The 72,089-nt window shown below is 36.7% G+C and overlaps 3 protein-coding genes and 1 pseudogene across 4 annotated transcripts; all 4 read left to right on the forward strand.

Annotated features, from left to right (window-relative positions):
• The first annotated feature begins 14,911 nt into the window (after nucleotides 1-14,911).
• Nucleotides 14,912-31,777, forward strand: LOC132181757 (nicotianamine aminotransferase 1-like; annotated as a pseudogene).
• An 8,765-nt stretch (nucleotides 31,778-40,542) lies between these two features.
• On the forward strand, nucleotides 40,543-44,474 carry LOC132181297 (reticulon-like protein B17). Its single transcript, XM_059594454.2, has 8 exons — nucleotides 40,543-41,219; nucleotides 41,333-41,486; nucleotides 41,594-41,668; nucleotides 41,751-41,892; nucleotides 41,982-42,051; nucleotides 42,426-42,491; nucleotides 42,575-42,697; nucleotides 44,176-44,474. Exons 1-8 carry the CDS (start codon nucleotides 40,688-40,690, stop codon nucleotides 44,304-44,306), a joined length of 1,293 nt encoding a protein of 430 aa, XP_059450437.1. The 5' UTR covers nucleotides 40,543-40,687; the 3' UTR covers nucleotides 44,307-44,474.
• Nucleotides 44,475-48,367: 3,893 nt separating this feature from the next.
• Nucleotides 48,368-51,174, forward strand: RPS9 (ribosomal protein S9). Of its 2 annotated transcripts, XM_059596531.2 has the most exons (3): nucleotides 48,368-48,776; nucleotides 50,538-50,826; nucleotides 51,002-51,174. In XM_059596531.2, the coding sequence occupies exons 1-2, from the start codon at nucleotides 48,441-48,443 to the stop codon at nucleotides 50,823-50,825; spliced, it is 624 nt and encodes a 207-aa protein (XP_059452514.1). In that variant the 5' UTR covers nucleotides 48,368-48,440; the 3' UTR covers nucleotide 50,826; nucleotides 51,002-51,174. The 2 variants fall into 2 exon arrangements, with proteins under 2 accessions (XP_059452514.1, XP_059452513.1); XM_059596530.2 differs by having other exon boundaries at nucleotides 50,538-51,174.
• Nucleotides 51,175-65,608: 14,434 nt separating this feature from the next.
• Nucleotides 65,609-67,304, forward strand: LOC148585335 (uncharacterized). Its single transcript, XM_088516715.1, has 4 exons — nucleotides 65,609-65,771; nucleotides 66,003-66,457; nucleotides 66,780-67,015; nucleotides 67,130-67,304. The coding sequence occupies exons 1-4, from the start codon at nucleotides 65,609-65,611 to the stop codon at nucleotides 67,302-67,304; spliced, it is 1,029 nt and encodes a 342-aa protein (XP_088372841.1).
• The last annotated feature ends 4,785 nt before the right edge of the window (nucleotides 67,305-72,089 follow it).

Consider the following 72,089-nt stretch of genomic DNA (forward strand, 5'->3'; position numbering starts at 1 on the left):
TCAAACGAACCTAGAACATGAAAACAGAGGCTATTGAACGATTGTCCAAAGTGGCGTTCCCAAGAACACTCCTAACCGTACGTCTGGGCTCGTGGCCGTACGTCTGTTGAAATACTTTGAACCGTATGTCTGGGCTCGAGGCCGTACGTCCGCTTAGAGAGTTTCAGGTAGAACCTCATTTGGTTCAACCGTCCTCCTATCCTCTCGAACTAATTTTTAAGGTTACCAAAAGCCTTTCCTAGGACAACCTATCTCAAAACAACACCTTCATTCCAAAGGAAATATGCCCAATAAGAATTAAACGCTAAATCAAGATAAACTATTAAACTGTCAAGATTAAGGGCAACAACATAACTAGAAGCTACAAACTACCAACTAAGTTAACTATGGAAAAGCACTTAAACGGCATAAGATTAGCTAAGCTTAAAAGATTACTTCCTTGAAGCGAAACCTCCAAGAAATCGCTCATTCTCCTCCAAGAACACCCACAACTCACAAAATCACTCAAGCAAGGTCTCCAGAGGGTTTAGGGTGGAATGGGTGTGAAATGGTGAGGGGGTATTTATAGCTAAGGGGATCTACCAACTCCCCAGAAAAGCAGCGGACGTCCGCCAACACTAGCGTAAGTCTGGTACTATTCACCAGTGGTCCAAAGGCTGCAGCATACAATCCAGGTATTATCCAAAGGGTATTCCAAAAGTAGAGTACGTCCTGTACTTTAGGAGCTTACGTTCGTGTACTATTTGTAGAGTACAGCGTACTATTGTCAATGTACGTTCGGTGGTCCCCATGTGTACGTCCGCACTAAAAACAAGAGCGTACGTCCGGTCCGAAGGTCCAAAATTCTCAAAATGCCCTTCTAGCTATCCTTAGTGACCCAAAGTCAAAATTAACCCTCTAACTAAGTTACCTAAGCTTAGTTAATTATTTGGGTCACTACATTTATACCCCTGAAAGTTTTATAAAATTTCAAATTTACCCTTAATTTCAAATGGAAAATAAATAAAAAATGAAAAATTGAATGGTAATTTGGCCTTTTTAGTGGTTTCCGTTAGGGTTTAACGGAAAAAATTGATGGATTGGGGTCAATTACATCAAATTGAAAGTTCATGGTGTAATACCCCGAAATTTATACCCTAGAATAAAGTTGATTTTAATATCAAGGATAAGGAGGATTTTCAATTTTATTAAGATTTATATGGAGTTAGGTAAATAGACTTAATGTGATAGATGATGGAAATTGCTAGTTAGAAATTAAGTGGGTAATTGAAAGAAAAGTCACATTGTTTTGAATGACGAAAATTCAATGAGTGACCTTAAATAAAATTGTTTTAGGACCTTATATAATGATGAGAAAGGAAGATTTTAAAAGTAGTTTCATGATTTTTAGACACTTGTAGAAGGAGTTAAGATTTTTAGAAGATGCAAGTGTCAAAACATAAATTTCAGTCAAACAGAGCCACAGAATTTCGAGGCTCTTTTGAGGTACCAAAAAGTTATTGGTTGTTATGATTTTTGGATATGTGGTGAGTCTTTGAATGAGGAACATTTTAAGCCAAATTTCGTGTCATCCGGAGTTAAATTGAATGAGTTATGTTTTTTCTAATCTTGATAGGTCAAGCTATCAAACAGTTACAGTACCTACGATGTATGAAATTATTTGGATGGGTTAATAATGTCCATAGGCCACGATTTTTGGGTATGTGTTTGTCAAAAAGATTAGGTTCATTGAGGATTAATTGTAGATTTTTTGTATACTTGTTGTCAAATGAAAAATTGTAGCCAAAGAAGACTAAAGTGGGGATAGCAAGCACCATACGTATCTTGTGCTGGGTTGTGTTGGCTTATACAGTCATGGGCAACTATTTAAAGGCCACCAAGCTACATGGGGACCAAGCTACTTGGGCAACAAGTATGAGCTACTTGGGCAACAAGTATAAGCTACTTGGAGACTAAGCTAGTTCCCAACGATGACTTAGAGCCTGTTTGAGATTGGGTTTTAGAGCACTAAAAGGGCTTTAAGGTTCCAAAAAGCACTTCCAAGGAAAAAATAGGTCGTTTGGGTTTCTTTTAATAAAGAGCTTTTCATCCTCCCAAACATTGAACTGAGCGTTTAGCCACAAGCTCCAATTTGAGGCTTTTGACCAAACGCACTTCAAATGGAAAAGGCGCGCCGCAGTTTTTATTTAATGAAAATAACACATTGCCAAAAATATCCAAAATATTTCACATATTTACTACATTACCAATATATATATAAATTTTTTTTCATGCCTTGCGCCTCCTCCGCGAATTTGAGAGCTGCAAACCCTTCAGTGAATTTGAGAGCTGGTGAGTCCCGTTGCTTGTCTTTGAGTATTGTGGTATGTCTGATTTTTCTTTTGATTTCTATATACTCTTGTTCTTTCGAGGGTCAAAGAGAGAAAGAGAGATGAGAGTTTGAAGTTCTTGGCTGCAAAAAACATAACCAAGAGAAGTTGTTTATATAGAAAGAGGAAAATCATGGTGAGCAATATGGTTTTTTGAGCAAAGTGAGAGAGAGACGAGGTTTCTATCTTTTGGCTTCCTTTTTGAGTGTTTGGTTTACTGAGCGAGAGATGGAAGAAAATATTGAGTGAGAGAGATATACTGAGTACTAGCAAAGTGAAAGAGATATACGTGAGAGAGACGATGGTTTTTTTACTTTGCTTTTTTCTGGGTTTCTTTTTTCTTTCTAAGCACTTTTTTTTTGCATTGTTTCTGATGCACACGTTTTTTTCGCTTGCTTTTCCTGCACCTTCACGTGGAGCACATCGCCCCATTTGAATTACAGATCTCAATGTATCTTTCTCTCTCTCACGTCGCACTCTCTCATGTCACATAGCCCTCCCCTCCTGTCAAAAGAAATGACAAGAACGTGTGTGAACCACAGAGATATGATAGAGATATTTTTTAATCTCTTTCTCTCTCTCTCACACCACCGACTCATGCCTTTCTTCTTTGCAATTTTTTTTTTTTTAAACAAAAATACTCCTGCAAAACTTGATTCCAGTAACTTCATTTTATATATATAATTTCTCTCTCTCTTTCACCACCAACTCATGTTTTTGTCCTTTGCAACACTTGATTCCACGTCATGCTCATTATATATATATATATATATGAAATTTATGAAAGGGGAGAGTGGCAATGGCATAAAAAATAATTAGTTCACATGAATTATTTAATGCCTTTTTCGTTGCAAAAACATGATTCCATTATTTTTTGTTGTTGCCCTTTTGTTTGATGGACATGCATATTATTCATGTAAATATGATTTTTTTCATTCTATTAATTGATCAATTTAAACAAATTTTTAATTGTTAATAGTGTTTAACACACCATTTTTATATAAAAAGGTTGGTATAAAATGGAAAACTAAAAAAATCATTACATGTCCTTTATTGTCATTTTTGCAAATAAAATCACTTTTTTAGTTTTGTTACCAAACATCAGTAACATCAAAAAAACACTTAAGATATACAATTACCAAACATATAAACAACTTCTCAATAACAACACTTTTGACAAAAGCTCATAGGCAAAAAGCTCTATATTCAAAAGTTCTATTTTCTACCACAATTTCAAACAAGCTCTTATCTAAGAAAGGGCTTGCCCTTCTTTTGAAAGCAAGAAACATAACACAGAAAGAGAGAAGAGAAAAGAAGAGAAAGAAAAGAGAGAATGAAAGAAGAGGAAGAAGAGAAGGAGGAAGGATAGAGAAACCCATAAGGTTTCGCAAGGTAATTTCTTAATCTCGAGCCTTGTTTGATTTTGAAGAAATTTTGGATGAGCTTAGTTGATTGTGTTGATTTATAGGTAACATATTTTGATTTCAAATTTTTGGTAATACTGATTTGGGTTGTTAACTAATCGAGTAATTGTTATGGGTTTCGTTATTCCATGAGGGAATTGGTAGATGAATTGATTTGGTATTCTATTTTAAATAGTCAACTAGATTACGATCATAAATGGGTCCTTTGGATGTTGTTTTTGTTAATCTAAAATAAGGATAGTAAAATGGGTTGTGGCAAAGTAATCATATTGGTATTGATTTTGTTATTAACTTTGCTAATTAACCCCTTTGATGGTTTGAGTGTGAGGACCAATATAGAATTGGGGAGGCATTATATGGTCTTGCATGTAGAATTTTATTGATTATTACTTTCTTAGAATTTTATGGGAGGCATATAAATCAAGCGTGGTGGGTTTTGATGTCATTGTAATGTTTTTGGCTAAGGATAGACAATGGTGGTTAGAGATTAGAGCTAAGATCCTTAGCAACTAAGTGATGCGTGATTGAAACTTGTAAACGAATTGATGACTAAGGTACTTTAATTAGATTGCTATATTTCAGAATATAATGATATTCTCTGTTGCCATTTCATATGGCTTGTATTCATATTATAATGATTACAAAGTGTAATATAACAACCTCATCCTAACATCTGATCCTATGATAATTACAAAATACAAAAAGAGAAGATAAGAGATTACAAGGAGAAGAGCTTATCTTTTTTCTATATTTTGAGTATCTATCTTATCCTTGATTTCTGATGTTTGAATATTTGAACATGGAGTTGATTTATCATGTGATTCAATATCCTCTCGCAAGATCAACGGGGTAGAACGAACGTTCAACTTGGTGCAAAAATGTTGAAACCGAGTAGAGACAATAGGTTTTGTGAGAACATCAGCAATTTGGTCCTTGCTTGGAACAAATAAAACTTGGAGAGATTTATCAGAAACACGATCACGTACAAAGTGGAAATTGATTTCCACATGTTTTGTTCGTGCATGAAACACAAGGTTGACAGAGAGATAGGTTGCTACAATATTATCACACTAATTTTGGTGTAGATGTGACTGAAATCCCGAGATCACAGAGCAAGGCTTAAATCCACAAAATTTCGGCTGTGGTGTTTCCCACGACTTTTTATTCCGCCTTGGAACTGGATCGTGAGAGAAATGAGATTAGACCCCAAGCAAACACAATAAGCGCCAATAGATTTACGATCATCAGGGCAGCCAGCCTAATCCGCATCAGAGAATGCTTGAATCTGAGTAGATGTGGTGCGTTGTAGTAATAAGCCATGATTGACAGTGTGTTTAAGATATCTGAGAATTCTATTAACCGCCTGCCAGTGAAGCTTGGTAGGACTATGCATGAATTGACACACTTGATTTACAGCAAACGCCAAATCTAGACGAGTGAGAGAAAGATATTGGAGAGAGTCTACCGTGCTTCGATATAGAGAAGGGTCATTCATTTTATCACCAGAGAAAGCAGACAGAGAGCTCGATGATGACATAGGAGACGATATTGGTTTTGCCTCAATCATATTTGTCCGTTTTAGAAGATCCATGATGTACCGATGTTGAGTGAGGAGTAGTCTGGACTTGAGATGCAATATTTCGACTCCAAGAAAAAAATTCAAATTGCCGAGATCCTTGACTGCATAGTCCACACAAAGGTGTTCCAGTAATTCATCTATGGCTAATTTATCTGAAGTTGGAATTATTATATCGTCAACATAGATTAAAATATAAATGGTAACAACATCAGATTTATAAATGAAAAGTGATGAATCAGCCTTTGACGCCACGAAACTGAGAGATAGGAGAGTGCCACTTAGATGTGCAAACCAGGCACGGGGAGCTTGCTTCAAATCGTAAAGAGCTTTGTCAAGCTTGTCAAGCTTGCATAGATGATGAGGTAGTGAGGGATGTACAAATCCAGGTGGCTGGCTCGTGTAGACTTCTTCAAAGAAATCCATGTAGAAAAGCATTATGGATGTCAATTTGTTTCATTTTCCAGCCTGCAGAGTAAGTTACGAACAACACTATGCAAATTGTGGCTGGTTTGACAACCGGGCTAAAGTCTCTCCAAAATCAATCCCTGCTTGTTGGTGAAATCCCTTTGCGACAAGCCGTGCTTTGTGTCGTGCAATACTGCTGTTGGCTTTGCACTTGAGTCTAAACACCCATTTGCAGCCAACCACGTTATGAGCTGGAAAGGGTGGAACTAATGTCCATGTCTTGTTTTTTAGAAGAGCATTAAATTCAACCTGCATGACTGTGCTCCATTTCGGAACCTTGACCGCATTTATGAAGCAAGTTGGTTCAACCAGTGATGGTGAGGTCTCAAAAACTAGAGCATGAGCAAGAGGATACCTAATTGTTCCATCATGAAATTGCAGTGGTCCGTGTATATCGTTACGTGCTCTTGTGACCATGGGAAGTATTCGGGTAGGTGTTGGAGAATTAGGCTCATCTATATTTACAATTGGAGATGCACACACAGGTGATAGAGTTGTGTTTGGAGAAGGAGACAAACTCGTGTTGGACACTTGTGTGGAACTGGAGTTGGCAACAGATTGGACTAAGGAGACGTGTGGGAGGAGTGGTGTAGAGGATGAAAATTCTAAAACGACTCCAAACGACACCTATTCAAATGTCTAGGTGATTCACAAATATTAAGCGGAATAAGATCTGACCTAACAATCAATAATCAACCAAATATAGATATGTAATGAAAATCAAGAACACAGATATTTGGTTACGAAGAGGAAACCATTTAGAGAACTCTCTAAATGTAAAACCTCTCCGGGGCAGCCAAACCCAGGAAATCAATCCATTATAAGAAGAATAAGGAATACAAGAAGAATTACAAAACCTTTGCAATTTACTCTTCCTTGTACACGACAAGCGACCCACTTGACTTCTACCGCAGTAGCCCTTTCCAGAACATCTGGCACAATTCTTCTATAAGATTTCCTTTCACCGGAACTCCGATTGGCTTCACGTATTTAATCCCTTCTCAAATAAGCTAGAACAATATCTCTCTCTAAGCTCTCTGATTTTGCTCTCCAAAAATACGTACGTATAAATGTAGCAAAATCGTGTTTAAATAGAAAATAAAACAAAATAAAGCAGCCATGTCCGGACAGGGCTAATCTGGGGTCCGGACATGGCTAGGGTTACATATGCGTAACCTAGCGATGTCCGGACCTCCAACACTTGTGTCCGGACATCTCATAAAGATCAAGGCTTTCTGGAAATGGGGTCCGGACCCAGCTTCTAGCGGTCTGGACCTCTTCATCAAAATGCAGTTTCTGGAAATCAGGTCCGGACCTAGCTTCTGGCGGTCCGGACCTGCCCTTCAAAATACGGTTTCTGGAAATCAGGTCCGAACCCAGCTTCTGGTGGTCCGGACAGGCTCTTCAACAGGTATTCTCTGGAAATTGGGTCCGGACCTGGCTTTTGGGGGTCCGGACCTGCCTTCTAGAATCTGCTTCTTGGACATATGGAGGTGCTCATTTTCAACAACTTACATGCAAACCGAATGTGCCAAATCCTAACCTAACAAACTCCCCCTTTTGGCCATTCGGGGACAAAAATAATTTGTACATGAAAATGACACATCAGAAAATAAAAAAAATCAACTCCCCCTTTTTGTCACAGAAGGACAAAAGGTCTCCATGGTTCCTGAAACACTCACAAAAGTCATCAAAGCATATGTGGAACAGGAATAAACAATGACCAATAATATAACAGATTTGAATATAATATAATCATGAATAGCTCACCAAATCTATTAGAAAACCAAACAAATATCACTTATAGATGCAACAAGTATATCAAAATCAAAATCATCTGTGGTGTTCTATCTATGGTGCTATGAATGCATAATGAGTGAAATGGAAGATCATGAAAAAAAAATTTCTCCCCCTCAAACTGAAACTACAAACAATCAAATTTGAAAAGAATGAAGAAAGAAAACATACCTTGAAGGATTGAATCTTGATCCTTTAAGTTGAAAAGATGGAATCACAGAGAAAGAGAAAAAAATAACACACAAAAAAATTGATCCTCCCCCTTAATATAAAAACAAAATAAACAATAAACCCTTTTTTTTCTTTTTTAAAAGGAAATACAACTTGTATAGATATCCAATAAATCATGCATGCCCTTATGAATATCTTAACAATCCAGAGTGATCAACAAACTACACTTACACCTTAAATGTACCATATGCATGACACAACCTTGTTCTGTGAATGCAGTCAAGTAAGCAATAATCAGAAATCTCATGTGAATGTGTAGTGCGTGAAAACTCCCATTAAATAAGATTGCATCAGTGGAAAAGAAATCTAGGCAGACATTTTGTAAATGAAAGACAAACAGTCTGATTCAAGCCACAGTAAAACCTTATAATGTTAGGACCTAGATTCCCTCATCCGATACACTCCCCCTGAGACTAATCATTCGCTTTTACCATGTCCTTTAGTAATCATCTATTACCGCAATGATTTGATCACTGATTCTTTCTTTAGGGACAGACAGAAGCAAAACTAAGTCATTTGAGCTTATTTTATGCCCTTTGTTTTTTTTTTGGAAAATGTTGGAATTTTTAGGAGCTAGGTTCAACTAACAAGTTGGTCAAGTGGATAGAACTAACACTACCTATCTTCCAAGCAAAATGTTTGCTCCAAATTCCCAAACACATAACAAAAATCTAAACCTAATGGGGGCAAAAAGTGCACAATTTCGAACATGAGAAAAACTAACTCTTACTCCTTTAACAGTCTTCAGAAAAACAAGGTATATCAGAAACATATGGAGCAATAGATGTAAATTGCAGAAATATTGACCCCACTCATATGTAAAATATTCATTTGAGCACAAGACATGAGAAACTGAGTAGCCAACAATTAAAACAATCTAAAAGAATAAAAAAAATAATCAAAGAAAATAAAAACAAAGCAAACAAAAATTCAAAAAGAAACAAAAATGCCCTAGAACAGCTATAGACAAATATCAATATGCTCAATTTCTAGGCATGGTCTATGTGCCCACCTAATCTAGGTGAGTCCATTACCACTCCCCCTCAATGGGTGAATGGTATTAATCTTCTTGACCCAAACTTTCTTCACATCAGGGACAACTGTGTGACTCTTATCTAATACATCTAACCGTGTTACTACGTCTCTCATCATATTGAATAATTTTTCATAATTATTTCTAGAATGGAAATATTCTCTTTTAGGCCCATGACTGTTAAGCTGAAAACACTAGGGACGAATATGTCCAAACTTACCACAATTATGACACGTAGGAATAAACCTTTGAGAAGGTTGGTTCCTTAACATATGCATACTTCTCGACTTAGAACTAGACATATAGGAATCAATTAGAGTTCCCTTACCTTTTCCACCTTTGAAAATTTGAGGAGAAATTACCTTCTTTTCAGCCAAGCTATCTTCTTTGTTCACTGGTTTCACAAAAATCATCTTTGAAGAAGAAGCAACATTAGTAGATAAAATAGCAGATTTATCAAAACCCAATCCAGTTCTATCAAACGAATGTTTCTGATTATGTAGCATTTGATTTAGCTTTTCACTAGAGAATTTTGTTAAATGATTCTTTGATTCATTCAGTTCATTCTCTAAGGATTTCACTTTGGCAATTAGCATTTGATTTTCAGACATCAAAGTATTATGAGTAGCAAGAGAATCAGTTAAGGTGACAGAAAGTTGATCATTTTCAAGATTAACCTCATTGAGTTTCTTCAATTGCTGCTTATTCAGCTTTTTCAGTTTAGTGTATTCCACAAAGAGATTATTATAAGCATTTTGCAAATCATCTTCTTCTTCCGAATCATTATCGGACACACCTTGTTTGTCTTGAGAATTACACTCACTATTCTCATGCTCACTCTCATAACTAACTCCAAATGCTAAGTAATTAACTCCCTGTTCAGCATCCTCCTTGTCTGACTCATCACTTTGAGTCACATTAAATGCCTCGCCATTTGACTTTCTCAAGTTAGCACAGTCAACACGAATGTGCCCATGTCCTCCACATTCGTGACACTTAATACCTCTAGGTGACTTTCCTTTCTCAACATTCTCATTTCTAGATTTCTCAGAAAATTGTGAATTGCTATTTCTAAAATTTCCTTTCTTGGCTCTAAAGAATTTCCTAAACTTCTTAGCAAACATAGCAATTTCTTCCTCATTTCCAGAATCCTCATCAGATGAACCACAAGAGTCAACCTTAACATTTTTTGCCTTAAAAGCAATATTTTTGGTGTTCTTGTGTTTAGGAAGAATTAGCTCAAAGGTCTGAAGGGAACCTACAAGTTCTTCTACTGTCATAGTATCTAAGTCCTTGCTCTGTTGTATAGCAGCAATTTGGGGAATAAACCTCTCAGGCAAAGATCTTAAGATTTTTTTCACCACTTTAGCATCATCCATTTTCTTTCCCAAATTAATGGTAGAGTTTCTAATGGCACTAAGCTTTGAATAGAATTCATCAAAAGTTTCATCTTCCTGCATTCTAATCTCCTCAAACTGAGAAACCAACATTTGAATTTTTGAAGTTCTAACAACCTTAGTTCCTTCATGTGTGATTTCTAAAGTTTCCCAGGCTTCCTTAGCTATTTCACATCTAGAAATTCTAGAAAATTCCTCATTTGAAACAGAGATGTAAATAGCATTTATAGCTTTGTCATTCGCAGTAGCATTATTCTTTTCCTCTGTTGTCCATTCAGCTATTGCTTTTTCTGGACGTGTCCATCCAGATTCGACAATATGCCAAACATTAATGGATTTAAAATATGCTCTCATACGAATTTTCCAAAGCGTATAATTTGTTCCGTCAAAGACGGGAAGAGAATTATGAGCAATAGTATGAGACATTTGATATGGAGTCTCGGATCACACTCAGGAAATAAATCCTTCACAGAGTGAACCCGCTCTGATACCAATTGAAAATTCTAAAACGACTCCAAACGACACCTATTCAAATGTCTAGGTGATTCACAAATATTAAGCAGAATAAGATCTGACCTAACAATCAATAATCAACCAAATATAAATATGTAATGAAAATCAAGAATACAGATATTTGGTTACGAAGAGGAAACCATTTAGAGAACTCTCTAAATGTAAAACCTCTTCGAGGCAGCCAAACCCAGGAAATCAATCCACTATAAGAAGAATAAGGAATACAAGAAGAATTACAAAACCTTTGCAATTTACTCTTCCTTGTACACGACAAGCGACTCACTTGACTTCTACCGCAGTAGCCCTTTCCAGAACATCTGGCACAATTCTTCTATAAGATTTCCTTTCACCGGAACTCCGATTGGCTTCATGTATTTAATCCCTTCTCAAATAAGCTAGAACAATATCTCTCTCTAAGCTCTCTGATTTTGCTCTCCAAAAATACGTACGTATAAATGTAGCAAAATCGTGTTTAAATAGAAAATAAAACAAAATAAAGCAGCCATGTCCAGACAGGGCTAATCTGGGGTCCGGACATGGCTAGGGTTACATATGCGTAACCTAGCGATGTCCAGACCTCCAACACTTGTGTCCGGACATCTCATAAAGATCAAGGCTTTTTGGAAATGGGGTCCGGACCCAGCTTCTAGCGGTCTGGACCTCTTCATCAAAATGCAGTTTCTGGAAATCAGGTCCGGACCCAGCTTTTGGCGGTCCAGACCTGCCCTTCAAAATACGGTTTCTGGAAATCAGGTCCGGATAGGCTCTTCAACAGGTATTCTCTGGAAATTGGGTCCGGACCTGGCTTTTGGGGGTCCGGACCTGCCTTCTAGAATCTGCTTCTTGGACATATTGAGGTGCTCATTTTCAACAACTTACATGCAAACCGAATGTGCCAAATCCTAACCTAACAGAGGAGATGTATACTGGAAGTGAATCTGGATGTGTGACATTTGGGGATATGGATTTGATTTTGTATGGAAAGATAGACTCATGAAAAACAACATCTCTTGAGATATACATCCTACGTGACTCACGGTGAAAACATTTATACCCTTTGTGTAAGGAGCTATATCCTAAGAACAAGCAGGATTTGGAACGAAATTAAAATTTGTGAGTATTATATGGACGAAGATTGGGAAAGCATTCACAGCCAAAAATGCGTAGGAATTTGTAATCTGGATGTTTGGAAAATAATTGTTCGAAGGGGGATTTATTTTTCAGCAAGGGTGTAGGGAGTCTGTTAACGAGATAACACGCAGTTTGGCACGCTTAATCCCAAAAACATTTTGGAACCCCACTGTCTGCAAGGAATGCAAGAGTTGTATAAATTAGATGTCTATGCTTTCACTCGACACTACCTTGTTGTTGGTGCGTGTGAGGGCAGGATAGGCGATGGATAATTCCAATTGATTTTAGATATGTATGAAGATTACAATATTCCCCGCCCCAATCACTTTGAAGGATTTTGAGTTTAGTTTGGAATAATCTTTCAACCATTGTTTGAAATTTGATAAAAGCGGGCATGGCATCAGATTTATTTGAAATAGGAAAAAGCCACGTAAATCGACTAAATGAATCAACAAACGAAACATAAAAACAATTTCCATTTATAGAGGTAACCAAGGAGGGACCCCATACATCAGATTTATTTTTTTATTTTTTTATTTTTTTTAACTACTCCAAATATGTTCTTTCCCTAGCACATATAGACTCAATACATAAAAAAGACATGAAAAAAATAAAATAAAATAAAATATACGAAATGAATGGCATTCATATAAAGCATTCATTTTACAATATTTCAACATCAATAAAATCACTATGAAGCATCTCTTCAGCTCTCATTTTTCTCTTCTTTTTTGCTTTCAAGTGAGAAGGTTCCTTATGTGATGAAAGGAACAAAAAGTTAAAAAGAAAAGAAAAAAATTGGGATTGCTGAATAAATATATAAATGAAAAGCATTGGAGCCATCATGGTATTTTTTTAACAGCTCCGAATATGTTCTTTCAATCACACGTAGAGACATAAGGGTACATAAAAAAAACCTGACAAAAATAAAATAAAATAAAATGACATTAATGGCATTGATGTAAAGCATTCATTTTACAACATTTTCAGCATTAATATTATTTAATAAAATCACTATCAAGTGTCTATTCAGCTTTCCTTGTACTTTTTTGGTATTGACTTTACCCCTGAAGGACTAATTATGTTATAAAAGGATACAAAAAAAACAAAAACAAAAAAAAAAACTTGGTGATTCCTGAATAAAACACTAAATAAATATAAAAATATAAAGCATCGAGGTTACGAAAATATTTTATTATTATTTTTAACTAGTAATTTCTGCTTCACAAACTCTGATCCCTAATCGATTGACCTACTCCTGAAAAAATACTAAATTAATGGCTAATTATGTTATGAGATGATACCAAAAATAAAATAAAATAAAATAAAAAACTTTGGGATTGCTCAATTAAAAACTAAATAAATATATAAATATAAAGCATTTGAGCCATCATGGTATTTTTTTTTTTAAAAGTAATCCAAATATGTTCATTCACTCACACATAAAAAAATGACAAAAATAAAATAGGGTAAAGTCCACTTAACATCCTTAAACTACCACCCTAATGACAATCTACCCCCCAAACTATCAATTACGACAATTTATACATCAAACTACCAAAATAATAATAATGTACCCCCAATGGTAGCAAAATGACAAAATTACTCCTATAGAATTTTCGATAAGACAAAAATATCCTTAAAATTTTGAAAAGAAATTAAAAATTAAAATTTAGTATTTTTATTTTTATTTTAGTAAGAGTAATTTCGTCATTTTTTTAAAGTTGGAGGTACATTGTCATTGTTTTGGTAGTTTGGGGGTAAATTGTCCTAATTGATAGTTTATGGAGTAAATTATTATATGGGTGGTAGTTTGAAGGGGTTAGATGAACTTTACCCAATAAAATAAAACGACACGAATGGCATCCGTGTAAAGTGTTCATTTTACTATAGTTCAACACTAATAAAATTACCATAAAGTCTCTATTAACCTCTCATTTTTCTCTTTTGGAATAATTATCACATATCAAACTTTCAAGGATAGCTTGAATATTAAACTTTTGTCTGTCCACATAATTAAACAGACAACATGGCCATTATTAAATATCTCTCCCTCTTTGTCCTTCCCAAATTATCATGATTATTAATTAATATTCCTGTTTGGAAAAAGAAATAAAATAATTAGCATTTGTATGGATTAGAAAATAAAGTAATTAGTCATGGCTGTATAATTTAAAGGCGACCACACCACATACACACAACCTTTGTTGTTTCCTTCCACCAAGATATGGAGCAAGGAAACAAGAAATGGGGTTTTCAAGTGAACCAGGAGCTAATTCAGCTAAACGCTTCCTCCATCTCCGTCTGAGGTGTTCTCAACCAGCTGATGGAAAATCGTAACAAGGACGATCAACGGTCCACAATTCCTATCGCCCATTAGGGGTGGGCAGATTAACCGATTACCGATTATCAAATTTAACCGAACCGATAGTAACCGTAACTGATAGTTATCGGTCGGTAATCGGTTAAAAATTTTATACCGATAAGCTTATCGATCAGTAATCGGTCGGTTAATAATTTTTTATCGAAAAACCGATATGACCAATAAGTTTTTTAATTTTTAATTTTTTATAATTTTATATTTATATTTATAAAAAAAATTAAAAAATTAAAAAAAAATTAAAAAAAAAAAAAAGCTTCAATAAACTATTTTAGCCAAAAATATACTCCAAAATAACTAATTTTTAATAAGCTATTTTAGGCTTTAGCCCAACAAAACGTATTTGAGCTTCCAAAACAATTAATTTTTAATCAAATTAGCAACCAGTTAAAAGCCTAATAAAAAGCCCACAAAAGCCCAAACTGATTTAACCGATTACCGATATGATCGATAATTTTCGGTTAACATTTCTTATCGGTCGGTAATCGATTAGGATTTGGTTAACGATAGCTTATTGGTTAACCGACCGATAAGCCCATTAACCGGACCGATATGACCGATACCCAGCCTTATCGCCCGTCCCGACCCTACGATGTTTCCCAGCTATTAGACTACACCTTCGGCAACAGAGGCCATTGCTGATGCTGTCCGATCCTTTTAGTTCAACTGCTACTCTCCCACCGTTGGTGTAGCTGAGGCAAGGAGGTATATATGTTTGAAAACCCTCGAGTAGTTTTGTTTGATAAAACTTATTATTTTTTTAATAAAAACATTAACAAACAATTTAAAACTACTTGATCGTTCATTCAAATCATCAGCATAAATTCATGTAAGATGAAGAATAATACAAATTTATGTTCACTAACTCAACATAAAATGATTTTAGAAGTCATCATGAAAAGGAATCAAATAGCTCACGTAGCCATGTCAAGCTTGTGGTTTTTTTTTTTTTTTTTTAACTTTCAAAGTGATAGAAACTGAAATTTTTTTATTGACACAATAATTTACCAAAATCTCGAATCTCTAACAATGATGTTAAGAAAGATATATTAAATTAAGTTAAAGTTGAAGGGCGATTAAACTTTTGATACTTAACTTAGTTTTGGATTGCTTATTATAAATTGTTTAAAATTGATGATGCATGTAGTCTCTTGGAAAAGTATTATATTCTCTTGATTTTTTTGAGCAACAGAAAATTAATTTAAAATTTAAAGTTGAAGCAGTCTTACTTGCTGTGCTTAATCATCTAAAATTATAAAATTTGTCTTCCTCTGTGAAATTATCTATGTCGATAACTAATAGAGACAAAAATAAAATAAAATCAAAGGCGTACACCATCTTACTGATAGGTTGATTTGTATTATTTGACTCTTCTAATGTCTACGCTGACTACCAAACGAGCATTTTTAATAATGAGAGTTATTAAAACAATACTTCATTACAAGATGGAGGATAAGTTTCTTGCATAAAAATTAGTTGTCCATATTAAAAGGGAAATTAGTTCTCTAGAATAGCGTAGGCTGCAATTTCAAACACTTTATTCTTTTCTTTTTACACTTAAGCATACATGTTATGTTACGGATATATTAATTTTGATACATTTATGAAGTTTGATAGATATAGTTTTGATAGATATACTCTTTCTGATAGACATATTATTTTATAAAATACTTTATTTCTATTTTGAATTGTATTGACCATATATTTTGTATATAGTAGAAATATAGTATATAAAAAGAAAAAAAAAATTATCTTGTAATTACATTTTAATTCAACCCCTCCAAAAATGAATTTCTAGCTCCGCCATTGATGCACGAGGTGCAATAGCTATAATTTAACATTCATTTTAGGACATATATTTCCTTCAAACTAAGTTAGATGAAATTTCTCCAACCCAGTCTAATGAATTTGAATGGAGCGGAAACCAACCCCAATGCATAATTATGCAGTAAATAAACAAAATTTCTAAAGCAATTAGAAATCATACAAACCACACATAAAACACATCACACAATCACACCAGATTTTTGGTGACAAAGTAAAAATCATTTATACATATCAAAGGTAAAACCTCTATATAGCAGTCATACCTAGGAAATCACTTACTATTAGGGCTGAGCGTCGGTCAGTAATATCGGTTTCGGTAGAAAAATTTTATTTTCGCCTTTCGAACCAACAATATCGGTAAAGTCAGTTATTTCACCGACTTATTCCGCCAAATTTTATTTTATTTTGCATTTCGAACCGAATGGCGGTCGGTAAAGTCGGTGTCGATTGGAAGTCAATAAAGTTGGTGTCAGTAATTTCGGTATGTGGAAAAGTGACAAATTTGTCAGTAAAGTCGGTTCGGTTAAAAAACCTCTTCCGCCTACCAAACTGAAAAATTCGGAATAAAAAAAATCATGCTGCCTACCATCCTCCATCTAGTCGGTAACGGTCGGTGTCGGTCGAAAGTCGGTTAGTCGTTAATTTGCTCAGCCCTACTTACTATAAAAAATTCGAAGTACATCCATAGTAAACTTACAAACCTCCTTGTAAAATACTAAGATACTTTGTACGCATATAAGCTCCTCACTTGCCTCCTTACTTCCTCAGTAGTTCCAGCTCCTCACTTGCCTCCTTACTTCCACAGTAGTTCCAGCTCCTCACTGGCCAATGATTTATAAGTGACTTCCCTCCTAACTTACCGGTAGACTTCAAATGGTTGAACATTTGATAATGGTATGTGGTTTGAGAGATGGAAATCAATGAAAGCTCTCAACAAAAGCTTCTCCTAGCACACAACAAAGGTGAAGCTAAGCTACCTCTCAAAAGGTTCTAAAAACGTCTTCTTGTTTGCTTGCCTTAGACTTTGAACATCCTTAATTATTTATAGGAAAAAGAAACTAATTATCCAATGAAAATGATAATCTTGTTGCTTCAATTCATGACAGAGCTGTTGCAGAACATCTTCTAAAGATGTTCCATACCAATTATCACAGATGATGTGTATCTCACAGTTGGTTGCACCCAAGCAATAGAAATTGTAGTATCTGTTCTTGCGCGTCTTGGTGCTAACATTTTGCTTCCTAGACCAGGCTACTCGCAATATGAAGCTCGTGCGGGTTGCAGTAACCTTGAAGCTCGCCACTTCGATCTTACTGGGACGTTGATCTTGATTCTGTTGACGCTCTTGCGGATGAGAATACAGTGGCTATGGTTATCATCAATCCCAGCAACCCATGTGGAAATGTCTTTACAAACCAACATTTGAAAAAGGTACGTTTGTTTGCATATGTCTATGTTGTAAATTTTGAAGAAAACAATGTTGTAAACTAAAAGTTTCAATTGTTGTGTTTTTGTCAACTTAGATTGCAGAGACGGCTAGAAAACTTGGGATTTTTGTGATTTCAGATGAAGTTTATGGCCATCTAACTTTTGGGAGTAATCCATTTGTGCCCATGGGAGTGTTCGGATCAATTGTGCCTGTTTTAACACTTGGGTCTTTATCAAAGAGATGGATTGTTCCTGGATGGCGACTTGGTTGGATCGTGACAAATGACCTCAATGGCATCTTTCAGGAATCTGGGGTTGGTGTTCTCTTCTTCCAATCAATCTATATCTCACAATTGAGATATTTGACATAGTAACGCTTAGGGTTGAGAGTTTTTTAGACGACTCGATAACCGTGATTTCGACATGAACTCAGTACGAAATTATTGACTTAGGGTTGAGGTGTCTGACCCATCTAATCAAATGATTTGGGTTAAGGTTGATTGTACAGTCTTATACTCATGCATTGACACGACTCAAACCCAAAATGCAATATAAGAGCTAGCAATTTTTGACATAACCTGCGAATCTACCATGAACCCAACACAAAATTGGTCGAGTTAAAGTTGACTTATATATTCTTATACCTATGTTTCGACACGTCCTGAACCTGACACACTTACATGAATTACCACTTCTAGACCAGTCTATATAGTGTAGATGATAAGGTTCTTTCGAGTGGAGGTTCTTCGTGCGATTGCTTATAGGAAAAAAAATTTTGAAAATGAATTGCTAGATGTGGTTGTGCCTTAGGGATGGAGTTACCTTTTTGCTTTGAAGATGAATTAATGTTTTTACCTTGATTTCATGATGAGCTTAATTAGTGTTGGCAAGAGAAATATCAATGGAATCAAACAACAACAAAATAATATACATATTACGACATCACTTGTAGTTCAAAAGCCTAAGTTAATGAGCTTGGGTCCACTTAAATGTATTAAGTACTTATTTTATTTATATTTTCTCAATATGAAATGCAAACCTCCCAAGTGCATGCATAACAGTCAGTAACTGTGTTTTCCTTTTTCTAGTTTGTGGAGAGCCTCAAGAGCTATCTCGATATCACCTCTAACCCCTCAACCTTCATGCAGGTACCACTACAAAAAAAATGGCAATTTCTTACGTGTGCTACAGTATAAATTTTTTGCCACGTCAGCAATTTCCTGACGTTTAAAATATAAAACATCAGGGAAATTTTTCCTGATGCATGAATAGTAACACGTCAGAATTTTCTGACGTGCTACGACAAACACGTTAGAAAAATCTAACGTGTAAAATGTAAGAACGTCGGGAAAATATTTCAGTTTTTTTAAAAATAAACATTGATATAATTACTGACATGGCGGGACTTACCACGTCAGATGCTTGCTGACGTGGCACGTCCCACGTCAGAGAATTCTGACGTGGCGTAGAGCCACGTCAGAATATATATATATATATATATATATATATATATATATATATATAATTATAAGTATAATTTTATATAACATTATAATTATCAGATATTTAAAATTATAATTAAATATAATTATATGTATATATCAGATATTTCTTTTTTTTTTTTCAGATAATTATAGGTATAATTATACCTATATATATATATATATATATATATATATAATTCCTGACGGGCCATGTTTGGCACGTCAGGATTTACTGACGTGCCAAACACGGCACGTCAGGAAACGGTCTTCGTGCGTGCTCCGATCTGCGTGCGCGTCCCATCCATCTCCGGCCAGCGCGCCATGCCTCTTAATTAAGAGGCCTGGCGCGCGCGTTTTGAAATTTTTTTTTCTTTTCCCCCAGCTGGCCAGCTAGAGGCACTTCCAGTTGTGTCTCTCTGTTCTCCCAAGCATCATTTTCCTCTCTGTTTTTCTTTCTTTCTTCCGAGTGCCATTGCTGAAGCTGAGGATTTTTTTTTTCTTCTGCCCAAAGTCTTTCTTTATTAAGCTGAGCATTTTTTTTTCTCTTCTCCACCGTGTACCGTATATATACTCTCTCTCAAGGGATCAGTTTCTCTGTCAAGAATTGTACTGTTCCTCCGCGCGCCCGCAGCTAAACCCGCTGCCCGTCGTCCTCTCTCCCTCCATTTTTAGCTCCTACAAGAGCTCTTCACAGGTATATATATATGTACATGCATCCTTGTACTTATTTATTTGTTTGGTTTGGATTTGGTGTTTGCATGCTAGGTTGGGTGATGTTTGTGCTAATTCCGTCTAATATTTTGAATTTGATTGTCTAATATTTTGAATTTGATATATATATTTACATGAGGAATATAATGCTAGCTTCACTCCATATATATGAATTTGGTTTTTGAATATATATAGCTTACTCTGTGGTTAATTAACACCCCCTGCTATATATATATATGGCCGTATATATACTGCCTATATGACTGGCCAGTATATATATATATATATATATATATATATATATATATGGCCATGTACCTGGCCGGCCATATATATATATATGGCCGGTATATGGCCGGGCTAGCTATATATATATATATATATATGGCAGAATGCATTCTATATATATATATATATAGATATAATGAGTCTGTCCAGGATTTAGATATAAGACGTTTTTTTTATTTTTCTTTTTTGGACATCCTAAAAGACAATACATGGAGGTAGTATTAATTTGTGAAATTATCAACTTCTAGAAATGGCACACTGCCTTGCACAATCATAGCAAGCATGTACAACAAAGTCCATCATATATATATGTGTGCATGGTATAAGCTGAATGTAAAATTGTTCGCTATAAGTTTAAGTTTTGGGGGATAAGTGACAATTTGACATAGTATCATAATAAAGGTCATGAGTAGTTCAAATCATAACTTCACAATTTACTCTAATTTTAGTTAAATATTTTACGTATTGGGTCTCACTAGCTTATTAAGTGAGAGATTGAACAAACACATGAGGGGGAGCGTTCGAATATAAATAAAATTATTGAATTCATTTTTTCCTATAAGATTGAACCCACCCTGGATTTATATATTTAAGATCTTTATATTTTGAGGGTTTCAAAATATAGGCTCCAATTATGTAAGGAGAAAAAAATAATAATAACTTTTATCAAGTAGACACAATATGGGGGGGGGGGGGGGGGGGTGAAGTGATTTGAAATTATATATATTATATATATTAATCCAAGAATAGAATTTTTTTTTTTTAACTTTTATCATTTAGTAAATTCACAGAAAAAAGCATAATAGAAGGTAGAGATTTTACATGGCCAAATACTGATCAAACATTTCACAATTGAAAAAACATTTTGAGTTATAATTTGTTTAATAATAAAAACCACAAGTAAATACGCTTCACACAAACAATTATATTCTTATGGAACTAGACATACATATATAATCTACCTTTGTACTTAACCTTAGGAGACTTCAAGTCTTATTGAAACACAAAGGAAACGGCAGAATGACGACCACTGTTATAGATTATTACCATATGGAAGGTTATTTATTTAGCATTTTCCTATTATTCCAACATTGTTTAATTAAGCTCCTAATTAAATGAATGGCATAACATTTGTATATTGTTTAGGTTTTGCCCTATTAATACGAGCCATGCTATACTACTATATATATATATTGACTTCGTAACCTATCTAGATTTATTTTATTTGACTAGGGTCCCCAACATCTACCAAATGCATATATATGAACTTTTGGGAAAAAGTTATAGAACCTGAATGTGTATGAATAATGCTAATAGTTAAACAACATCAAATAATGTAAATTTGATGGTCCCCATTTGGAATAGTTGTTAATTCGTTTAAGTTTCAGAAATTTTCATGACAAAAAAAATTTACCAACAATAAAAGCATCTAATTAAGTTTGCATGTAAATTCCAGTTAATATGTATGGGTTTATTGAATACTTTTAAGTCGCGTATATTTCTCTCTAATGTCCGTTGACAACAATGGACAAGAGTTGGATGACAAAGTCTAGGGGTACGAAGGAATACAGAGACGGTTGTAGATTGTTTGTTGACTTTGCAGTTGGGAACTGCACAACACCTGATGGTAAGATTTACTGCCCATGTAAGGTGTGTCGCCTTAACCGGCGCTATCCTCCAGGCGTAGTTCTCGCCCACTTGACAGGGGGAAAAGGCATACTTCCTACATATAAAGATTGGATGTTTCATGGTGAGAAGCCTGTTCGGGACCATGTTGAACCGTCTCCATTGAATCGTCCGGCCACATATGAAGCAGGTGGAAGTAGTGATCAGGGTGGAAATATGCATGCTATGTTGCGTGATGTGTTCAGCATGCATGATGTTAGAGAAGGCAACTGTGAACCTCAGGTCGTTGTGCAAGGTGATGAAGAAATAGTAGTCGAGGATGTGGATGAAGTAGATGCCCAAAAGTATCACGAGCTGCTTAAAGAGGCAAAAACACCGCTATATGATAGGATCAAACACAGTAAGCTAAGCGCAACTGTTCATCTGTACAACTTGAAGTGTGTTGATGGAATTAGTAACAAGATATTCTCATCTCTCCTTGAGTTCATCAATCAATTGTTGCCTGCGGATAGTGAAGGTTTGCCGGTTAATACCTATGAGGCAAAAAAATATCTAAGTGACATGGGACTCTGCTATGAAAAGATTTCGGCTTGTCGTAATGATTGCGTGCTATTTTGGAAGGGCAACAAAGAGTTAGATTCATGTACAGTTTGTAGCAAATCTAAGTGGAATGATGAAATTCATTTGGATGAGGACGGTCAACCCATATTGTCAAGTAAGAAACACCCGGTAAAAGTGTTGCGGTGGTTTCCACTCATACCAAGACTACAGAGATTATTTATGTCGCAGTATACATCGCCCCATATGAAGTGGCATGCAGACAACCGCACAAAGGACGGCAAATTGAGGCATCCGATCGATGATGAAGCATGGAAGTCATTTGATTAGTTGTATCCGGAATTTGCAGCGGACAGCAGGAATGTAAGGCTTGGACTAACCTCAGATGGATTTAATCCTTTTGGGAACCTTAGTACATCACACAGCATTTGGCCCGGAATGCTTGTGCCATACAACTTGCCTCCTTGGATGTGCATGAGGATGCTGGCAAGTCAAAGCCAGACAGTAGTAAGAAGCAGGGAGAGAAGCGGAAGAAGAGTACTCCCAACACCAGACCAGAAGTGAACAATCATGTATTATGAAAGAAGAAGAGTATTTTCTTTAGGTTGCCGTATTGGAAGGATAATTTACTACCGCACAACCTTGATGTGATGCACATAGAGAAAAATGTGATGGACAATATCCTTGGCACAAGACTCAACATAAAAGGGAAAACAAAGGACAACTATAATGCTCGTAAAGATTTGCAAGAGATGGGATTGAGACGTCTACTTCATCCATTTACGAAGAATGAAAAAAACTATATGCCCCCAGCTTGCCACACGATGTCTAATGAAGATAAAATCAGTTTCTTGAAAGTGCTTCGGGATGTGAGGGTGCCCGATGGTTATGCATCGAATATTTCTAGATGCGTACGACTGAAAGCCCGTACGATGACGGGTTTGAAGAGTCATGACAATCACATTCTAATGCAACAACTTCTACCTATTGCTTTACGTGGGTCACTACAAGGTAACGTGGTCAGACCTTTGGTTGAGATGGGAACATTCTTCCGGGGCATATGTTCAACTACGCTGACACTAGATAATTTGTACCGACTCCAGAGTGAAGTCTGCGTGACTTTGTGCAAGATGGAACAAGTATTTCCCCCAAATTTTTTCACGAGCATGGTTCATGTTGTCGTGCATCTTGTCCGTGAATGCCAACTGGGTGGACCAGTTCAGTATAGGTGGATGTATCCGGCTGAGAAGTAAAGTTTGATTGTTAAGTTATTATTATTATTTTTTCCCCACCAATAAAAGACAATGAATCACTGCAATTGATTGATTGATTTTCATATACAGGAGCCTAGGGGGTTCAAATTTAATGTGCGCAATAAAGCGGCTCCCGAGGGATGTATTGCGGAGGGCTACATAGCAACTGAGTTGGTGACATTTTGCTCGATGTATTTGGATGACGCACCGACGTTTCATAATAAGGCCCAACGAAACCTTGATGGTTGTAAGGGGGCAGGAACACGAGTCATCCTCAACCATATTACACTGGCACAAATTCATCGATATATATTATTTAACTCAGACGAGTTCTTACCGCTACGGACGTAAGTCATCTCTCTAGTACTTGCCATACCATTCCTTGTACAATCTTAATTTCGAGTGCATTATATTAAATTTAATTTCAAATTGTAGGATGCACATGGAAATGCTTAGAGGGCGAACAGCGGACAATCAGTTGGAAAGCCACCATTTCGAACTATTTGTCCATTGGTATCATGAATACGTAAAAATACTGTGTTCTTACTGGTTAAATGAGGTGTATACATGTTTCCCTTAAAAATCCTATATACACCAATTTCAATTCATATATTGCCCTCCATTATACGCAGGTCAATGGATTGGACGACCTACGCAGATAGGAGCTGGGTGAGAAACTGATAATGCATTGTAGAGGGCCAAAGGAAACGGCAGTCAAGAATAACATATATGTGGTTAATGGGAAGTTGTTCCGCACTCTGTCAGTTGATATCGGAAAAAGGACTCAAAATAGCGGCGTGTGTGTGCCAAGTACTGATGGTGAAACGTATTACGGGAAGCTAACCCAAATAATTGAGGTTGAATACTACGATAGGACAAAGTATGTTTTGTTCAAGTGTGATTGGGCAGACAACACGAGGGACAGGGGGTACAAGGTTGACGAGTATGGCATAACGCTTGTGAATTTCAAAAACCTTATCCACACCGGAGAGAGTATTACAGATGAGCCGTTTGTGCTAACTTCACAAGTTGACCAAGTATTTTACGTCGAAGATGAAAGGAACCCAGATTGGGCTTGCGCTGTAAGGACTAAACCTAGAAATGTGTATGATGTTGGTCAGGGTCAAGGGTCTGATGATTCTAGTAGCAGCTACCACGAGATTGAGCCCCTCCTCTTGAGTTCCAATCATGATCATGTTAACGCACTTGATGATGTTGATTACGTCCGACCCGATTTAGAATCAATTGAAGCGTATGTCATTTAATGAAATTGGAAATATGTTTATCTTTGAAATTTTATTAGCTTTTATTTCTTTTAAAAGAAATGTTTACATTAATTTATAATTGCTTTTTAGGTTAACCATAAAATTTATATGTAGTTTGTGGAAACGATATATAATTAATTGAGTAACTAGTATATGTTTAAAATTTTAAATGTGTGATTACTTCACATATACTTGTACCTATTTAATTATTTTAAAGACTAATTCGTTTCTCAACGTATTTTGTAGGGAGACATGAGTTATAGGGGAAAGAGAAAAGCACAGAGGCAACTGACCGTACGGTTGACATCTGCCGCCCATAATTTACATTCATCCCCCCCAGGCTAATATGGAGCCAGAAGGGTATAGACCGGTACTTCCACATCATGTGGAAGGGTATACCGATGCAGGGCGGGACGTGGGATGTAGTGATGGCATTCATGTAGATCCTCAGCATTCTGACGTGGCAGAGCCGGGCACATCCACATCGTTCACGCTTGACTTCACGACGTTGAGCGATATGGGGATCGTTTCCCATTGCCATTTCCAGCGGCACCCATACCCCAGTAGCGGAGCACAGGTGGATGATAGTGATGAGACACAGCCCCTAGATAGCACTGAAGGTGATGAGGATGGTGTTGCGCATGACACGCATTCCGATGATGCCGCTACACGCCCGTTGGCGGTGGATGAGGTTCGGACGATAAGTAAGTATATGTGTTAAAATATCGGAATATGTATTTTATTTAATTTTAATATGTGGTTAGTTTAAATAAGTAACTAACTTGTTCAAATTCCTAATGTATTAAGTGTAGATCAAAATGGCATCACCCACTACCATATATTGAGTGTCAAGTCATGCCACAAGCTGTGGGAGATCCTCGATGGCCAGAGGATCGTGTGCGAGTATAACCCTGCGTGGCAGCCTGTGGGACAAAGTGCTTCCAAATTTAGACGGATGACCGGAGTGTTCGTCAGGAACAGTACTTATGTACGGATTAACAACGAGTGGAAGAAGGTATCGGAGCGTAAGACGGAAGATATTTAGGATGCATTGATGGTATGTTATAATTAAATATTATTGTATTTATGATAATGATTTATATATTCATATATTTATCTCAAATAGATGGACAATATTGTTAATGCATATATATGTGTGAATATATGCAGAAGCACTTCTATATCCTACCTGACTGCGATATCGCGGCCATAAAACGGGATGCTTTCCTAGATATGCGAAACAGGCATACGACTTGGAGGTATGACTTGAAGTAGAGTCTTCAGATCACGTCAGACGATACTCCGGCGACAGTGAAGGCTAGGAAAGGAGGACAATTATCCACGTACAATAGAGAGGACGTGGATATATTATTGGAGAATCAAGTAAGTCACACATTTTAGTGAGTTTTGTTTAGTTTTATTACAATGAATGTGTTAGCCTAAAATATTAACAATGTTAATTGTGTAGGAATATGCTGCATATATGAAGGGAATCCGGTCGAAGAACAAGGAGCCTCACTGCACCGGATCAAAGAGCTATGCCAGGGCTACACATGAAGAAGTATGTTTTTTGATTAGTTATATATATAATTTATGTTGATTGTGTTTATGTTTTAATTTTTTACGTTTTATTTGTGTATGCAATTCATAAATACCGGGATTCCGCCACCACGAGCGCAGTCTTACATCAACACACACGTGAAGAAGACTGGCGGATATCCAAATGACTTGGTCAAGGAAAGATGTGTACGCTACTAATAACCGATATGTTTTGGTTAATGTATATTTTTTTGTAATTTAATTTAATATTTCTAATTGCTTCTGTTAATGTGTGTCCTACAGGAGAGGATGAAGGAGTTGCTTCCCACTGACCCGGCTGCTACACAATCTGTCACCGAGGGCACCGTACGGTGGGCGCCCGACGATGCGTACGCACAGGGGATGGGCAATAAGCCGAAATACGCAGGTCGGGTTCGCCAGGTTGGAGCAGGTATACTACTTGTGCGCGGTAGCATACACTCCTACTATAGACCAATCGCGCCACGCTCACAACCTCGCGGGAGCTCTGGTGTCCCAGAAATGATAGAAAGAGCACTACAAGCTGAGCGGGAGAAGCACAAGCAGGAGATGGATGCGCTGCTAGAGACACAACGAGAGCAGGCAGCGACGCAACAAGCTGAACAGGAGAGACACAGGGCGAAGATAGCTGCGCTGTTAGATGCACAGCGAGTGGAGGTTGATCAGCAGGTTGCTGTGCGGCTAGTTGAGACCCGGCTAGTATGACCACTTTGTACGAGGCACGTTTTCGTCAACTTGAGCACATGTTGCAGTCGAGGTCCTCATCTGATACGACTCGAGTTAAAGATGTAACAGAAAAAGAATCTCCAGCCCGTTTGGTGGTGAAATCGTTGGTGGGGAGTGAACCAGATAATGCAATTTGTTTTTTTTTGCTTTGGGTTTTCTTGAGTATATATATGTATGTATGGATTTTATGACGTTGCAAAATGTTTTGTTCTTCATTGGTTTGGTGATACATTAGATTGGAATTAGTATTGTTTTTTATGTTGTTAGTGTTGATAGCGACCTCGATAATGTTTGTTATTATTTCTACTACTAAACGTTAGCATTGTGTTTGTGTCTAATTTTAGAAGGATCTTATTTTCCAGTCGGAAGATATATATATATTGCATTGATGATGATTTATAAGTGTAGTTAGTGCATTTTTTGTTCTATTATAATAATGTCATTTTGGTTAGCATATATGTTAAAGTTGTTATGGTCCATTTTTTTGTGTTTTGCCTAGGATCCTGATAAGAAAGGCACTTATTGATTCTTGATCGATTGTTTTATCATCTCCAGGTATTGCGGAGAAGTTGTCGAATGAGGAAGCTATCGACCTAGATTGAGCCTTGTATGTGAGTTCGTAGTTGGTAAACACATTATATATTTTGTTATTGTTTAGTTCTGTCAAACAAAACTATATTTCAAACAATAGTTATTGTTTGGTTGTATATGATTGACGTATTGACTGCATGTTTGTGATCCATATAATTATGTCTATATGATAAATAGTAAGTTGCATTAAATGGATGTTTAGTCAATACTTCGTTTGAGGTTTAATATATAGGTTGGGTCTCTTGTAACTATGTAACTATATGAAGAGGACAAATTATGATATTTGGGTACCGGTTGAAAATATCAATTATCAATTTACTTTTATGTTCTTGAAGGTACTTTATGCTTTAATTTAGTTCATGGTAAACTGCTAGTTTTGGTTAGACTAAGGGTTTTCGGGTTTGTCAACCGCTTACGTATGTATTGCCTGTATTTTACGATTCTTATCGAACGTTATTGTTTACTTTAATGATTTGAATGTGTTGTCTGAATTATGAGTTCCTCACTGTTGTCAGACACAACGAACGAGGTAGAAACTCCCTGGAAGATGCACTTGTAGTTTGCTTTCTTTTATTTAAAGGTTGCTCTTGTTTGTTTTCTGTGGTGGCACATCATGTACACTTCCAGTTTTATTAGTTGGAAGTTATTTCATGCTAAAAATTTGTTATGTATAATGGATATTTCTACACAGAAGTCATATCTGTATCACATATGAGTACTTGGTGAAAGTGTATTAATTGTATCTGATACTTGTTAAATATTTCTGGACATACATATGATGCACCTTGGACAATAGGATATGACTCTTATTATTTGCACAATGGTTGAGGAAAATAGTTGTAGAAATTAAGAGAATTGTATAACATAGGAAGGGTATGTTTTACCAACAAGGATGTTTTACCAACATCCATGTCAGACACAACAAGGATGCCTGAACGATAAAAATTTCAAACAATTTTACCAACATTTTGACATTACGATATTTATTAAATACCTCTACCTTACTTGTTCAATTTATACTTTTTTGAAGAAGTTTTAGGTTGTGGTATTCATACCCTTGCTTTATAAGTGGTCAAAAATTATATAGGTGGATTGGAATATAATTTAGCATGTCAAGTTTAAGAAGTTATACATTCTTGAATCTGATTTATTAAAAATATGTTTGGTAGGCCATGGATGAAAGTTTATACTTTATTCAGTATTGTCTTCCACAGGATAGAGTAGATTATTTCTTTCTCTTTGTAGAGTAACATCTTTTTTTGAATTTATTTCTTACCGCCGATTGTGAAGAAGCTTGTGGATGTTGTTGCTAGTATACATCAAGTTATCTGGGAAACCTTTGGAAATAGCGGTATGAGGAGGTCATGGATGTTGTTGCCAGTATATTATGGCCTTTGCATATTGCCAAGTATGGTTGGACATAGGACATATTAGTTTGGTTTGATTTTGTTTTCGATTTTGGTTTGACATATATCATAATATAATTGTTAAATTAACTCAATGACCTACCAGTTATTCCATGCTTGTCTCTATTTATTTCTTTTGTTAATAGATCTGAATGTCGAATTCTATTATATGTAACTGAATTTTTGGACATACATCATTTCGTATTGTTAAACTTATGTTAGCATGGTTTTATCATGCCATTTGTTTTTGTTCCTAGTACATCCTTAGGAAAGATGACATGAAAAAAATGGTTTTTTTTTTTGTACAAATTAAATGGTGTACAAATTGTAAACCAAACATTGAATTGCCAATTCAATTCAGGAATAAATTGAATTGGCAATTTATTCAATTCAATTTGTATAAATTGAGTTCAGGAAAGAAATTGTTTCCTGTTGCCAATTCAATTCAAGAAACAATTTGTACAGGAAACAGGAAATCTGGAAATCTGGAAATTGGGCAAATCTGGAAAAAAAAAAAAAAAAAAAAAAAACCTAATTTCCTGACGTGGCATTTATGCCACGTCAGAAAATTTCTGACGTGGTCGAACTCCAATGTCAGAAGTTTTCTGACGTGGCATATTCTACCACGTCAGAAAATTTCTGACATGGCACTTCTACCACGTCAGACGTTTTCTGACGTTGCAGTGATGACACTTCAGAAAATTTTTGACGTGTCGGAACTGCCACGTCAGAAAAAGTATTCTGACGTGTGAGTGGGTAAAACGTCAGAAAATTCTGACGTTTTACCCTCTCACACGTCAGGAAATTTTTTTTCCTGACATCTATGTTTCTGACAATCGACACGCGTCAGAAACGACCGGTCAGAAAAATTTCCTGACGTGTCAGACACTAGAAAACGTCAGAAATCTCCTGTCATAAAAACATTGTTTTTTTGTAGTGTACCTTTTTTGCCTTTTATTTTTCTGAATATAATGAAAAGAAAAGAAAAAATAACTCAAAAAGAAAGCACTTTTTCTGCCTTTTATTTTCAAAAAACTTACTGGGATATGCATACAACTTGTATGAATTATTGCGCGCAATAATAAACTCCCATGATAGAAATCTGTACTAAAAGCATGAGTTCTCTCTAAAGTTTAGCAATTTTAACTAAAAAATCTACTTTTGTTATTTTATCAAACTACTTTTACAAGCATCAAACATGAAGGTCTCCAAATATTTCTCTACTTTAACTATATATATTCATTGTTACTTAGTTGAAACTAACTACCAAAGAGAAAAAAATGACTTCCAAGTTCAAATATAGAGAGAGAAAACAATGAAAGTAACAAAATAATGAATGGCTAAAGCAAGAAAGACCATCAAATATGGAGAGAGTTTAAGACAAAATCTAAATTGGAGAAATGATGGAGAGTTTGATAAATGAGATTTGTTTAGAATATTCTCTAAATTTTGGCTAAAAGCGCGTAATAGAGAGCTCATTAGTGATGCTCTAATCCATTAAAAAACATTGACAGTTAATTATGATGAGAAGGTCCACATAACCCCCCCCCCCTAAAACTACTACTCAATTGACATTATCTCTCCTAAACTTTCAATTAGGACAATGTCTCCCCAAACTACCAAAAAAATGACAATGTCCTCCCAATGAAAGCAAAAAGACAAAAATAATCCTAATTTTTTTGTCAATAAGACAAAAATATCCCTACAAATTAAAAAATAGAAATAAAAATAAAAATTTAGTAGTTTTTGGGCAACATTGTTAATTGGGTGGTAGTTTGAAGGGCGTATGTGAATTTTTCCCTTCAATTATTAATTTTATTCATTTTTATAAGTTTAAGTTTTTAGGATAAGTGGTAATTCAACACAATTGTACGAAAGATGTTGACAATAGCTTATTGAAGTTATATATTAAATCCATATATATATATATATATATATGCAAATATTTTTTCTTCATGGATTTTGCTCTATTAATTAGAAATATAGTATATAACAACAGGCATATATATTTTATTTTATCCTTTAATTTTCTTGTCTTATTCTATCCTCAAAAAATTACGAAAGGGTTTATGTGTTCAGGGGGCACTTACCCAAATCCTTGAGCAAACAAAGGAGGATTTCTTTTCAAAAATTATAAACATATTGAGAGAATTGAAGACGCAGACCTTTTATATGAGAGAATTAAAGAGATTCCTTGCTTGACTTGTCCATACAAACCAGAAGGGTCGATGGTTGTAATGGTGAGGACATAGACACTACGAGATTATTATTATGATTCAACATAATAAACATAAACATTTGAAGATTTAAAAAAAAAAAAAAAAAAAAAAAAGATTTTGTATTTTGTTTGTTTGTTTTTTGAGTATGTAACGTACAGGTGAAGCTAAATCTATCACTACTTGAAGGGGTGACTGATGATGTTGACTTCTGTATGAAGTTGGCCAGGGAGGAATCCGTGATTGTTCTCCCAGGTAAGAATTCAACAATTCAGAACCTTTCCCTACTACTTTCATGGCTAAAAACATGTTTCTTGAGTGGTTGTCTTCGGCATATATAAACCTTTAAGATCTAACATATAAACCTCTGATATTCTCGATGCTATCCTTGTTGCTTCTTCTTGGGAAGCTAGGAAAGTTATTAGAAGTGCAAACTTATATGCCCATTTTGTGCTACGTTGGGCCGCAGCCAGTGACGGAGGAAGGAGGTGGCTGGTATAGGCCATGGCCACTCCCAACTCATAAGGAAAAAAAAAAAAAAAAATTATAAGGTAAATTTTTTTTTTTTTTTTTTTTTTTTTTTTTTTTTTGCATATTGGCCTATAGCAACACAATTTAATGGCCATTGGCCCCTGCCCATACTAAACTCTGCCTCCATCGCTGGTTCTAGCTAGATTTTTTTTTTTTTTTTTGCAGCATTCCTTTTTCTCCTCCGATGATCCCAATTGTTAGTGGGAAAGATCCCTCCTCTTCTATTTGTTTCTTGTAGTTTTTTTCATCTCATCTTTCTTTCTATGAACTTAAAAAAATAAAAATAAATAAATAAAAAAAAAAACATATAAATCTTCAATTTTGCATCTTAAAGGTTTGAATTTGAGACACATATATGCATGCCTTGGATCAATGTCATTTAATATCGATTTTTTTTTCGTCATTTGGATGTCCAATTACTTTGGACTGGACTTCCTTTTTCTTTTTTTCTGTTGTCAAAGACAGTTTGTAAGCTACCAAATGGAAGTAGACTTTGCTTATTTCCTAAAATTTAAGTAAGGTCATCAAATTTTGACATGAATTACGAATTTAACACGAATCTCAAAAATTAACAGATAGAATTGAGAGATCTGACCCGTTTAATTAAATTGGCCAAACTATTGCTATGTAGTTTTACACAATGTTTCGACACAACCCAAATTCGACACATGACATTTGGGGCTAACAATTTTTTACATAACCCACAAACTAATATGAATCCAATAAAAAAATTAAGTAGTTAGAGCAGACTTATATAGTCTTATACCCATGTTTCGACACGATCCGAACCTAATACTCAAACACGAATTGCCACCTATTACAGTTATAAGGGTTCCACGTACATGGCTTAATACATTTGTGTATATAAGTTTTTGGGCACCCTCCCCTTGCAAGCCAGTTTTCAAATGTGAGTTTTATCCAAAGTTTATATAACCACCCTTATCTTTCAGATGCACACCATCTCTAGTTAAAGCAAGATTTAATCCTTCTTATTAGTTTGATATTTTTAAGTTTGGTTAATTCCTCCTAATGAGGTTGTATTTGCATTTTCAGTTGCTTCATATATATATGTATATATATATATATATATATATATATATATATATATATATATATATATATATATATATATATATATATGGATGTTGAGAATAAGGTTGTATATTGAATCACACTGTATAATGTACAGAAGGGGCCTATATATAGGCTAATAATACAGACCTAGTAGAATAAGGAAAGGTAAACCTAATAGACTTAGAATACCAAAGAAAGTAAATAACAATAACATAATATTATTAACAGCCCCACACAAGCTCAAGGTGGAGTGCAAGAGACCAACTTGAGGTTGGACACAAGATCACGAAAACGCCCTGGAGGATGTGACTTTGTAAAAATGTCTGCGAGCTGATCACGGGACGTGATGGAATGAAGCTTTAGTGAGCCCTGAAGAAGATGATGACGAACAAAATGACAATCAATCTCAATATGTTTTGTTCGTTCATGAAAAACATCATTATGAGCAATCTGAATAGCACTCTTATTGTCATAGTAAATAGGAGTAGCAGAAGAAAGAGAGACACCCGTATCCTGTAACAGCCATTGCAACCAAAGAAGCTCCGTAGTAGTGTTAGCTAGAGCACGATATTCTGCATCGGTGCTAGATCGAGCAACAACAGTCTGTTTCTTACTTCGCCAAGAGATAAGCGAGGCGCCAAGTAGGAAACAGTAACCAGTGGTAGAGCGACGATCTGTCGAATCACCCGCCCAATCAGCATTAGTATAAGCATGCAGCTGTAGAGGAGACTGAGACGAGAAACAAAACCCATGAAATAATGTCCCCTTCAGGTACTGAAGAATGCGGAGGACAGCTGAGAAATGAGTGGAGCGAGGAGCAGCCATAAATTGACTCACTTGATGGATAGCATAGGAGATATCAGGTTGAGTGACAGTAAGGTAGACAAGACTGCCAACAAAATGCCGATATAATGTAAAATCATGAAGAGGCTCACCATCATGCGGAGTGAGACGAGTATTAAGCTCAGTCGATGTGTCAACAATCTTACTATCTGTGAGATTGGCCCGGGAAAGCTGATTAGATATACACTTGGCATGTATTAAATAATAACCATCAGAAGAAGAGGAGATCTAAAGACCAAGAAAATAGCTGAGAGGGCCAAGATCTTTCATCTCAAAGTGCTAACTGAGAAACTGTTTAAGTTCCTAAATACCAGTGATATCATCTCCAGTGACAATCATGTCATCAACATATAGTAGAAGAAGTATGGTACCCCAATCTGTGCGGCAAATAAACAGGGCTGAATTATAAGAACTGATGGAGTAGCCAAGGCGAGAGATAGTGGCGCTAAACTTAGCAAACCATGCTCGAGGTGCTTGCTTAAGTCCATATAGAGCTCGACGAAGACGATAAACCTTGTTTGTAGGATGAGATAATGCAGGAGGTGGTTGCATATAGACTTCTTCACTTAAATCACCATTAAGAAAGTCATTTTTGACACCCATTTGACAAAGTGACCAATGTCGAGAGGCTGCAACAACCAACAAAGCACGCACAGAAGAGAGGCGAGCAACTGGAGCAAAAGTCTCCTCATAATCCACACCATATTCTTGAGTAAAACCTCTGGCCACAAGTCGAGCCTTGTACTTGTCAACAGTACCATCAGAACAAGTCTTGATTTTGTAAACCCACTTACACCCAACCACAAATTTTCCAAGAGGTAAGTCAACCAGATCACATGTATTGTTCTTGTGTAAAGCATCAAGTTCCTCTTTCATCGCAGTTTGCCAAAGAGGGTTAGTGGAGGCCTCACGAAGGAGTGAGGCTTATGCAAGGTAGTTAAGGCATGAAAGCAATGAAAATCCTGTAAATGGGATGGAAGAGATCTTACTCGGGTGGATCGACGAAGTTCAGGTGCTGGAGTGCAGACGGGATCCTTGGATAGAGCAGAACCTAGGAGGCAGACGAAAAACTTAGGGACGCAGGCGAAGCGGCGTCGAGGGCATCAAAACCTGGTGACGCAGACGAAGCAGTGTTGAAGGCATCAGATGACTGCAGTTCGAGCGAGAGAGACTCTGGCAAGACATTGGTGGTGGGAGTAGGAGAAAGAGGAAACTCAAGAAGGGTAGTAAAGGGAGGGAAGGATGGCATGCTGAATTTTCTGACTTCGTGGAATAGTCAATGCTCCCAAAAAACTACATAATGGGAGATGCGAAGACGACGAGACACAAGATCATAACACCGATAGCCCTTTTGTTCCACTCCATGTCCAAGAAAACAATACAACTGAGAACGAGGCTCGAGTTTGGTGCGCTCATGAGGCTGGAGTAAAACAAAACAGGCAGAACCAAAGACACAGAGATGGTGATATGAAGGGATAGAGCCAAACAACCGCTCGTGAGGAGTGCAATTATCAAAAATAGGGGTAGACAACCTATTGATCGTGTAAACAGCCGTTAGAGTGGCTTCACCCCAAAACGGGGTAGGAACAGATGTGGCAATGAGAAGAGCACTGACAGTGTCTAAAGTGTGCCTAAGTTTACGTTCAGCTCGACTATTTTGTTGTGAGGTGCTTGGACACGACAAGTGAGGAACAATGCCATAATGTTTGAGAATAGCTTGAAAATCATGTTAAGTATATTCTAAAGCATAATCAGAACGAAAAGCTTTGATGGGTTTTGAAAATTGGGTTTCAACCATCTTGGCAAAAGTACAATAAATGTCTAATAATTCAGAACGAGATTTCATTAAAAACACCCAAGTGTAAAGAGAGAAATCATCAACAAAAATAACAAAATAACGTGAATCACTCATACTAGCAACAGGAGAAGGTCCTCAAACATCAGAATGAATTAAATCAAATTAAGCAGTAGCATGAGACTCACTATTATTAAATGGCAAAGCCGGTTGTTTACCAAGTTGACATGAACTACAATCAAAAGAATTATTGGAAACTGAACCTAACAAACCCTTTGAAGCTAAAAGTTGAATGCGAGAGGCAGATATATGACCAAGACACGAATGCCAAAGTGCAAGAGATGGTGATGACAAAGAGGCAGTAGCAGAGACGCCTATGGCGGGGAGATGTAAGGATGAGAGTTCGAGCATACGCCCAATTCTACGCCTAGTCCCAATGGTTTGACTCGTATAAGGATCTTGTACATGAACACTAGAAAAGTCAAAAACAAGTCTATATCCAAGTTCATATAGTTGGCCAACAGAGAGAAGATTAAAGGACAATTCAGGCACATGAAAAACTTCAAGAACAGAAAGGGAAGGTGTATTGATAGTGCCTATATTTTCAACAGTCATAATGGAGCCATCAGCTGTATGAATCAATGAAGAATGAGGTGAAGGTATAGATATGGTAGAGGAAGTAGGGTGAGGTGTCATGTGATTGCAACAAGCAGAGTCAAAGAGCTAAGGGGAAGAGGTACCTGGCAAAACTAAGAGGACAGAGGAAGATGCATTACCAGAACGAGATAGGACGACCTGGTTGACTATTGTCTCGAAGTCAGTTGCAAATAAGGTGACACTGAATCCTGATGCGTGGCCAGAGGGAGCAACTGAAGAGGGAGCAGCTGGAGATGACCCACTCTTAGTATGAGCAACTACTGCTATGGGTGCAGTAGATCTTCCCTTACGCCAACACTTGTCAATCGTGTGCCCTCAACGTCGACAATAGCGAAAGTAATTGTTATTGCGAGATTTAGGAAGGAATCGAGGAGAACCTGACATGTCATAATGCTCTCGCTGGAATGACGAGGAGCCAGAGGATGGTGCTGCCAACACTATATGACTAGGCTAAGACTGCATAGTTTGCGATCTAGTCTCGGTATGGACAAGTTCGAAGATGGAAGTGTCCAAGGTGGGAAGAGGAGAACGATGTAATAGTTGCACACGAATAAGCTCAAAATCATCACGCAAGGCCATCAAAAATTGGTGAAGGCGATGTTGATCTCTACAGGTAACATACATCTCAGCATCAGTGGGATCCTTCCAAATAGGATCAGAAACATCAATTTGGTTCCACAAAAATTACATGCGAACAAGAAAATCATTTATACTCTGATCAAATTCCTACCTCAGATGGAAAAGCTCAAACAGAAGCTGATACTCGTGAGCACCATCTACAGAAGAATAACGAGAAGCAAGCATATCCCAAGCACCTTTTGCTTCAGCAAAGCTGCCAAAGAGGGCATAAATAGATGGGATAGAGGTATTATGGAACCATGTAAGAATTTGATGATGCTTGTTATCCCAATCAATAAGACGAGTGGCGAAAGCCTCATCTGACTCAGAAGCTCCTTTAACTGGCTTTTTGACCTCCCTAGTCACATAAAGCCAAAGCTTGCGGCCTTTAAGAAAGCTAAGCATAGATTGGGACCACACCATATAGTTTGTGACATCCAATACACTTTGAACATGATTAAGAATCTCGTTTTGTGCCATCTAGAAGGCTCAAAAGGAAAAAAAAAAAAAAAAAAAAAAAAAAAAAAAAAAGCAAACTACAAATATAAAATCAAGACAAAAAAGAAAAAAAGAAAAAAAAGGAATGAAGCACCAGATCAACTTTGGAAGTCAACAAAAAGTCAATGGTCAACTCTGGCAGAAGCCAACGATCAATGGTCAAAGTCAACAATGACGTGGCATAACTGACGTGGTAGGGATTGACGTGGCACTGATGATGTGGTACTTTGGCTGATGTGGCACTAATGACGCGGCACTTAGGGCTGACGTGGCACGGATAACGTGGTGCTTAATGCTGATGTGGCACGGATGACATGGAACTTAGGGCTGACATGGCAGGTTGGAGCGACTGGTGCGTGTGGAACACGCACAATTGGATGAGGCGGCAAGTGGCACCTGAATCTCACGCGCAGAACTGTGAGTGGCGCATGAGGGCACGTAGCTGGTTGGAATTGGATTCTGGTTGCAGTTCTGGAGTCGCCTGGAGTAGATCTATCGATCGGTGCGCTGAGAGAAGCAATCGGACCACCATGGTGGCCGGTGGCGGAATTACCGAAACTTTGGACGGCGCGTGTGGGAGCGTGAGAACTCCGATGGGACTGCGTGTGGCTACTCTGTGACAGTTATCTTCCGAGCTTTTAAGCGGCATAGTGATCCATTGAAAACTTCAAGGAGAAGATAGAGAACTGTGAGGGACAGAGGGAAGGATTTGCCGGATAACACTGGTGGCGCCAAAAAAAAAAAAAAATTATATGCGGAAAAAATTTGAAGTGATTCAGAACCTGTGCTCTGATACCATGTTGAGAATAAGGTTGTATATTGAATCACATTGTATAATGTACAGAAGGAGCCTACATATAGGCTAATAATACAGACTTATTAAAATAAGGAAAGGTAAACCTAGTAGACTTAGAATACCAAAGAAAGCGAATAACAATAACATAATATTATTAACAATGGGAAATGCTAGGTGTTCTTTTAGTGTTCTCTTGGTGTCCTCCCAATTGTGATGTGGCTTTTAAAATCACACACACACACATATATATATATATATATGCAATCAAACAGTTGTATGTGTGAGAAGACATTGGTTTATGTACATTATGATGATGTTCAATTAAATGGTTGAATGTATGAACTACTTGTTTTAATTTAAATAAATAAATTTGTTTACTAGATATGAAATAAAGTCACTAAGGACTAGAACTTTTGATGCTATAGGTCAGATTTCAAAGTTCTAAGTGAATGGCTTTGCAGTTAATTTGGAACTTCCCTAAAATTCATTATAAAGCTCAGTTTTACCTAGTGACTAGGCAATGTGGGACTTAATACCCATGACTATCTTTATAAACCACCTACTCTATATGGATTTCTTCTCATATTTCCAATATGGGACTGAGGTGTTACAAACTCCTCCTCTTAAATTCCTGACGTCCTCGTCAGGGCCACATCATGCAATGCTCCAGTACCATATGACCTGGCGTTACTAGGTAGCTCTGATACCACTTGTAACGACTTAGGGAAAAGCGCTAGCCACATTTGCGCTATTACTCTAAAAGGACTAGTCAATTTGGAGCTTTCCTAAAATTCATTATAAAGCCCAGTTTCACCTAGTGATTAAGCAATATAAGACTTAACACCCATGACTATCTTATAAACCACCTAGTCTATGTGGAAATCTTCTCATCTTCCTAATATGGGACCGGGGTGTTATAGGCTTGACGCTAGTTAAAAGGAAGAGAAGAATAATTTAATCATGTCTAGTTAAAGTAACATAATTGATTTGATGCTTATAATTTTGAGTGATTATGTAACGATACATGAAAAGTATTAGCCACATTTGCACTATCACTCCAAAATAACTAATTTCACCTACTAAGGAATATCAATCAGAGTTTGATCAATCGATCGACTTTTGATCAAAATATCGATCAAATCGTTCTATTCTAGGTTCGATCGAATAACGCCTAGTTTTCGATAGATCAAAACACGCTGATAGATGTTCTCCACATTTGAAAACATTCCGAAGCCCTTACTTTCTTCAACACTCTCACCATGCTTTACAAACCAACCCAATACCACTCTATAACATCATATCCCAACTCCATAAATACTGAGGTTCCTCTTTCACACAACCTTAATAGCATCAATAACAAACACAACCACAATATGCTCTATAAATTCTGATGCAACCATCACTCACCATTAACCTTACGTCAACATCATCAAAACAAGAACCTACCATCACCAACAACTACAAAAACTCAAAAGCTTACAACAATATCATCAAAATGACCAAAACGTACTTTTGACAACTTAAAAATGAAGTTTTTGCAAAAAAGTATTTTTTGGCTTAAAAGTTTTATTTCTCAAACACAATCTAAATGCTTTAAGAGTATGTTTGAGATTGCGTTTGAGAAATAAAATTTTAAAGTCAAAAAAAGGCTTTTTGACAAAAGCTAAATGAAGCTTTTGCCAAAAGTGTGTTTTTACCATTTTTTTTTTGAGCTTTTTGAACCCTTAAAAGCGCTTTCAATTTTTTTACTAAACAGATACTTTTTTTTTTTTTTTTTCAAATGCACTTTTTGAGTATTAAATGCATTTTTAGACTCTTCAAACGCACACCCAAACAGACTCTAAGTCTCGTAGGGAGGTTTGTGTTAGAATATGCTACTTCTCGGCCAATGTCAATAGCCTAAGAAAATGATGCTTTTTTTTCCAAATTAGGATCCTCCAATCTAGTGTTTAGATTAATAATTTAACATATATTATTGGATAAAAATACATATAATAATCATATGCTCTAAGAACAGATGTCACATATTTTGTTAATCTCATTAAAAATGCATGTGGCAATAATATCCGTTAAAGACAAATGCCGGCTTACAACAATATCATCAAAAAACAAACTCTTAAACCAAGGCTACTTTTTTTTCCCCTTCAATTTCAAACCAACCCTTTAGTATAATATTCCGACTCTCTATAGATGGCCTCTTGTAGGGCTCTGCAACAGCACATAATCCAACGGCTAAAACTACGTCTAAAATACATCATCAATCTTGCTCTTTGACCCTAAACCATCCAAAAGAAGTTATCTTATTCCCAAGCCCATTAGCCCATCATGTGAACCCCACTAACGGCACAAATCAAACGGCCCATAATTTCTTACCGTTGTAGCTCACGGTCCCACTGTCCCCGCCGTTAAAATTCAAAACAAATCAAAGCCTAACGGCTACTCTACCTCGAACTTGTTTTCAAGAACTCGGCGACCTGTCCAAACCCTCTGTCCGCCTTTTCAATCAAAACCCAAAATTCTCTCTTCAATCAATACCCATTAATCTCTCCCTTCATTCAGAAGAAAACCCAGAAATCTTCTTGCTTTTTAATAGTCTGATATGGATTCAACACCGCATTCTCATCGATCTGAGCCCAGGTCTCGAATAAAATCGGCCTCCCGTCTCGGAAGAATCGGAGATCTCAATGTAGAAAGTGAAGAGTCTCCCCATCTTTCTCTTGATCTCGTGCCTTCGCCAACACCCAAGAAGACCCCATCGCCGTCCAAATTGTCTATAAAAACTCCAAATTCTCTTCCCCTTCACGAGCTCTTGCTTCTTTCAGGCTCTCCGCGACGAAAATCCAGGACTCGTCTCGCGGATCGGCTCGACATGGGTGAGGAGCCGGTGGATCCAGCTGGTTCTCGCCGGCGGCAGTGCAAAAGTAGGATAACTCAAATGGGTCTACTGGGTTGTGCCTCGCCGAGGAATGCTCGGAGGTCCAGGAGGCGATCGGAGCTTGAGATTCGAGAAGAGAAGGAATTGGGCTTGATGGAGGAGATTGGAAAGCTAAGGAAAAGGAGGCACAGTGGGCGGTCGAAGAAGGAGAAGCTGAGTTTAGTCCCTTCTATGCCTTCCTCAACTTCATCTCCAAGTAAGTCTGGAAATCTGTTTTCTGTATTCTATCAATTTTTCTTTTGTCTTTCTTTCTTTTGGATTTTGGTGACTGATTTGTGCTTGTTTTTTATTGGTGGTTTGTGCAATTAGAAACCGAAGATGAAGATGGAGGCAATCTTGATCGAATCGGGCTGCTGATAACTGATTTGATTATGTGGAGAGATGTTGCCAAGTCAAGCCTTTGGTTCGGCTTTGGAACTCTCTGTATCTTGTCTTCTTGCTTTACTAGAGGAATTAACTTCAGGTGTGTATGTCTCCTCTCTTTTCCTTTACTTCTGTCTCTGTTTCGCTGTCTCTCTCTCTCTCTCTCTCTCCAATTTAACTGAACTATCAAGAATATCATAATTGCAGCATTTTCTCGGCGATATCTCAAGTGGGACTTTTGCTTTTGGGTGCATCATTCTTCTCGAATTCAATCAGTCAAAGGTTACACCAAGTTCTTCATCATGTTATGTTCCAATGTAATTTCTCCATTTTCTAAGTTATATAGGATGTAATGAAATTGCAGAAATAATGTCGAAAAGAGGCATGATCTTAAGCTTAAAGAAGATGACATTTTTCGTCTTGCTAAAGTGATACTTCCGGCTACAAATCTTGCTATTTCAAAGACAAGAGAGCTCTTCTCAGGAGAGCCATCCATGACCCTCAAAGTAACAATTTTAGAATCTTTTTTTCACATTTGACTCCATGTTGTCTGAGATTGCTTGACTCAAATCAGCCCACAATTTTCTGGTCACAGGTAGCTCCATTCCTAGTTTTAGGAGCTGAGTATGGGCACCTTATAACACTATGGAGGCTCTGCGCAATTGGTATGCTCACTCTAATACTCATGGGTATCTTCCAATTATTGCTTGAGAAATGATATTTAGTAAACTGCTATAGAAATACCATATGATTAGGATAAGGTGACAGTGAAAATCAACTATTTTTTTTTTTTTTTTCTTTTTATGAGTCTTTATTTATCAAAATGCTGATTGTCACACTACTACGTCATCTCACTTATAAGGTAGTTGTATAATGGTCTAATAAATAGCATTATTTTTACTGGTTTAATATGATTGTCATGATTAACATTTTGTTGGTTTTTGTGCATATACGAGCATATTTTTTTTTTTAAAAAAAAAATTGGGTCTTATTTGGTTTTTGATATGAGATATCATTCGGTTATTGTTTGGCTGAGCAGGATTTTTGATCAGCTTCACTATCCCAAAACTATATTCCTGCTACTCCATTCAGATAAACCAAAAAGGTATTCCAAAAACAATAAAGTTATATGCGTTAGGTCTGTCATGCCCATGTTTCACTAAAGCCAAGTGGCTTTTGGCTATGCAGTTGTGTACTTGAAATGGTGGGTGTTGGAAACATGGGGTGCTTGCTCTCACAAGAAGATTGTGGCTGCATCAGCTGTCACAGCCTTTTGGAATCTGTCTACTCTAAAAACCCGTATTTTCACAGGTAATTTGCAGACAATTTTGTTAAGCTTCTGCTTTTAGATTTCAATGTTCACACCTTATGAGATATCTAAATTAGTTCCAATCATTTTATGCAAGTTCAAAACAAAAAGATCATAGAGGTATCTCACGCTGGTATAAATTGTTACAGATACAAATAAACACCTAAGAAAATCTCCAAGTTAGGTCTCAACATGCGGGACCTGAAGTTGAAGCTTATGGGTTTAGTTAGATTCACAACCATGCAATTGCACCATCTATATATACTCTTCATTATCCACCTTGTAGCTCTTGTCGCTATGCCTTGATGTGGGATTTAACCAGTTACATCCAATGTGGAATTTAGATACTTACATTGATATGTATATATCAATCCATCACATGCTTAATGTTCTTTTTAAGTCTAATGCTCACAACCAACAATAAGAGTCGCCATCACATGTATTCGTCTTTTTCTTATGATTGGGTGTTTGTTTTGTGTACTAGAGTTGCGCCCTTCTGCGCTTTTAATGAAATTGATTTACATATCAAAAAAGAGTCGCCACTACTCTTTCATGGATGTCATGTCATCTATACACACACAACATTCATGCTCCAATTGCAAAAGAGACTGTCATCATCATCATCATCATCAATCCACCTTATTATATAAGCACACTATCATCTAGCTTGCCGCTCTTGTCTTTACTACTTGATGTAGATGTAATTAGTTATCCATAGCAGGCTTAACGCTGGATCTACATTGAATCCAATGCTCACAACCGACCATAGGATTCACCACCACTCTATTATGGATGTCATCTATGCATGTACAATATCTCCCCACTCCGATTGCAAAAGAGACCATCATCATCCACCTTGAAATGAATAACCATCATCCTCCACCTTCTCGCTCTTGTTACTACTACTTTTTCATATGGGATTTAAACACTTATGCTCACACATGCTCCCTTTCACTTGTTGGAGTAGGGATGGTAGTGGAGCACTATCATCCACTTTAAAATGGATCATCATCATTCACTTTTGCCGCATACCGCCATCTATCAATTTACCGTGCACTTAACACTCATTCTATTGAATCCAATGCCTACAACCAACATAGGAGTTACCACATCTCTATTGTAAATGTCATATATGCAAACGCATCATCCACCTTGAAAAGGATCAAAATCATTTACCTTGTTGCACATCATCATAAGTTCCTATACATTTTGGGAGATAAAAACCCAAAATATTATATCAACTACTTGTTCCTGTGATCCCATATGAGATTTAACCACTGATTCTTGTACGCCAATATAAATAGCCTATAGATCCTTCAATTTGTGAGTGTTGATATGTTTTTTCTTACCATTACTCCAATACTTGTTGGCTAATTGTGAAATATGTGATTTTTGCCTATAGATGCGCATATGTCTAAATGACTTGCACACATGCTAGTGGATTGCTATATTCTTATGTTAGTTTTAATCTCCTTTGCAGCATTTATATCTCTGGTTATACTCCGATACTGCCGACAGCACCTAGCACCGAAATTGGAAGAAGGTGAAGACGAAGAAGGAGAACAAGGGCAGCTACAACAGCAGGCATTGGTTGTGGTTTGCCCAAAATAGTAGTTCCATTCATCTAACACCAATGTGTTTGTATGTTCATTACTACATATAGACAGATGGGGCATTGTCTAATAGTCAGCTATATACTTGATGCTGAACCATAAAAAGTGGCTCATCTATGTTCAACATGTATAATAAAAGGCTTGAATTTCTTATCTTCTAATTCATTCTTATTGGGATTCACTATCACGGGATAATATTCTAGAATCTTACTTTTTAATTTGGCCAATTTAATAACTGAGTTTATAAATATTTTAAATCTCCCTTTATAACGGACGGCCACCAGCTATTTCGGGTGACTCACAGGAGACCTACACCTCTAAATCTTTTTTTTTTTTTTTTTTTTTTGTTAATTTAAGTTTTAATTTTTTTTTTTTTTAATGGGAATAATATAAGTCTTTTCATGTAACTTATTTGAAAAAAAATTTTTTGGTTAATCTATTAAATTGGTAGGAGAATATGGCGGCTATTTCGGGTGACTCACAGGAGACCTACACCTCTAAATCCTTTTTTTTTTTTTTTAATTTAAGTTTTAAAATTTTTTTTAATGGGAATAATATAAGTCTTTTCATGTAACTTATTTGAAAAAAAAAAAAAAGAAATTGGTTAATCTATTAAATTTGTAGGAGAATATGAAAAAAAAAAATATATATATATATATATATATATACAAAAGCAAATTATTGACACAAAATTGTTATGTAGGATTAGCTCATATATTACATTGGTCAACAAAAAAAAACCTCTTAATTACAAATTTCGAAAAAAGATAGATAATTTTGAAAAAATTAATTGTTTTTTTTTTTTTTTTTTCATTTTCAGGTTGTAGTTGAGTCAAGTATTGAATTTTCGGACATGAGATCGAACTTGAGTCGAATTAGGATCATCTCCATTTCATTTAAACTGGAGAATATCCAGTTAGTTATAATAGATGAGTATTTTTGTCTCCTAAAAAAGTGAAAAGACAAAAATATCCCTCTAGTATAACTAACTTGATATTATTCAGTTCATTTGACCTGTAGAAAATCCTGTCAAGTATTGAATTTTCGGACATGGGATCGAACTCGAGCCGTGTTTTAAACCCCCCTTCAAACTTGACTTATGAGGACCCTTGGAGCTCGAACTTGAGCCCCTTTCATGATGCTTTGTTGTGGCAATTGAAGTGGATGCGATGTCTTGTGTGGCGGCAAACATAGTATATGATTGTTGTAAAGCAAAGCTTTAGGATCAGGCCAGTAAAGGCCGAATTTTTTTTAGTTTTGATCTTAATTAATCTATCGGTAAACATCATGAAGTTTGGTTGCAGGCTGATCATATCCACATTTTAATTTCTCAGTTGAAAAAGAAAACCCAAAGGAGGGGCGAAAATTCTAAAATAGACCGTAACTAATAAAAAAAAAAATACTCATATGTCACCACACTGATTGCAACATTTGTGTTTAGCTCTGATGCAAACGACATGTGGTCAATACCTACTTGGGTCCTGGTGGGATCTCAATCAGGTCCCAGCGAGGTCCTAGTTGAATTCTGGCGGAGTCTGACCAAGTCCTAGTAGTGTCACAGTCGGGTCCCATTAGTATCTCATTTAGTCCTGACCGAGTTCAGGCATTTTCTTAACTGGGTCCTAGTGGCGTCCCGTTTGGGTCTCAGTAGGCCCCAACCGGGTCCCAATGGTGTCCTGACTGAGTTCCAACAGTTCCTGATCAAGTCCTGGAGGTATCCTAACCAGGTCTCGGCTACTCCCGACAAGGTGCTGATCAGGTCTCAATAATGTCCCGGCAACCTACTAGCTAGCTCTGTCAATTTGAGAATGAAATGTTCAAACTTGAAAAATAGTTTACGCTTGAAAAAATTGAAACCATTTTTCAAAAATTAAAGAGACTTTTTCGGTCAAACTGAAAATATTTTCCGTTAACTATTATTTTTCGTCGCATGAAATACCTTAAAATACATAAAACATTTTTCAAAAATTATTTTACACCGAAACAAAATGAGTTGAGTCTTAGAATTTAGGGTTAATAACTTTTTTGGTACATGAGTTTTAACGTTTTTATTTTTTTCCCCTAAGTTTTAAAACATAACAAATCTAGTACCTCACATATGGGAAAAGAAGGAATCATTACCTCCGTTAGTTTCTGTCGGTCCCAATAAACAGAAGTCCATGTCATCAACGTTTATATTGCGACACGTGTCCTAAAAATGAAAAATAATTAAAAATAATAATACAAAATAATAAAATAATAAAAAAAATTAAACCTAAAAAAATAAAAAGAAAATTAAAAAATGATCTCATCCAAAAAAAAAACCCAACATGTCTCTCGCCTCCAAGTCTCCAATACAAACACTAACCTCTCTCTCCTCAGTTTGGTTGTTAAGAAAATTGAGGAACAGGGAAAAAAAAAAAAAAAAAAAAAATCCAACACATTGTATAATCTCATCCTCTCCTTTTTTATTTTTCATTTAGTTTAATAACCAAATAGAGAGCGAAATCTCTTTAATCTCTACAGAAAACCTTAATTTTTGCAACGAGATGAAAAATGCTCGCAAGCAGAGAAAGAATGGCAAACAAACAAGTTTCAGGTGTTGGCGTCAAAGCACGCGAACATCAGGTTCATGGAACAACGGTGCTTGGTGCTCGAACAAAAGATTGCATCACAGAGCTTCAAGATCTCGGCCCTAAAGTCCAAAAAAAATAATTGAAGGGATGGCCAGAAAGTCACCCCTAATCGATCATTTGCTTTCTTCCTTCACTTCGATCAAGGATTGGTACTCGAAGGGCTCTTGTCCAGGTCTAATGCCTTCTTAGATGAAGACAAAGAGCTGGTGCTCTAACCTGATGTCGGAATAGCAGCTGTGAATGGAATGAGGGAATTGTCCAAAACGTTAATTTGCCTTGATTACCCTAGTTAAGATATCCCTCGCAAGGAAGAGAATAGGTAATAGGCTGCAGAGATGATACTTTTGCACTTTCGGATCAATGATGAGCTTTTTCTCTTTCTCCTACTATTGAAGCACATTAGCATTCGCAAACGATCTGTGGCATCTATTTTCTTTCTATGCCATGACATGAAACAGAACTCTTGTAACTAGTTCAATGAGGGACAGACACTGTAGATTGCAAAGATGGGTTGCGTGGGGATAGCGATGAGTTGCTGGGTTGCAAATTGGTTTTAGGCGTGGAAGAGGGGACCTCAATTTTTTATTTTTTTTTTAGGTTTAATTTATTTTATTATTATTTTATTATTTTTTATTTTTAAGACAAGTGGCGTATTATGGGAGTGACACGTGGACTTCCGTTAATGGGGGACTAACGGAGGTAGTGATTCCGTCTTTTCCCATATGTACAGTACTATATTTTTCATGTTTTAAAACCTATGGAAGAAAAAATAAAAACTTTAAAACCTAGGTATTAAAATAGTTATTAACCCTAGAAATTTATGAAAAGCATTATATCTAAACGACGTCGTGTCTTGGGGTTAGTTCAACTTAGATACAAAACGTGGAAACGAAACAGACTATGGGTGCGTTTGGGAGTGCGTTTTTAAAAAAATAATCTGCGATTTTAAACCAAATCGCAACTTTAGGATGTTTGGGATTGCGATTTTAAAAACGCAAATTTTAAAATCGCAAAAAAATCTGCGATTTTCATAAGCTGATTAGAAGGTGCTTATTTGAAAAAGTGCGAATTTAAAACAAAATCACGATTTCTATTAAAAAGATATTTGGCGCAATAGTTACTTTTTTTAGAACGTGAATAAAAAAAATACCAAGAATACCCACCTAAAATATATTAAAACCCTTCTTTTCTCTTTTTTTTTTCTTCATCCTCTCTGTCTTGTTCATCCTCATTGGTAATTTGGTCATGAAACCGTAATTATATGCTAATATTATCCAAACACTCAATTGATAAAAAAAGTAATTTTTAGTATGTTTTACCAAACGCCTGTACGATTTTTAAAAACTCAATTTTTAAAATCGCACTTATTAAAATCGCACTCCCAAACGGGCCCTATACCTGCCAACCAACTGGACATTATCGTCAATTTGAACACATTATCCCCTTCAGCTCGCTCGCTCACTCACTCACAGTTCGGATTTTCTCAGCAAAATCTTTGGAGAGAGAGCACAACGAAAATGTCAATTTCCTTATCTTCACTCACCTCGTCCTTCTCTTCCCTCTCGTTTTCCTCCCAAATTTCCCACAAACCAAACAGCCTTTCTTTCCCTCAGCCAAAGACGTTCTCGCTCTCGCGCGTGACCACAACCGCCCCTTCCCTGGTCGCCCTCGCCTCCGCCGCTCCCCCGGCTGAGCTGGAGACGACGAACCTCAAGAAGTACGTGAAATCAAGGCTTCCCGGTGGCTTCGCCGCCCAAACAATCATCGGCACTGGCCGCCGGAAATGTGCCATCGCTCGCGTCGTCCTCCAAGAAGGCACCGGCAAAGTTATCATCAACTACCGCGATGCCAAGGTCCCCACTTTATCTATGTATATTTGTATGTATGTATATGTGTGTGTATGTTGATTGATTGTTAATCAGGTTTTTCTTTTGAGATTTCAGTCTAGGTTTCGTACAGTATTTTCAATTTCGTTGACTGAAATCAAAGAGTTTTTCAAGGTGAAATTTGTGTTGCTGAAGGGTTTTTGGAAATGGGAGGAAATGCAGTAAAATGGCTTCATTGTAGTTAATTGTTTGATTTTTAGGTGTTATTTGTGCAATCTACGTGATATTGTGGTTCTTTTTCTTGCAATTTGACTCGTTTTAATGGCTTAATATAATATAAGCACGCTCTTAATGTAATGGGTTACATGTTTATATGCTTTACCCAGCTAATTGGCTAGATTATTTGTTTGGTAATTGTTCTCCGAATTAATGAGTGATGTTATGTGGTAGTCTGTCAAAATATATGGATAACATGAGGGGGCTGATAAGAAAATTGATAAGCTTGACATGGTAGGAGTTTGCGAACAAATGAATTACTTAATCTCAAGTTTAGAGAAAATGATTTAGTGGAAGTAGTATAATGAGGAACAGCATTGGGCACCTCGCTTTTTTCTTGTTGGATGGTTATTTCAATGCGAAATGGTAGCTATTATATTTTTTTGCCATTAAGTTATATTGCTAAGTTACTGATCAGTATACTACCATTTTCAATCATTTTGGACTGTCTTGGGTTATACCTAGACGTGTAGTCCAATTGTATGCTTGTTGGACTGCCGGCAGTACACGGAGTGCTGCTATGTGAAAGATGGTGTCTACGTGCCTTTTATGATGTTTATGGAAGGAAAAGAATGACAACATTTCTGAGAACCGTGAGAGGACATTGAAGTAGATTAAGTCCTTATTTTTCAAATCTTTATATCTTTGGATAACCACTTATGTTTCTTCTTTGACAATTAGTTATATTGACTTCATTGTTCTTTTTGCTCCTTCTAGCTAGATGTTTTTTCTTATATACTTTATGTGTTCCTGGAAAAACCTTACGCTTTTAATGAGGTTAAGTGAAGTTTCCAAACAAAAAAAAAAAGAAAGAAAAGCGTACTACCTCTTTCAATTTGTATCTGATCACCCTTCAAGTGATTGCCTAAACTTTATGTCTCTGTTATCAGGAACTACCATCTTTGGTTGATATTTGCTTCAGGGCATGATCTTTTTTGATGATATAACTGTGGTTTTGAATTGATGGTAGTTAGTTGGAAACATAACCCTGAAACAAATTGTAGAATGTGGCATACTGAATGTGAAAGTTTAGATATATCTGATCTATAGCTGGTAAAAAGATTAGATAAATCTGTGAACCCCCAATCATGAATGAGATGCTATTTCTACCATATATGCATTTGGATCCATTATCGAGCATTCTTCTCTTTTTTGTCTTTTTATTATTATTATTTTAAGTAATTTTTCCCAAGGGGAGAGAGAAGGGAAGATTCAAGGTAGTGACCTCCATTTCATGAGGCATGGTTTCTAGTCGATGGAGCTACCCATTGGGGTTATGTCATTTGTAATCATATCCATGAAATATTTACTTAATTGCTGTAGGTCTTCTGAAATTACACATAATCTGAGGAAGGCCTTTAACCCCTATAGGACATGTACTCTCAGTTTGCTTTTTGGAGAAGGCTCTTGCATGATGTATTTGTTTGTGAATTGCAATAGCTATTCTCTTTTCCAGGTAGTTTTATTGGGTTTTTTAACATGTTCCTGGTGATTGTGCATAACGCTGTGCAGGAATATCTTCAAGGCAATCCATTGTGGCTTCAGTATGTCAAAGTCCCATTGGTAAGTTTGGGATACGAAAGTAGTTATGATGTGTTTGTCAAAGCTCATGGGGGTGGCCTCTCTGGTCAAGCCCAGGCAATCTCCCTCGGCATTGCTCGTGCACTGCTACGGGTGAGTGAGGACCACAGGAGGCCTCTGAGAAAGGAAGGGCTTCTGACCAGGGACTCCAGAATTGTTGAGAGGAAGAAAGTTGGTCTCAAGAAAGCTCGCAAAGCCCCACAGTTCTCCAAACGTTGAGGTTGGGCTTAGTAGATGTAACCATTTGTCAATAGTTTTTTTTGCCATTTGTTTGTTGAGCATCTTGGACATCACAATTTGCATTATCAAAATATCTTGGCTTTTGTTGTTTGTACTTCTATAGAAAACTCCCTGCTTTAAGAGGCTTAGATATCATTGAACTGGGGGTTTTTCAGGTAAGATGCTTGTTACATGCTTCGGATTCCAGCTATAGACATCAACAAAGCTTTAGAAGATTGTGATGTAATTGGTTCTGTACAAGTTATTAGTCATTATATTGAATTTCAAACGTGTTACCGTTGCTTTTAGTCTTTTGAATGGGACTGCTGTGGCCCTTTATTTTGTGGTTGCCATCTTGGCTTGGTTGGTGTGTTGAAGTCAAATTGATCCAGGGAAGCGTGTAAGAGAAAGAAGAAAGAAGAAACTCGACTAAGTCTTGGTTCGTTTAATATATGAGTCGATTGTGGACACAAAAATATTTTGGGTATTAAATGAGACATTCATATAAATTCGGCTAGTTAACTTGTTCTTATATATTAGTTATTCAATAACAAGTATATTATAAGCTACTTGAAGTGTAAGTATTAATATACTAACTAGTTAGTTAATATATACTAACTATAGTTAACTAAATAGTTAATATACTATTAACTAGTTATAACATATTTAACTATATGCTAAATAATTAATATGTTAGTGTAATTTTCTGAATAATTATAATAATAAAAAGAAATGTATTTATTCACATTAGTTACTTTTGTTAAACATTCGATTTTAAATTGTTTATGAAGGAACGTTCAAGATATTCTTGGAACGTTCGGTGAAACTCTATCCCCGAACGTTCGACTATGGACCTCCGAACATTTGATGAAAACCCTAGAATCGTTAGTAAAATAGGATACCGAACGTTTGATGAACCTGAAAAGTAAATTTAACTTATTAGCCACTTCATTAAACATTATCTATCCACCCACTCCTATAGAAAGTCACATCTCACAACCCTTCAGGCTCCATTTATTTCCATGCATTTCACTCACACCAAATCTAGTGAAAGAATGAGATTTTAGAGAGATAAAGAGGTTTTTGGTGTTAATCCATCTTCATTAAGGTAAAACGTTAAGTCATACTTGTTTTGTATATTGCTTATACTCTATCCATATGACTTACCATGACTTTTACAATTCTTAAATATGACAAATATGCATTTATAATTATTCCTTTTAAAAGACCATGATTTTTTCAAAGGGTGATGAACTTACTCTTGTTTTTCAATATTTATCGCGTTGATATGATTTACATGTTTTTAATAAGTTAGAAGTTTTAGTTAAGGATGATATGTGTTAGGTAAGAGTTTGAGTTTTTCGTGCATTATGGTGCCCATCAAATGTTTCATGGCATTGGATCGAATGTTCAACTATCATAAACCAAACATTCAATGTCAAGGCTGGATGTTCAACAGAGCCTAGAAATGGATAATTATGATTTTTGATGGTGGTTTAGCGTTACATGCATGAAGTATGATTCTCGAAGTACTGTGTATATTGTTAGACTATGTTTCATAGTAGTGGGAGTTCAAGATGTCGGAATCTTAGGATAAACGGACAAGGTAACTAAATACTTACAACTGCTTTAAATAAAAACATGCAATATGTCAACGGACTGAGCATATATTTTCAATATGTTCTGAGCCTATTACTTTTATAAGAAAAATAAATGTTTAACTAAATGGATAATAATTGCATTGTATGGTATGATACATCGGTACGTGCAGTATAATAACCATGGGTTTACTATATGAGCATAACCCTATCGTCAAAATATGTTTATTGTTTACGTTTAACTTTGGATCCAATAGTTGTTTGTAACCGGCGCAACCATGTTTGAGTGGTGGTTACTATAAAAGGACGTCATAAACAACGTAAGCCACTCGAAGTCGAATTCGGTCTGACTGCTAGTGAGCGGACGGTACGCATACAATATTTGGAGCACTAGTACTGTATTACAGGTTTTTCGGGACAACGACAACCTTATCATGAAGGGGTTAAGGACTTGGGTAGACCATATGGAGGATAGTTATGATTTACTACATATATATTTATGAGTTAATTAACCTTTTGGTACCTGGATTTCAACGACTTTATTTTTTGTCACTTAGGTTTTATTTTGTATCATAAATGATATGTGTCTTATGGGTAAATACGGAGATCGTATCTTTATTTATATTTCATCCATAAAACTAACGAATTGCCACGTCAAACCAAATCAAAACATGCCACATGTCCTATATTCCAAAAAATAATAATAATAATTAAAAAAACTAAAACTTAAAATAAATAAATAAATTGAGGGGTGGCCACCCCCATTGGCTGTCCACCCACTCCTCCTCGACTTCTTGCAACAAACAAGAAATAAACATGTAGCTCTATTGTTTTCTCAAGATCTCATCTGGACCCAATAAAGAAAAACTTCTTCTTGGCCATTGGGTTTTTGTTTTTTTTTTTCTTTTTTTAATTGAAAAGCTCGACAGATCTGAAGCAAAAGCTCGAACGCAGTAACAGAGACATTGTGAGAGACGAGACAGAGAAGTAACAGCTTTAAAGATGTTTTCAAATGGAAGAAGAAGAATGTTGGATCAGGGATCAGCTATACTAAGCCCAACAAAACAATCATATGGCCCATAATACATGCTTGGTTATTTACACTTGCTTACCGAACTTAAGTTCAGTAATTTTATATCCACCCAAGTTCGGTATGCAACACTCGGTTCAAAGGCTCGGTAAACTGAGTCTAGCATGTACTCCAAAAGGTTTTCCTCGGGAGGCTTTATTTGCTTACGTGGCATTCTCCTATTATTCATCAATACAATATATGACATGTGGATCCTCGCTAGGACCATTATGCCAGATAAGCAACTGCTATCTGATGCCTATAAAAGGAAGTCTCATTTTAGTTTTTGGTAACTTCTTTTTCCTTAATCGGATATTCTCAATTCTCTTCATCACTTTTATAATCTTTAAAGTTTATATATTCTCTCAAACACAGTGACTAATTTAGGCATCGGAGCTATTCCCCGCCGGCAGCTTTGATCATTTTCTTACTATTTTGTAGTTAGGTGATTCTTCGGATATCACAACATTCACAGGGTTTATGTTACGTCATCATTCGGAAAACTGTGTTTAAACAGTTTGGCGCCGTCTGTGGGAACTCGATTTTTATCGGTTCTTACTAATTTCAAAATTCTGATATGGTGAATACATCTCCACACCCTGTTCCGAATGTTCAAACTGATATTCCCAGAACATCTCATGATCCAAACACTCAAACAGTTCTAATGGAAGGTTTTATGAGGCGTATTGTTGAATCAATTGAAGCTATGAAGAAACAAAATGAAGATACTGTTTCTTTCTAGGTTACTACCTAGAAAAGATCTAGTACATGAAGAGAGGTATGAAGAAATATTTAGAGAGTCACAACCACCAATCCGACAACAATCAATTCGACAAGGTGATGAAAGTTCAGTACATGGAAGTCATAATATTGTCCGAACAAAAGAAAATTCTCACCGAGAAAGGTCTTGTAATGATATACATCTTGGCAGCAGGTCTCATCATGGTGAATCCAATTATGTTAAATCTCATCATAGTCATTCTCATCATAGTCGTTCACATCATGTAAAACTTGAAGAGGTTATTGTAAATAAAGATGTTCAAGATCTTAAAGAAAAATATGAAAAAATGGCTCTTTTAATTGAAAATAGTGAAAATCAATCTGTAACCGAGGATCTTATGCGGTATACCAATTTACCTTTTATTGATCGGGTGATGAGATTTCCTCTCCCTGATAAGTTTAAAGTTCCTTGGGTTGACAAATATGATGGAAGTGGAGATCCTACCGACCATCTGGAGAGTTTCCGAGCTCATATCATTCTTCATGATACTCCTGATGAAATTGCTTGCAGAGCTTTTCCTTTAACCTTAAAAGGGGTTGCTAAAGAATGGTTTGGAGGCTTGAGTCCTAAATCTGTTGATAGTTTTGATTCTCTTGGACGACAATTTCTGAGTCAGTTTCTTGCAATTCGGAAAAGAAAGAAAAGTCCTGCGTATTTATTATCTCTCACACAAGGAAAAACCGAATCGTTAAAAGATTATATGTTACGGTTTAATCGGGAGAAGTTGACAGTGGAAAGTCTGAATGAGCAAACAGTTCTTTCAGCTTTGATGCATGGAATAAAAACTGATGGGCCATTGATGGCCGAATTAGCTTGAAAACCAACTTTGGGGACTCTCCTGCAATTTATGAATAAAGTTGAGAAATTTATCAAGCAAGAAGAAACTATTTCAGCTTTTGATGAAGTCCAAAGCCGAAGGTGGTAAGCCTATTTCTGATTATACTAAAGCGACACCAAAGGCTTTTATTGGAAAGAAGAAGAAAGATCAACAAAATTTCAAAAATCCAGAAAAGAAGATTGAACCACCACACAAACAAAATCAACAGCAGTATGTAGGATGGACACCTTTAAATACAACTATTTATAAGGTGTTCATGGAGGTGAGGTAAGATCTGAACTTCAGATGGCTAGTGTTGTGAAAAAATCTACCTAAATTAATAGGTAAATAATTGTACGTTTTACCTGCAAGTGCACAAGGTCAACATGGTAGTATAAGGTGCAAGTAAATGATCATTCCCACGAGGATTGCTGAATTTATGTTTAAAAATATATTCCTTAAGCAAAAGCAAAATAAAAATTGATTGTTGATGTGATGATAACAAAGGGTAGGGCTTCGATATCCACTACTAATTATATTAAACTAGTATATCAATATGCCAATGCTTTGATCAAGTTATGCATATTTAATGTTTGGCAACCTAAGGGCATGGGTGTATACTCCTTAAGCTATTGATTTCCCTAAGCAACGAGTTAGGCATGGGTGTATACTCTAACTCTTTTCTTTCCTAAAGGATTTAGCATGGTATATACTAAGTTGTTCTTTAGAAAAACATATGTTCTATGGAAATCGACAAACACACATGGCCTAGGGCATGGGTGTATACTCCCGGTTCCCCATGTTGATTAACCCAAGAATCGTGGTGTGGATTCTTTTGTTACTTAAGTTAAACCCAGGACTCGGTCATCCAAATTGATCTAACTAACAAGTCCATACCACATGCACATGTTGATCAGGCATACACATATGAGGAATTCATGCAAGCAGGAATTAATCAAGTTAAATAGCACAACATGATCATCACAAGGCGCCAATATTGAAATATTAATTTAACATAACTAGGGCTTCAATCTAGCCCTACTAAGTAAATTAGCTACACATAGAGTTGATGTTAAACATCTTCATAAAATAAAAGAAAAGAAAGGAAAGAATAAACCCAAGACTTGACTTGAGAGCTCCTATTCTTCTCCCTTCTCCAAGCCTCCTTATTCTAAAGGCCTAGGAGTCTATTTATAGGCTTTAGAAGTCCTTGAAAAACTAGTAAACCCTAGGGATTTCGTAGGGTTTCAATCCTATTACAATTTGGAGTTTGAAAAATCCTAATATGAAAATAGGGACATTATAGCTGCCAATTGGATTGCCTTCTGTGCACGAGTGCGCTCGATCACATCCCGTGTGCGCTCGATCGCAGGTTTGCGATCGATCCTTCTTTTGGCCTGCACTTGATCGCTCCTGGCCTGGCTCGTGCAGCATCTTCTCTGGTATTGCGCTCAATCGCAGGTACCCTGCGATTGATCGCAGTACCAGGAAGCTCCAATTTTTCCATCTTCTCTTTTTGAGTCGAAATCACCCAGTTTTACTTCACTTTCTTCCAAAAGCCTGTAAAAACGTAAAAAACACAAAAAGGAATTAAAATGGCCTAATTAACTACAACCAAAGGATTAAAACATGTTAGATAAGGGCTGAAAATATGAATATTTTAGCACTTATCACACCCCCAAACTTACATATTGCTAGTTCCTTAGCAATACAAAACTAAAAACTAAATGGAAACTGAAAACATAAAGATAAATCCATCTTTCGTGGGATGTACGATTGCATTTAGCGTATGCAACAAGCCTTTTAAACCCTAGGAATTCCCTAGTGGACGAGTGAAGTCTCGTGAAGGTTTTCCAGAAATGTTACCCACAAACATTATGCACAATTCATGTTATTCCAAAAATTAAAGCATCACTTCAAAACCATGATTCTCATTCATTAGCAAGCTTAAAAAGATAAACTCCATCTTCTCAATGAATTGGAATTTTAAAATTTAATTACTTACCAAAGACATGCTAAGACATCACAAGTTTGAAAATAGGGTAAAGTGAACTAGCACATAAATATGAAGCTTCCAATTGTTTCTAATGTGCAATGTCTCAATATCTCAAAGTTCACTGAAATCCCTATTAGAATGAACAGCAATGGCATATTTTTCTCTTTCTTCTTCTTTTCTCTTTTTTTTTTTTTTTTGTCAGGTTGTGCAGTGCTTGATTTCCTTAAGCTTTCTAATTGACCCATGTAACAAGTATTAAGTCAATGACTCCAAACCAGATGGTTTTAGGGCATTAGGTGTAGAGACACCCCTAGGACTTACTAACTCGAGTCAAAAAGGCTACGAAACCAAACTAACCATGACATTAACCAAATCAAAATTCTTCACCTTTTGACATGAACATTCAATGCTTTAAAGCAAGAAGTCCAGTTACTCAGTGAAAAGTTTATCAATGATCATATTTTTGTTTTGTTTTTTTGTTGTTTTTTTGTTTTTCTTTTTTCACACATATATATATATGCCAAGATATCCATCTAATAAATCATTCAGTTCCACTTAAGACATAGAAACACACACATTAAACTTTCATGGCATACCCCACAAATTATGTGATAATGTGCTTGTGTAAGATTAGATTAAACATGTGAATTCTCAACTGTCTTAAGCAAGTAACCGAACTAAAAAACTCAATTATTAGATCATGTGTTCAAAATTTTAAGCTCACCAATGAAATCAAATCATAATTTTTTTTAAGATCAACCAAAATTTTAAGACAAACATGAACATGCTATATTTTTTTTTCTTTTTGATTTTTTTTTTCACAAATAAAAATAAAATAAAACTGGGACAAAGTGTGTGTAAAGTGTCTCCCATACCCCCAAACTTAAATGACACATTGTCCCCAATGTGTCTAAATAAAGGAAAGAGTGTACCCGGGATATGGTGGACATAGTCTTGGAAAGCATGGCTCATAGCACACCCTCAAACTTGAATTGAAGCACACTTGTCCCTGTAAAATAATAAAATACACAAACAAGTAACAAGGAGTAAAACTTAAATGAATTAAAATTTTAGCAGAAAAAATAATTATGGAATCCTGCCAAGTGCGCTCGATCGCACGCATGGTGCGTTCGATCGCACTAACAGAATGCGATGGAATGACAAATGGAAATCTGCGCTCGATCGCACATAAGGTACAATCGATCGCAGTAACAGAATGCAAAAAATGCAAGAAAAAAAACTTAAAACACAAAAACACCAAAGTAAAATAAAACACAGAAATAAAATAAAACAAAAGGATATGCTGTGGGGTGCCTCCCATGAGCGCTAAGTTTTACGTTTTCAGCCAGACTGTGGTCCCCTCTTAATGTTGCCCAGAAGTAGATGCTCCATTTTGGATGGAGTGGAGTGCCAAATCTTCACCTCTTGGTACCAATTTTACTTCAAGATATGGCTTGACTCTGTGTCCGTTGACCTTGAATGATTGGTCAGTTTGGGGGTCGTGAATTTCCAAGGCTCCATGAGGGAATACTTGTGTAACAATGCAGGGCCCAGACCATCTTGATTTAAGCTTTCCAAGGAAGAGTTTCAATCTTGAATTATAGATCAAAACCTTCTATCCTACTTGAAACTCCTTCCTGATCTGTTGTTTGTCATCGTATGCTTTGGTTCTGTCCTTGTAGAGTTTGGCATTCTCATATGCATCACGCCTTAATTCCTCTAGTTCATTTAGTTGGAGCTTCCTTGTGTTGCCAGCTTGCTTCATATCGAAGTTAAACTTCTTGATGGCCCAATATGCTTTGTGTTCCAATTCCACTGGTAGATGACATGCTTTCCCAAAAACCAATCGATATGGAGACATGCCGATAGGTGTCTTGTAAGCAGTCTTGTAAGCCCATAGTGCATCTTTCAAGCGTAGTGACCAATCCTTCCTATTGGGGTTTACTATCCTTTCAAGGATGCCTTTGATTTCTCTGTTGCTGATCTCCACTTGGCCACTGGTTTGGGGATGATATGGAGTGCCAACCTTATGAGTGATGCCATATTTCTTCATCACAGAAGTAAAAGCATAGTTGTTAAAGTGGCTTCCCCCATCACTAATGATTGCCCTAGGTGTTCCAAATCTAGCAAAAATGTTTTCCTGCAAAAACTTCACAACCACTTTGTGATCATTAGTCCTTGAGGGGATAGCCTCAACCCATTTAGACACATAATCCACACCCACAAGAATATATGAATAGCCAAATGAATTAGAAAATGGTCCCATGAAGTCAATACCCCACACATCGAAGAGTTCTACAACTTGAATATTTTGCAATGACATTTGATTCCTAGAGGAGATGTTACCTGTCCTTTGGCATTTATCACAAGAGCTGCAAAACAAGAAAGCATCTTTAAACATATTAGGCCAATAAAAACCAGATTGTAATAGCTTAAGCACTATTCTTTTTGCCCCAAAGTGTCCACCATAAGCAAATTGGTGATAATGCTGCAAAATACTCAAGTGCTCATCTTCTGGGACGCATCTTCTAATGATTTGATCAGGGCAGAATTTGAATAAATAGGGGTCGTCCCAATGGTATTGTCTAGATGTAGATATTAATCTCTTCCTTTCTTGGCTAGACATATCTGGAGGAAAGACCTTGGAAGTGATGTAATTCACTATATCTGCATACCATGGGAGTTGGATATCAACTGCAAACAACTGCTCATCTGGAAAATTTTCATTTAGTGGGAGTTCATCTCCTTCCTCCTCATGGAGTAATCTGGATAAGTGATCTGCCACCACATTCTCACTGCCCCTCTTGTCTCTAATCTCAAGGTCAAATTCTTGTAGTAGTAACACCCATCTGATCAGTCTTGGTTTGGCATCTTTCTTGGTAAACAAATATTTCAACGGAGCATGATCAGTGAATACAATAACCTTAGAACCAATTAGGTATGGCCTGAACTTCTCAAAAGCAATTATGACAGCTAATAATTCTTTCTCAGTAGTAGAATAATTCAGCTGGGCATCATTTAAAGTTCTAGAGGCATAATAAATGGCATGAGGTACCTTATTGATCCTTTGACCCAAAATGGTTCCCACGGCAAAGTCACTGGCATCACACATGAGCTCAAAGGGTAAGATCCAATCAGGTGCTCGCATAATTGGTGCAGAAGTGAGCAGCATTTTTAGTGTGTTGAAGGCCGTCATGCATTCTTTGGTCCAGTCAAACTTGGCTTCCTTCCCAAGCAATGCACAGAGGGGTCTAGAGATCTTGGAGAAATCCTTGATAAACCTTCTATAGAACCCGGCATGTCCAAGAAAACTCCTTACCCCCTTGACTGTCAGAGGTGGGGGAAGTTTGGAGATGGTTTCTATCTTGGCCTTATCCACTTCTATGCCCTTGCTTGAAATAGCATGACCCAATACAATGCCTTGCTGAACCATGAAGTGGCAGTTTTCCCAATTGAGCACTAGGTTGCATTCTTCACACCACTTGAGAAGGTTCTTCAAATGGTGTAGACATTCATCAAAACTAGACCCAAAAATACTAAAGTCATCCATAAAGACCTCAATGGTTTTCTCTACCATGTCTGAAAAAATGCTCATCATGCATCTCTGGAATGTAACTGGGGCATTGCATAAGCCAAATGGCATCCTTCTGTAGGCGAATGTGCCAAAAGGACATGTGAAGGTGGTCTTCTCCTGATCCTCTGGTGCTATTGCAATTTGATTATAACCACTATATCCATCCAAAAAACAGTAGTGGCTATGGCCAGCTAATCTCTCTAGCATTTGGTCAATGAACAGTAATGGAAAGTGGTCTTTTCTTGTTACCTTGTTCAGTCTTCTGTAATCGATGCATACCCTCCACCTAGTGGTTATTCTTGTGGGTATCAGTTCATCATCTTCATTCTTCACCACTGTGATCCCACTTTTTTTTGGCACTACTTGAACTGGGCTGGCCCAATTGCTGTCTGAGATGAGATAGATGATGCCCACATCTAGTAGTTTTAATACCTCTACCTTGACTATCTCCTTCATGTGTGGGTTGAGTCTTTTTTGTGCATCCCTGGTTGGCTTTGCTTCGTCTTCAATGAAGATTTGATGCATGCACTTAGCTGGACTTATTCCTTTGATGTCAGCAATGGTCCATCCCAAGGCGGTTTTATGTTCTCTCAGAATTCTCAACAGCTTTTCTTCTTCCCCACAACTCAGATTTGCAGCAATGGTGACTGGTAATATCTTGTTTTCTCCCAAGTATGCATATTTTAAGTGCTCCGGTAATTGCTTCAATTCCAACTTGGGTGCCTGTACAACAGAGGGAACAAGAGAGGTGTTAGTGGGCTCAAGAATTTCAAAGGGATAAGTATACTTACCTGAGTATTTAGGAGAGGCCTCAAGGTGATGCACTGTTTCCATAACATCACTAGTGATCTCTTCCAGTTCCGACTCAATATCCTGCCTTGTGAGACTATGGGTGAGGGTGGCCTCCAATGGATCCTTATGATGGTCCTGCAAAACTGTCTCACTAACATTTTGGATCACACAAACATCAAAACATTCTAAATCTTCTTGAGGTAATTTCAATGCATCGAATATTTCGAATTCGATTGTCTCACCATTTACCTTCATACTCACAATACCCTTTTTCACCCCTATTGTAGTATCGATAGTTCTCATAAAGGGTCTTCCTAAGATAATAGGTAAAGGTGATGGCATAGGGGATTCTTCCACATCCAGTACAATAAAATCATCAGGTAAAGTAAATGTACCTACCTTTACCAACACATCCTCCAGTATACCTCTTGGTCGTTTGATGCTTCTGTCTGCCAATTACAAGGTGATAGAGGTTGGTTGAAGCTCCCCCAATCCCAGCTTTTCATACACAGTGTAAGGCAGCAAATTCACCCCTGCTCCTAGATCCAGTAGCGCCTTTTCAAAGGAATGGTCTCCTATCCTGCAGGGAATGGTAAAGCTACCTGGATCTATTAGCTTTGGTGGTAATTTCTTTATCAAGACTACACTTACCTCTTCTGCTAAGGACATTGTCTCATACTCCTGAAACTTCCTTTTGTTAGTGCAACAGTCCTTTAAAAATTTAGTATATGAAGAAATTTGTTTAATTGCATCTAATAAAGGAATGTTGATTTCTACTTTCCTCAAAGTTTTAAAGATATCCCTGAGTTGCTCTTCTTTCTTTGGTTTGACTAGCCTTTGAGGAAATGGTGGTGCATTTACCTTCTCCATTTTGTTCACCTTGGAAGTTGATGGTCCTTCTGGAGTTTCTTGAGGTGGCTCTTCAGTTCCAATGACCTTGCCATTTCTGAGAACTGTGACTGCTTCCAGCTGCTGACAATCCCCTGGATTGGGTATTGTTTGAGCTGGAAATTCTTCCTGCTTCCTCTCACTCAGCTCCTTTGCCATCTGACCCATTTGTACTTCCAGTTTTTGTATGGCTTGTTTTTGATCAGCCATAAACTGCTGCTGTGAAGTCACCAGTTTTCGTACAAGATCCTTCAGGTCATCCTTTTCTTGCTTTTAAGCTGGTGTGTCCTGTTGCAGAGGTGCAATTTTCTGAGCAATCATGGCTTTGACAATCATGTCCAACTTTTGTTCCACAGTAGACATTTGATTTTTCATTTCGCTATTTTCATCACTCTTGCCCTTGCTCCTTACATCTTTCCTCATTCTAGATGGGAATTGTTGAGTATGTTCACTCAACCTTTCAAAGATCTCTATGGCTTCCTCACTGCTCTTCTCCATCAGTATACCTCCACAAGCTGTATCAACCATCCCTCTATTAGTATCATCTAAACCTTCATAAAAAGTTTGTACTTGATCATCTTGAGGGATGTTGTGATGTGGACACTTTAGAAGTAAGGAATTGAAGTGATCCCATGCTTCAAAGAACAAATCTCCGTCTCATTGTTGGAACATTTGAAGTTCCCTTTTAAGTTGCTTTGTCTTCTGGGCTGGGAAAAACTTCTTCAGAAATTTGGTGGTCAATTCTTCCCAAGTATGAATGGACTTTGCAGGCAAGGAATTGAACCACAGTTTAGCATTATCTTTCAAGAAAAAAGGAAAGAGAACTAACTTGAGTCTCTCTTGAGTTAGGCCTTGAACATTCTGCAACTTGCATAAGTCAAAGAATTCCTTAAGATGTAAGTTGGGATCTTCAGTAGCTGTGCCTCTAAAGTGAGTCAATGCATTGAGGATTTGGGGAGAGATATAATAACTACCATCCACCTCCGGTTGATATGCTATGCATGAGGTTTGATGGAGGTTTGTTAGCACGTATGCTTGCTTCATTGGTCTCCTCACTCGTGGTGGATTTGCTTCTAGGGGTCTTGGCCCGAATGGATTTTCTTGCAAGTCTTCCATTTCAACTTCTTCTTCTCCTTCTTTGTCTCTAGGTTGTTGTCGAATTGTCCGTTCAATTTCAGGATCGAGGGGAAAAATGGTTGAGGCTTGAGATCGATGACCTTGCATGAACTTGGCAGCTTCAGCACTGCCTAGTCCAGATGCTCTCTGGAACTGCGCTCGATCGCAGGTTGGTGCGTTCGATCGCAGTGCGCTCGATCGCACTTGGCTGACGATTGATCGCAATCACAGAATGTCAATCCGCAACCTGCAATATAAAACAGAAAAGTGAAGGGAAACAAGAAATTCTTTTTGATTTTTGCTAATACTAAATTAAAAATTGAAAATCGAAATTACAAAACTAAAGGACGATAAATTTAAACAAAATTTGCCGCAATCCCTGGCAACGGTGCCAAAAAATTGTTGTGCAAAAATCTACCTAAATTAATAGGTAAATAATTATACGTTTTACCTGCAAGTTCACAAGGTCAACATGGTAGTATAAGGTGCAAGTACAGGATCATTCCCACGAGCATTGCTGAATTTATGTTTAAAAATAGATTCCTTAAGCAAAAGCAAAATAAAAATTGATTGTTGATGTGATGATAACAAAGGGTAGGGCTTCGATATCCACTACTAATTATATTAAACTAGTATATCAATATGCAATGCTTTGATCAAGTTATGCATATTTAATGTTTGCCAACCTAAGGGCATAGGTGTATTCTCCTTAAGCTATTGATTTCCCTAAGCAACGAGTTAGGCATGGGTGTATACTCTAACTCTTTTCTTTCCTAAAGGATTTAGCATGGTATATACTAAGTTGTTCTTTAGAAAAGCATATGTTCTATGGAAATCGACAAACACACATGGCCTAGGGTGTGGGTGTATACTCCCGATTCCCCATGTTGATTAACCCAAGAATCGTGGTGTGGATTCTTTTGTTACTTAAGTTAAACCCAAGACTCGGTCATCCAAATTGATCTAACTAACAAGTCCATACCACATGCACATGTTGATCAGGCATACACATATGAAGAATTCATCCAAGCAGGTATTAATCAAGTTAAATAGCACAACATGATCATCACAAGGCGCCAATATTGAAATATTAATTTAACATAACTAGGGCTTCAATCTAGCCCTACTGAGTAAATTAGCTACACATAGCGTTGATGTTAAACATCTTCATAAAATAAAAGAAAAGAAAGGAAAGAATAAACCCGAGACTTGACTTGAGAGCTCCTATTCTTCTCCCTTCTCCAAGCCTCCTTATTCTAAAGGCTTAGGAGTCTATTTATAGGCTTTACAAGTCCTTGGAAAAGTAGTAAACCCTAGGGATTTTGTAGGGTTTCAATCCTATTACAATTTGGAGTTTGAAAAACCCTAATATGGAAATAGGGACATTATAGCTGCCACTTGGAATGCCTCATGCGCACGGGTGCGCTCGATCGCAGCCCATGTGCGCTCGATCGCAGATCTGCGATCGATCCTTCTTTTGGCCTGCGCTCGATCGCTCCTGGCTTGGCTCGTGCAGCATCTGCTCTGGTATTGCGCTCGATCGCAGTACCAGGGAGCTCCAATTTTTTCATCTTCTCTTTTTGAGCCGAAATCACCCAGTTTTACTTCACTTTCTTCCAAAAGCCTTTAAAAACATCAAAAACACAAAAAAGAATTAAAATGGCCTAATTAACAACAACCAAAGGATTAAAACATGTAAGATAAGGGTTGAAAATATGAATATTTTAGCACTTATCAGCTAGGAAGGATGAAAGCTCTTCCCCAGAATCACAATGATCATGGACATTATACTGAGAATTGTATAAGTCTTCAGTTTGAAATTGAAAAGTTTCTAAAAAATGGGAAGTTATTAAAATTCCTAGCTGAAGAAAACAGGAAAGACAGCAATCTTCAAAATAGTTAGAATCAAAGGTCGAAGCAGAATAGTGATAATCTGCGTAATCAGAAGCAAAGATGTGATGAACCGAGGATTTCTCAGAACAATCAACAAAATTCTCAGAATCAAACTATTGTTGGTGAAATTCAAATAATTTCAGGAGGATTGGCTGGTGAAGGAGAATCTAGTTCAGCAAGGGAAGCTTATGCAAGACAAGCAAAAATAGAAGAAATTTTCTCTCTTGAAAAGCCTTCCAAAGTACAAAAACAAGATCCTATGATCTTGACATTTTCAGAAGAAGATGCAAAAGAGATTTCAATGCCTCACGATGATGCATTGGTGATAACTTTAACAGTGGCTAACCCTGCTGTTCACCGAGTTTTGGTAGACAATGGTAGCTCGACAGATATTTTGTATTGGACAGTTTTTCAGCAATTGGGTATTAGTCGGGAGAAGATTAAACCTTTTCTATCACCATTGATAGGGTTTGTAGGAGAGCATGTTCAATCGATATAATTGATTTCTCTTCCAGTTACAGCAGGAACTGCTCCTAAACAAGCTACTATCATGGTAGATTTTTTGGTAGTTGACCGACCATCGGCTTATAATGCAATAATCAGTCGTCCAGCTTTAAATTAGTTAAGAGCTATAACTTCCACTTATCATATAGAGATTAAATTTTTGACATTTGAAGGGGTTGGTGAAGTTAAAGGCGATCAGGTTGTAGCAAGAAGGTGTTATAATACATCTCTGAAAAGATCTTCAGAGTCAGCACTTTTGACGGTTAGTAATGTGGGCAGTGAAAAGAGAATTCAGTTGAAAAAAGAACCAACCGAGCAATTGATTGATATACTGATAGCAGAAGGGAAAGTTGTAAATATCGAGTCTCAGCTGACTTCAAATGTTAAAGAAATTCTTATTCAGTTTCTTCGGGAAAATTTAGAAGTTTTTGCATGGTCTCATGAAGATATGCCTAGAATTGATCCAAAAGATATTGTTCATAAATTAAATGTGAATCCAGAGATGAAACCAGTAAAGCAAAAACGAAGAAAGTTTGCTCTTGAAAGAAACATGGCTATTGCCGAGGAAGTCGATAAACTGCTTAAAGCTCGGTTTATTGAAGAGGTATATTATCTTGATTGGTTGGCTAATGTAGTAATGGTAAAAAAATCCAATGGGAAATGAAGGATGTGTGTGGATTTCACCGATCTTAACAAGGCCTGCCCAAAAGACAGTTTTCCATTGCCACATATCAGTTCATTGATTGATTCGACTGCTGAGTTTCATGGATGCATTTTCTGGCTACAATCTAATCTTCATGCACCCATTTGATCAAGACAAAACAACATTTATTATTGACCGAGGTTTATACTATTACAAAGTTATGCCTTTCGGTTTAAAGAATGCTGGTGCTACTTATCAAAGGTTAGTAAACAAAATGTTTCAGGAACAAATCGGGAAGAATATGGAAGTTTATGTTGATGATATGTTGGTCAAGAGTAAGCTACATATAGATCATGTGAAAGATTTACAAGAAGCATTCATGACATTGAAGTGGTACAAAATGAAGCTGAATCCTACAAAGTGTGCTTTTGGAGTTTCATTAGGAAAGTTTCTCGGTTACATGGTGTCAAACCGAGGAATTGAAGCTAATCCTGAAAAAATTCAAGCAGTATTAGATATGTAGTCTTCGAAGAATACAAAGCAAGTTCAACAATTAATAGGAAGGATTGCAGCTTTAAACAGGTTTATTTCTCGTTCTACTGATAAATGTCTTCATTTCTTTAAAATTTTAAGAAAAGCATTTGAGTGGTCTGAAGAATGTGAACACGCATTTGATCAACTCAAAAAGTATTTGGTCAGCCCACCTTTGTTGAGCCGAACTGTTCCTGGAGAAACATTGTATTTGTATTTAGCCGTGTTTCTAACTGCGGTCAGTGCAGCTCTAATTCGGGAAGAAGAAGAAGTTTAGAAACCAGTGTATTTCATCAACCGAGCATTACGTGGAGCCGAAGAAAGATATGTGCAAATGAAAAAACTTACGTTTGCTTTGATAATTGCATCAAGGAAGCTTCGACCATATTTTAAAGCTCATACAATCAATGTGCTAACCGAGTATCTGTTGTAAAAAGTACTCTGGAAATTGGATTTGTCTGGTCGGTTAGTTAATAGGGTGATTGAACTCAGTGAGTTTGATATACAATTTGTTTCGCGAAATGCTATTAAAAGTCAAGCACTTGCAGATTTTTTAGTAGAATTCACTAATATGAAAGATCTAGAGACATGGTCGAAAGACAAGACGTGGGTGATTTATGTAGATGGGTCATCTACAAAGAAGAATGGTGGAGCTGGAGTAGTGTTAATTACACCAGATGGGAAAGAATTGAGTAGTTATTTGAGATTACACTACAAAAAAAAATAGGTTCTCCCGGCGTTTCCAATTCCAGCGTTTCTATAAAACGCCATCTAAATCATCATATGGGCCGTAGGTAATTGGCTAGCAATGACAACATTATTAGATGAAACTCCGTTTGGTAGGGTTTAATCTGAGGAGTTAAACCTAACAAGCTAAGAGATGGAACTAGGGCAAGAAGAAAGGAAGGAGGAGATAAACTAGAAAAAAGAAAGGCAGGAAGGAAGTGAAAATAGGTCTGCAGCTTATTCAATCAAGGCTGGTTGGACACGTGAAGCTATTTGCATGGTGGGTGAAATCAGCTGGCAAGCATTATTATTATTATTATTATTTTATTCTTTTTGTAAGTAGCTGCAGACCTATTATGAAAAGGCTTAAACATGGTCTTTATATATATATACCAATGTTATGGGAAAATGTTACGAGAAGAATTGCACAGCTGCTTTTCAATTTTGTAAATTAATTAAAGGTCATGATTTTCTCCTTAAATTTCGATCAATTATCATATATGATTTAAATAATTATATGACTAACCTATTTTATTTGTCAATTCCTACAATCCTACAGTTGCATGTGATTAACAATTTAATATAATATTAATTCTTAATTGAGAAAAAAGAAAGGAAGAATTCAAAAAAATAAAAATAAAAGATAGTTGGTTCAACTAATATCTATCTATGCAAATCAATGTCCTGAATATTAAGTTCAACTAAATGGTCTAAATATTTGAAAATCTCTACAAATCAACACTCCTAAATCAAATCAATATCTTGCTCTGATCTTCTTCAGCAATATCATATACAATTTAATTAATTATATGACTAACATATTATATTTGTAAATTCCTATTGTTGTCATTAACAATTTAACATAATAGTAATTCTCAACTTTATGCTTCATTTATTCGTAACATAATGGCCTTTCGTCAGTTTTCTCTCTAGGCTTCGAAAAACCCTAGAGAAGAAGAAAGTTTGCTTCTAGTCTTAATTTAGTCTGTTGAACTTCTCGAGCCAATGATCTTTAGGACCTTTGACATTGCCAAGCGATGGTCGACAGCTTGCATGTCAGACCTTGTTTTTGGGGTATCACCACATGTCATCAACTTTATGGTTGAAGGTACGGCAACCACGTGTCAGTTTTTGCTTGGCTTGGTGAAGCGCACCTTTTAAGGGCATTTAAGGCGATTGCGAGTTCCGAAGCAACCCTAGGGTTTTTTGCGCCGCTTCTTGCATCTTTCCACTTGAATGCGTTTTCAAAAGTTTTATAAAAGGCGCATCCGTTCTTTCCTTTTTCATTTTACGAAATTTTGCAAGCTTCTCTCTCACGAAAAACCCCATTTTCACTCCTCAAGAGCTTTGTGCAACTTTGGCTTTTCCGCTGGCTTGCTTCCATTCCCAGTCTTTTCCTCAATACGACTTCTTAAGAATAGTATGTTTTAGAATTTTGGTCGAATCTGTACCATCTACAGAGCCTTTCGTCGGTCTAGGTAGCCCAGTTCTTGATTACCTCCATTTCCTTCTTCCTCTAATCGAACCTGCGCTTGGTCACCTTCGATGTAGCATCACCCACCTTCTGATTCAAGGAGGTTTGATAAGCACCGAATGTTGCACATTCAAGCCCCTTAATTTGCATATGTTAATTCCTTAGCGTTGTTATTTGTTTGATTTTGTTATGTTTTTGTGTTTTCAGGTTATAAATAAAGATGCAATTAATTCCATTGATTTTGGGCTGAAAAGCACACTTTGAGATGATTAAGCTTAGCCAATCATAACAGAGGACTTATATGTTGTGGTTAAGTTTAATCAAATAAAAGAAGGGATTAATTCGAAATTTCTCAAATTGGAGTCAAAATCTGATTGGATTCAAATATTGATTCTGCATATGTCTCGGTATTTTGGCCATAACTTTCAGCTCAAATATCCGATTGAGGTGATTCAAGTGGGTCTCGAAAGCTAATGAAAATTTCTACAAATATTTGTGAAATATAATTTTCCTAATTCGGAGCTCCGAAATGCCAAAATTGCCCCGTAAGATAGGAACGCAATTCTGGGCGAATCCTATTCCGATTTGGACTTAGACTTAAATCTCCGAAATTTCTAGGATTACTAGGGATTTTAGGATTCTCCTAAGCCCTATAAATAGGGCTCTAAAAATTGTAAACAGACACACCGCTTCCTAGAGATAGAAATCAGAGAATTGTCTTTGGTGCTTAGAAGATTATGAGCGGCTAAACCCCTTCGTGGGGTGTTGATGTAACCCTATCCAAGCACAATGGTTTGATTGTATTTAATTTCTAGATTTTCAATTTATGCATGTTGATTGTATAACTATGAGGATTGCTACAATTGATTTCTGTTCTTCATATTAAATGCAATTGTTCTTAAATTCCAAAATCAATATTTGTGAAATTCTTCTCTTGTCTTAGAAAGTATTTTACTTTTATTGATCTCAAATCATTCTTGTTTTCTGTGATTATGAGGATGGTGGTTATACAATGGGTTTAATTGACATATGATCAATAGAATTTGATAGGCCATGCATAGGGAAGACGGATTGTACTACACCCTAGTTTAGTGTAATTTAGGTAGACAATCCGTGCCAACCGAAGATGGGTTACACTTATTCATTGATTGTATGTATCCTGTTAAAGAATTTGATAATTTATACCTAGGGAAGACGGGTCGTACCACATCTTAGTGGTTAGGTGGACGATCCGTGCCAACCAAAGATAGATTATGTTTATTCTTTAATAAAGTAATTTCTTGTTTATTTATAACATACATATAATGAATTTATGGGATTAATTATGATTAGCCATTGTTGTGCGGATAGAGGTGAAGTCAATACCCTACACTCTCTCTCTCTTATTTTATATCTCTTTTATTTTCATGCACTTTAGTTTTAAAGAAAATCAAATCAAATATCTTTTTAATTAAGTTAATTTTAATCTTTCAAATTTTGATAATGAAACCCCTGTAGTCCTTGAGGTTCGACACCCTCAATATAGCCCTATCCTACGGGATTCGTTCTATTGTGAGTGGTAATTTTATAATTGATATTTTTGAAAACAAAAATACCACATCAAGGTTACCCGTGCATTCCTCGGTTATTATCCTCGAGCCCTCTCTACATCATGGGTCGTAACGATGGGTCGGACTCTAATGAACTAAAACTTGCACAAGATTCATAAAATCTATAAATCTTGTGCAAGTTTTCCTCGAAAATGCATTTCAAAAATTATAAAATCTTGGAAAACCAGTCCAAGAAAAATCCTTATCCCGAGGATAGATTGGGAACCGACCCATTCTGAAAGACAAGAAATTTCCATAGTCACTCAGACAAGGAATTGGGGGGTAACTATTGGGTAATGGATTGCCACAAACAGCCCAACAGACCTCTAGGCCTGGTCCATTATGCAAGCCCACTAAAGACAGGCCTAGTCCGAGATATAGTCAGCCCGAACCGAGACATGGCCAGCGCACCTGGGGTATAATGGTCCTTCCACCAAGGGTACAATGGTCCTTTGGCAAGTGAAGGAAACCCACATTCACTAATGAAAGAAAATATCACTAATCTATTTGGTAATCACAAATCTCTCTCGAGCTCTTATTGCTTACTTGCTCTCCATCTCTCAAATCAACTACTAACTTAGGCATCAGAACTATCCCCTGCCGGCACACCCCGATAGCTCTTATCCTAAATTTCTTTCTTTTGTAGATCAACGACTCCTCGGATTCCATCCAAAGTCACTCCTCGGAAAATTGTTATCAACAGTATTTATGACTTTGTAACCTCATATTTTTTGGCTGTGATTTTTCAAAATTTTATGCTCTATGTGTTATAAGAGCTTTATGCTCTTGATCTTTTATTAATGAAATTTATTGATTTCGTTATAAAATAATAATAATAATAATAATAAATTTTTAAAAAGGGAAAAATATAAAAAAGCCCCCCAAACTACCAGCCGTTTTCGATTTAGCCCCCTGATGTTCCAAAAGTCATAAAGTAGCCCCTCAAACTACCAAACTATCGCATTTTGGCCACTCCGTTAGTCAAAACTGTCAGTCTGGACGGAAACTACAAAATGACGTCGTTTGGTTACGGGTAAGTTACAAAAATGCCCTTGTATGTATTTTTTTTTTTTTTTTTTTTTTTTTTTAAGGAGGAGCAAAACGGCACCGTTTTGCTCCAAAAAGGGTTCACTTACCCTAAGCAAAACGGCGCCGTTTTGCTTAGGTTAAGTGAACAAAACTCCAAAGCTGCCAACCCACGCACAGGTCCTCCCCCTCATGCACAGCCTTTGCCGATCCTCTTCTCCACACGCACAGCTCCGGTCATCCAGCC

The sequence above is a fragment of the Corylus avellana genome, chromosome 5 (genome assembly GCF_965113065.1).
Source record: "Corylus avellana chromosome 5, dhCorAvel1.hap1.2, whole genome shotgun sequence".
NCBI classification, from domain to species: domain Eukaryota; kingdom Viridiplantae; phylum Streptophyta; class Magnoliopsida; order Fagales; family Betulaceae; genus Corylus; species Corylus avellana.

Excerpts from the sequence above, each read along its gene's own strand:
- LOC132181297 (XM_059594454.2), top strand. The coding sequence starts at position 40,688 with ATGGATTCAACACCGCATTCTCATCGATCTGAGCCCAGGTCTCGAATA. Across the intron at positions 41,893-41,981 it reads AGCCATCCATGACCCTCAAA|GTAGCTCCATTCCTAGTTTT; the intron begins GTAACAATTTTA and ends TTCTGGTCACAG. Across the intron at positions 42,698-44,175 it reads AAAAACCCGTATTTTCACAG|CATTTATATCTCTGGTTATA; the intron begins GTAATTTGCAGA and ends TCTCCTTTGCAG.
- RPS9 (XM_059596530.2), top strand. The coding sequence starts at position 48,441 with ATGTCAATTTCCTTATCTTCACTCACCTCGTCCTTCTCTTCCCTCTCG. Across the intron at positions 48,777-50,537 it reads TCAACTACCGCGATGCCAAG|GAATATCTTCAAGGCAATCC; the intron begins GTCCCCACTTTA and ends AACGCTGTGCAG.
- LOC148585335 (XM_088516715.1), top strand. The coding sequence starts at position 65,609 with ATGATCTTGACATTTTCAGAAGAAGATGCAAAAGAGATTTCAATGCCT. Across the intron at positions 66,458-66,779 it reads AAGCTCGGTTTATTGAAGAG|GAACAAATCGGGAAGAATAT; the intron begins GTATATTATCTT and ends AAAATGTTTCAG. Across the intron at positions 67,016-67,129 it reads ATTCAAGCAGTATTAGATAT|AAAAGCATTTGAGTGGTCTG; the intron begins GTAGTCTTCGAA and ends TAAAATTTTAAG.